Source organism: Antechinus flavipes, chromosome 3 (genome assembly GCF_016432865.1).
Source record: "Antechinus flavipes isolate AdamAnt ecotype Samford, QLD, Australia chromosome 3, AdamAnt_v2, whole genome shotgun sequence".
NCBI classification, from domain to species: domain Eukaryota; kingdom Metazoa; phylum Chordata; class Mammalia; order Dasyuromorphia; family Dasyuridae; genus Antechinus; species Antechinus flavipes.
Genome location: NC_067400.1, coordinates 634670446 through 634731393, shown reverse-complemented (window position 1 = coordinate 634731393; position 60948 = coordinate 634670446). Strand labels below are relative to the sequence as shown.

At 54.8% G+C, this 60948-nt stretch overlaps 4 protein-coding genes and 2 long non-coding RNA genes across 9 annotated transcripts; 5 read left to right on the top strand and 1 right to left on the bottom strand.

The window, feature by feature from the left end:
- Positions 1-1475: 1475 nt before the first annotated feature.
- Positions 1476-5995, top strand: LOC127556934 (uncharacterized). Its single transcript, XR_007952570.1, has 2 exons — positions 1476-1565; positions 5257-5995. It is a non-coding gene; the product is annotated as an uncharacterized LOC127556934 (long non-coding RNA).
- Positions 5996-13969: 7974 nt separating this feature from the next.
- LOC127556899 (zinc finger protein 501-like) lies at positions 13970-21053 on the top strand. Of its 3 annotated transcripts, none has more exons than XM_051990409.1 (6): positions 13970-14815; positions 15453-15579; positions 15880-15974; positions 16573-16699; positions 16891-16983; positions 19170-21053. In XM_051990409.1, exons 2-6 carry the CDS (start codon positions 15564-15566, stop codon positions 20393-20395), a joined length of 1557 nt encoding a protein of 518 aa, XP_051846369.1. In that variant the 5' UTR covers positions 13970-14815; positions 15453-15563; the 3' UTR covers positions 20396-21053. The 3 variants fall into 3 exon arrangements, with proteins under 3 accessions (XP_051846369.1, XP_051846370.1, XP_051846371.1); XM_051990410.1 differs by having other exon boundaries at positions 13970-15273; XM_051990411.1 differs by lacking the exon at positions 15453-15579.
- Positions 21054-32949: 11896 nt separating this feature from the next.
- Positions 32950-39932, bottom strand: LOC127556896 (zinc finger protein 835-like). Its single transcript, XM_051990404.1, has 2 exons — positions 39597-39932; positions 32950-37293 (listed from the first exon to the last, which is right to left on the bottom strand). Exon 2 carries the CDS (start codon positions 37223-37225, stop codon positions 35585-35587), a length of 1641 nt encoding a protein of 546 aa, XP_051846364.1. The 5' UTR covers positions 37226-37293; positions 39597-39932; the 3' UTR covers positions 32950-35584.
- A 59-nt stretch (positions 39933-39991) lies between these two features.
- LOC127556936 (uncharacterized) lies at positions 39992-41054 on the top strand. The gene is made up of 3 exons (XR_007952573.1): positions 39992-40073; positions 40836-40939; positions 40992-41054. It is a non-coding gene; the product is annotated as an uncharacterized LOC127556936 (long non-coding RNA).
- A 1570-nt stretch (positions 41055-42624) lies between these two features.
- Positions 42625-46903, top strand: LOC127556900 (zinc finger protein 501-like). Its single transcript, XM_051990412.1, has 3 exons — positions 42625-43089; positions 43647-45918; positions 46678-46903. Exon 2 carries the CDS (start codon positions 43808-43810, stop codon positions 45311-45313), a length of 1506 nt encoding a protein of 501 aa, XP_051846372.1. The 5' UTR covers positions 42625-43089; positions 43647-43807; the 3' UTR covers positions 45314-45918; positions 46678-46903.
- Positions 46904-52449: 5546 nt separating this feature from the next.
- On the top strand, positions 52450-57350 carry ZC3H8 (zinc finger CCCH-type containing 8). 2 transcript variants are annotated; one of them, XM_051990421.1, is made up of 3 exons: positions 52469-52559; positions 52964-53095; positions 53420-57350. In XM_051990421.1, exon 3 carries the CDS (start codon positions 53483-53485, stop codon positions 54656-54658), a length of 1176 nt encoding a protein of 391 aa, XP_051846381.1. In that variant the 5' UTR covers positions 52469-52559; positions 52964-53095; positions 53420-53482; the 3' UTR covers positions 54659-57350. The 2 variants fall into 2 exon arrangements, with proteins under 2 accessions (XP_051846380.1, XP_051846381.1); XM_051990420.1 differs by lacking the exon at positions 52964-53095 and having other exon boundaries at positions 52450-52559.
- Positions 57351-60948: the final 3598 nt, after the last annotated feature.

Below are 60948 nucleotides of genomic sequence, written 5' to 3'. Positions count from 1 at the left end.
TTTCATTTCTTTTTTCAATTTTTCTTCTGCCTCTCTAATTTGCTTTTTAAAATCCCTTTTAAAGTTTTCCAGGAATTCTTTTGGGGCCTGAGAACAAATGACATCCTTTTCTGAGGCTTTACATGGAGCCATTTTGACACTATTGATCTCTTCTAAGTTTAAGCCTTGAACCTCCCTATCACCATAGTAACGTTCTACAGTCAAGTTTTTGTTTGTATGTGTGTATGTATATGTGTGTACACACATGCATGTGAGCATACTTGTGCACTTATTTTTCTCTCTTTTTTTGGTATTTTTATGTGAGGGTTTTGCATTGTCCCAAGTTTTTATGCTGCTAATTTGGACCTTACTGCTGGCTTTCATGGGGCTTCAGGGTTTAGTTGCCTTCTTTCTCTGGGAAATAAATTTTCCTTCTGGAATTTACTGGCAGGGGGCGGCCTACCTGTTAGTTTCCCCTGGGGTGGGGTTTAGCTGGTAGCCTGCTCTGGGGGTGGGACCCTGCTGCTGGATTGCTATGGAAACGGTCTTTGCCAGCAGGTCCCGGGAGTGGGGCTTCGCTACTGATCAGCAGTAGGGGGGAGACCTCACTGGTGACTTGTGCTGGAGTATATTATATCAAATTGTTTGCCTTCTCAGTGAGGGGTGAAGTGAGGTTGAGAATTTGGACTCAAAAAAAGAAGAAAAAACGAATCTTAAAAATTGTTTTTCCATATTATTGGGAAAAATAAAATATCTTTTAAAACACCAATTACTGTGGCATTTGACCTTTTGTGGGAGTTGCTATTACAATCACGCTTTCACAAATGGAGGAGGAGAGGCAAGCCCAGTTACTTAGCTAATAAGTACCTGAGGCTGGATTTTAAGTTGAATTTTCTGAACTCTTGCCCAGCACTTCAGTCACTGAACCATCCAGCTGTCTCTAAAAAAGAAATTTCCCCATTGGCCATGTCCGAAAAGTACATGGCTCATGCTATTCTGAAGCCCAGTCCCGCGACCTCTCGGTCCACTCCTCAGACGCTTATAGCTGTGCGACCCTGTCTGCCTCAGTTTCCTCCTCTGTAAAATAGGGATAATACTAGCCCCTTCCTGGCCCCGAAGATCTTTAAGAGCTACTGAGGGCTCAGCGTCCAGCCAGGATCCCGTCCCTCTCTAAAATGGGGTGCTTAAGACTGGAGGATCTCTTAGCTGACGTTCCTAACCCCATCCTCAGGTCCTGGAGGAGGAAATCCCCAGGAGGAACGGTAGCCATGGCAACGCAACGCTGGCTTAGGCAGGCTGGATCTGATTGGTTAAGAGACTCCTCATTCCATCCTCTCAAGTTCTCCTCTGTGAGCATGCGTAATCAGGGTGTGTCCACGAGTAGCTGTCTGGGGTAGAGGGAAGAAGAATGGGAATACTGAAGGGTTCTGGAATTTGTAGTCGCGAGTGTCTCTAGACGCAGGCGCACTAGGGTCTCTGAGGCTAGGTTGGGCACGCACCCGCGTCTGCCATTACAAGGCTTTTATGGGCCTCGTCTGGTGGGCTTTTCCCTGTGGTGGCGCCCTTCTCGTCACCCAGTATATCCGGTATGTGTGGGTTTTAACGCCCCAGACCTTCTGGCCCCCATCCCGGACGAGGTTCGTGAGCTGAGGAGGGAGGAAGGTTTTGAGCCGGGAAAGGACGGGGTCTGGTGACGTCACGGATTTCTGAGGTTTGGAAGGGCAGACTGTAAAATTTAGTCTGGTGATGTCACCTGTTGCTAGGGTTGTGGGGCGGAGTGTAGGGCTGCTGCTGGTGATGTCACCTGTTACTAGGACAGTGGGGCAGGCTGTAGGGCTGTGGCTGGTGACGTCATCAGTTGCTAGGTCTAGTGGGGCAGGGTGTAGGGCTGTGGCTCCTGATGTCATCGATTGCTAGGGCTAGTGGGGCAGATTGTAGGGTTGAAGGTGGTGACGTCACCTGTTGCTAGGACAATGGGGCAGACTGTAGGGCTGTGGCTGGTGACGTCATCAGTTGCTAGAGCTAGTGGGGCAGATTGTAGGGTTGTGGTTGGTGACGTCACCTGTTGCTAGGACAGTGGGGCAGACTGTAAGGCTGCTGCTGGTGATGTCACCTGTTGCTAGAGCTGGTAGGGCAGACTGTGGGGCTGCTGCTGGTGATGTCATCAGGCAGGGCTGGTGCTCTTCCCTGGGGCATCAGCACAGCGCTCCCTAAGAATCCTAGATGGGGAAACTGCGCTGAGCCTCTTGTACCAAAGGGCTTCCTGCACCCCTCCCCCCAGGAAGGAGAGTGGTCAGGGCAGGGAGCCCCTTCTCTTCTCCCCTTTGAACTTCAGGTAATCTTCACTCATCTCCCTGGAGGCTCAGAGGGCCCAGGGGCAGGACCTCTCTGAACCTTGTGCTCTTCTGGATGAGAGAGAGGAGCCTTCCCTTTGCCCAGGGGGGTCCCACGGAGACGGAACTCTATCCTTTGGCTCCTCTGGGGCCTTCTGAGGGCTGGTATCTCTTGGGTGCCCTGAGGGTCCCTGTGTGAGTCCTAGGAGCCAGCCCCCCCTCCCTTAGACACTAGGGGAGACCCTCTTCATGGTAAACAGTGAGGGGGAGGGCTGGGACTGGGGAGTGTCATGGAGGTCCCCCAGATCCCTCAATGTTGTGAGGCCCCACACCATGGTAAAGAGGGAAAAAGGGGGAGTCTCTTTAGGGCCCAAGGGCTGAGCTGAATAATAAAGTCCCCCTGCTCCCTCAGATGCTCCAGCAATGGAGGAGAGAAGGCTGTGGTCGGGCCCCCAGCTCCCCAAGGCCTACACAGTCCCATGAAATGGCCTCTTTAGCAGCTGCCTGTGCCTCCTCAGGCTTCCTTCTGCCCATCCTCGAAGGCACGGTCCCCAGAGTCCCAAGCTGCGTGCCCCCCAGAAGCCCCCAAGAAGAAGGCCTAGGCCCTGGACCCCGGGGTGCCGGGGAGAGGAGCCAGCTTTGCCCCTAGCTGAGCCGGGCCCAGGACCCGGCTCTTTCACATTTTTGGCTGCTGTCGAAAGGCTTCCTGTCAGTATTTTTGTCCATTTGGGTCTTCCTTTTCCTTTGGTCGCTTGGGAGTTTGGGCCTGGTCAGGGAGATGTCCTCGCTCTTCATCATACTTTTTGAACTGAAGTCCAGGGTTCAGGAGTTGCGCTTGCACACCACAACCTTCTCCTCTTTATTGCTCTTTTTAAGGAGGCAGTGAGCTGACTCTACAGGGCGCTTGTCCAGAGGCCACTCCCACACCAATGGCAAGTGTCACTTCATTCTCCGTGGCATTATTTGGTATTCACTGGGTCCCTCCGCACTTAGCAACCCTGTGGGGCTGCGGGCAGCTCGGGGCACTTCAGTCAAATACGAGGGCCGGACTTCATGCCTGATGGAGGGGCAAGTCTTTGGGCCAGCTCATCTTTCTGAACCAAACTTTCCAAGTTCTTTCTCCTTGTCATCACATCTCCCCACCTTTGCACTGGAGTCATAAATTCTCAGAATATGCTGACTTAATATTAGGTCAGATTTTGTAACAGTAGCATCACTATCGGATCACTGCCTAAGCAGTCTTCATGGCGGTCTCGGACAAGTGCTTGTCATTCTGCAACCCTCGGGACCCAGTATTATGCAGTTATGGCTCGGGTGGCCCTGACACATGGTGCAGCTATCCTACCAGCCCTTCTCTTTCTTCCTTTAGCAGCTAGCGAGAATAGCATTATGGGTATGGGTCAGCTTTCCCAGCAGCTCCAGCAGCATAGCCACTCATAAACCATTAGACAAGGATCTCACGTTCAAGTTTGAGGGTGGTCTAGAAGTCAGGAGGTTCTGCCTCCTTTCTTGTCCCTTTTCCACCATCCCTGCAGAAAGGGACTTGAGCCCCACCCCACCCCCCATTTTCCCCTCCTGGGTATCCAGGCTCCTGGTATGTCCCTCTCCAAAATTCTCCAGATTAGTCCCAGAATATACATTTTCCAGCCTAGTAGGACAGGCCCATGCGGATGCTGTGCTGGGAGAACTTTGAGAACTCACGTGGCTTCCTCGCCATAAAGAGGCCCATACTAGAGGAGGACTTGGTAGAATAGCTCCAAGTCTTTGACTACCCTCACTGATCGGCTGATTCCAAGCTTGTGCACTCTTGCCTCTTGCTAGTGGAAGTTGCCATGTCTCTATGAATGCAGTGAACTCCTTCACCAAAATCAGTCACTGAACCAAACCGATTTTTACTTGTTGAAACATGGAGAAATAGAATCAGATAACTAAGATTGTGCCTTTTCTATATGGCATAGCTATGTCTTTTCCTAGGCTCTGGGTGTGTGTGTCTGTCTTTCTGTCTGCCTGTGGGTCTGTGTAGGGCAGGAATACCTCTTCACATCATGGAGTTCCTTTGTTTACATTCTCCCGGTTTTGTTTTACCAATGGCTCTGTGGTTGTCAGCTTACTTCAAATTGTCAAGGCCTTGTTCAGGACTCGAGTCCACATCCTCTGAAAACTGACAATCCTGAGCCAGGGAATATTTAGAGGTGACATGATCGAGGGCACACATTGGAAAGAGGGATTGGTCTTGTTCCGTTCAGCCCCAGAACAAAGAACTCAAAAGTGGGAGTTAGAATCTCCAAGAGACATTCAGACATGATGTCCAGAATTTTGTAATAGTGAAGTTGCGCTGGCTTAGGAGGGCCTGGGTTCTGAACAAATATTCCCAGTGTGTTATAATTCCCAGTAGAAGTTGAGGTCCCTTCCCTTGAAAGTCTAGGATTTTACAAGTGAGTTTGGTCTGAGATTTCACGGCTCAGAAGTCATGGGGCTAGGACTTGAATACAGGTCTTTTGACCCAAACGTAGGCCTCCTTCTGTTACAGAGTGCTTTTTTTCCTTAATGTGTGGCTTATGGGTATGAATTGCTGAAGCCTGCCTTCTGGCTCCATAATGTCCTTTCTGATCCCTGTACTTCCCTTCCATTCTTCTTAAATTATTGAGTTAACTTTCAGCCTTTTGAGCCTAGAAACCTACTCCTGTTATAGCCTCTCTCCAAATCAAGGGTCTCCCCAACTTTATGTATCCTCCTTTCATAGAATCACTCCCCACCTCAACTTTTTGGCTTCATTTATTTCTTGCTGATTCCCATTCTTCCACCCAAATGCAAAGAAACTTTGAAGGGTATTCACTACTGAATGCTTCTTGCCTTTGGGCATCATTTTAGTTACATTCCATACTTTTCTTTCTCCAATCACAGGTAATGGTGGATCCTGACCGCTTGTTTTAATGTCTTTCAGATTCACATTCAGAGATGGAGCTAAAGCAAGCCCATAAAGAAAATGGCCCATCCCAGAGCCTGAATGACTTGGAAGGATTAATCTTTGTTATTCCATGAGATGGGGAGAGGGAGAATGTGAGAACCAGTTATCAAGGCAAGGAAGCCAGAAGAGAGTTGTGAGACCCCAAGAAATGCCTTTTTATTAGTAAGTTCATTTCAAACCATTTCAAGAACGGGACTCTGTCCATGGGAACCTAGCCTTTCTTTAACCCTGTGAGACCGGGAACATGCCACATGTGTTTGGCTTCACTTCCACAATCCCAGGAACTAGCCAGTCCGTGGGACACAATGGATATCAGTGAGGGTTGGCTCCCTCCCTGACATCTACATTAATCAAGTCATATCTTGGAAGCCCATCTGGCATTTCCTTCTATACCTAAACTTTCAATATGTAAGCAAGTTGGCTCTGTGCTGACTTTGTTTTCAAGCACTATAAATTCTGGCCAGTTTTAATCGTAGTTGGAACCTCACCCACCTGGAATCTCTCCCCGTTCGGAACTCAAAGGCTGTTCATTCGAGGTTTCCCAGCCTGCTGCAACTTAAGAATCGCAACTTAGAGTGCTTCTTTGGATGGGTGATGCTTTACATTTTAATCATATTTCTCCTTTTTTCTTTGTCTTTTATGTATTACTGTATTGGTTGTTATTGTAGGTGATCTATTCCGTGTATTGTATAATTAAATTTTCCTTTCGCTTAAACTGAGTCAGAAAGCGTCATTTATAGGGGCGAATCCAAACCTTTCCTAAATTAACATAACAGACCAGCACCCCTGTGTCGGAGGATTCCTCCTAGGGAACAGCAGGAATGTTCGGGATATGGGAAGGGCTTCAGGAATCACAGAAATCTTGGTCAAAAATTGGTCAGAGCATTCATGTTGGGGAGGTAATTTATCAGTGTAAGTCATGTATAAAAGCGAGTCTGAGAATCCATACTAAAGAGAAGTCTTATAAGTGCAATGAACGTGGCAAAAGTTTCAGTCGTCATTCACACCTTATCCAGCATGGGAGGGTTCACACAGGAGAGAAACCTTATCAGTGTGATGAATGTGGGAAAGCCTTTAGTCAGCATTCCCATCTTACTAAACGCCAGAGGATTCATACCAGAGACGCTTTATCAGTGTCATGAGTGTGGGAAAGCCTTCAGCCACCGCTCACAACTTAGTAAGCACCAGAGGATGCACACTGGAGATATGCTTCCTTATTGTAATGGATGTGGAAAGACCCTTGATTGCCGCTCAGATTTTTCTTAAACATCAGAAAATTCACACTGGGAAGAAGCCTTATCAGTGTAATAAATGTGGGGAAAACCTTCAGTCATTACTCACATCTTATTGTTCATGAGAGGATTCATATAGGAAAGAAACCTTATAAATGTACTGAATGTAGAAAAGCCTTCACTCAGTTCTCAAACCTCATTCAACATCAGAAGATTCACACCAGAGAGAAGTCTTTCAAGTGTGTTGAATGTGGGAAAGCATTTAGTCGGCACTCACACCTCACTCAGCATCAGAGAATCCACACTGGAGAGAAGACTTATCAGTGTAATGAATGTGTTAAGGCCTTCACTAACCACTCACATCTTATTCAACATCAGAGGGTCCATACTGGAGAGAAATCTTACAAATGTAACAAATGTGGGAAAGCCTTCAGTCATTGCTCACATCTGATTGTACATGAACGGATTCATACTGGAAAGAAGCCGAATCAGTGTAATGGGATAGCTTTCAGTCAGTGCTCAAACCTTATTAAACACCAGAGGATTCATACTAGAGAGAAACCATATAAATATGAGAGTGGAAAAGCTATCAGTCACCATCCCTATCTTATTAAATATCAGAGAACACACCTTACTCAGTACCAGAGCATTCACACTGGTTTGAAAACTTAGCTATTTTTAATTTAATAGAGCTGTGTTTCTGAAGTCCTAATTTGAGGATTTATCATAGTGTGGCAGTGACCACAGGCTCTTGATATCCATGGCAGAAGAACACAAGTTTGGAAAGATTCTACCATGCTGGAAAGACTTTAAATATGGTCCAAGCAACAGACTGAGCTTGCCAATAACCAGCCTAACCATCTAGAGGCTGTCACCATCTAGAGTCCTCTTGTGATGATGTCTTTGGCCATAGCAACTTATATAAACTTAATTGACCAAAATACAAATTGGCCCCTGGGGGCTGTATAGCTTTGGATTCTGAGATGATAATGGTGGTCAAAAAGGAGGAGGTGCTATGAGGGGATCCTTAAAAACCACAGTTTTGAGGCAGTGTTTAAATTTTAATTTTGCTCTGTGAGCTCCATGTCTAGTGACTAACAAGTGGACATACCATTGAAAGAACTTAACAGTGTCAGTTTTGACATTTTTACCATAGAAATGAAACCAAAAGACAAAAGGAAGTCACAGCTAAGTAGAAGGATGGCTCACAGGTTCTCTTTAGAGAGATAAAAATAGAAGTTAGCAAAATTGGTTTTACTATGTATCTGTAGGCATCAAGAAATATTTCATTCTTTTTTAAAATTTTTCTCACTTTTGTGCTAATGATAAATATTTCAAAAATCAACCACCATGAAATTAATTTCATCTTAGGTACCAGCAGCAATTGTGGAGAGTGAAGAGGTAGATGATCTCAGTAAGACTCTCCAAATTAAGTTAGCAAGTACTTTAGATACCCAGTGCCTTGAGCACAAAGGCAGGGCAGGCAAGAATGAAGAAAAATGTTGGGAAATGTGATTCAGAGGTTAAAAATGAGAGGAGTCAAAGGTGTGTAGACTACACAGAATTTTCTAACAGATACATCAGAAATATCAAAAGTCATAGAAAGATTCATGGATTTAATTATACCTGAAAATTGATTATCAATGGGGCCCTAGGTGGCGCAATGGGAGCACCAGCCCTGAAGTCAAGAGGACCAGAGTTCAAATTTGACCTCAAATATTTAACACTTCCTAACTGTGTGACCCAGGGGCAAGTCACAACCCCAATTGCCTCAGGAAAAAAAAAAAGAAAGAAAAAGAAAAATGATTACCAAGACAGCATCAATCACTACTATTCCATCATAGTTTCCTTTCATGTAAATAAATAAATACAATTCATGCTATTCTTTGTTAAGGGTATTAGAAGGGAGAGAACAAGCACTTAAGTCATACCACATCTTGACCATCACACAGTTGACTAACAGACAAGCAAATACAAGGTTCTCCATGGTTATTGTTGATTAGCGGGAAGCATTTAGTTTAAGAGAGCAAAATACTTGCTGGAAGGCTTTTTTTTTTAATGTGTTTATGAGGTATATCTCAAAATCATTTATGTTCTCTTGAGAGATGAAAGATGACAATGATAGATGACCTTGTAACCATTAATACCAAACAAATCATAAAATGGAGAGATATAAGCCAATCAGAGATGTGTTCATTGCATCTTTCCCATCTCTTGGGAAAACTGTTGGGAGACTATGGACCAGGTGTGGATTGTGATCTGTATCTTTTGAGGGAATATTTACACCACTGAGGTGTGATCACACAGGAGAGAAACCTTATCAGTGTGATGAATATGGGAAAGCCTTTAGTCAGCATTCACATCTTACTAAACGCCAGATTGGCATTGGCACATATGTAGAATTTATTCCTGTGGATTAAATATATTTCCAGTACGCAACATGATGTGTTTTGGTTCTTGATTCCATTCATTTAATGAAGAAATTCAAGCCATTTACATTAGTTATAATTTTGCCTTCTGTCATTCTTTGCATTCATGCTTCCTGGAAAGAGTGAAATCATTTTTATTGATTCCAATATAAATTCCAGTTAATAAGACAAGTTCTGTTTCAGTTTTTTTTTTTTAAGTCAATTTGTATACTTTCCTCTTTTAACTATGTAGTGCTTATAGATCTTGAGTATTCCAGTTTTGTCAAGTGACTGAGGAATGTCAAGGTTCTCCAGCACCACTTATTTCCTCTTCAGGTAAGATACATTTATCTGAACATCTGTCAGCTTGGATATCCCTCTTTTTTTTAATATTTTATTTTATTTTATAATAACTTTATATTGACAGAATCCATGCCAGGGTAATTTTTTTACAACATTATCCCTTGCACTCGCTTCTGTTCCGATTTTTCCCCTCCCTCCCTCCACCCCCTCCCCTAGATGGCAAGCAGTCCTATATATGTTACATATGTTGCAGTATATCCTAAATACAATATATGTTTGCAGAACCGAACAGTTCTCTTGTTGCACAGAGAGAATTGGATTCAGAAGGTAAAAACAACTTGCAAAGAAAAACAAAAATGCAAATAGTTCACATTTGTTTCCAGTGTTCTTTCTTTGGGTGTAGCTGCTTCTGTCGTCATTTATCAATTGAAACTGAGTCTTTGTCAAAGAAATCCATTTCCATCAGAATACATCCTCATACAGTATCGTTGTCGAAGTGTAAAGTGATCTCCTGGTTCTGCTCATTTCACTTAGCATGGATGCCCCTCTTTTCCTGATACCAAACTTCTTGACTACTTAGCCCATCCCTGCTACCTACAAACACATCAAGATGTCTCCTGTTACATCCTCTCAAACCCTTGTCCTATCTTTCTTTTTTTTTTTAATAGCTTTTTATTTACAAGATAATTTTTCAGCATTGACGATTGCAAAACCTTTTGTTCCAATTTTTCTCCTCCTTTCCCCCACCCCCTCCTCCAGGTGGCAAGTAGACCAATACATGTTAATTATGCAGTTTCAATTGATCAAGGATGGACAGAAGCAGCTACACCCAAAGAAAGAACACTGGGAGATGAATATAAACTGCTTGCATTTTTGTTTTTCTTCCCGGGTTATTTTTACCTTCTGAATCCAATTCTCCCTGTGCAACAAGAGAACTGTTCGGTTCTGCACACATATATTGTATCTAGGATATACTGTAACCTATTCAATGTGTAAAGGACTGCTTGCCATCTGGGGGAGGGAGTGGAGGGAGGAAAGGGAAAAATCGGAACAGAAGCGAGTGCAAGGGATAATGCTGTAAAAAATTACCCTGGCATGGGTTCTGTCAATAAAAAGTTATTTAAAGAATTTTTTTAAAAATGTTAATTATGTTAAAGTATATGTTAAATATAATAAATGTATACATGTCCATACAGTTATTTTACTGTACAAGAAAAATCGGACTTTGAGATAGTGTACAATTAACCTGTGAAGGAAATCAAAAATGCAGGCAGACAAAAATAGAGGGATTGGGAATTCTATGTAGTGGTTCACACTCATTTCCCAGAGTTCTTTCGCTGGGTGTAACTGGTTCAGTTCATTACTGCTCTATTGGAACTGATTTGATTCATCTCATTGTTGAAGAGGGCCACGTCCATCAGAATTGATCATCATACAGCATTGCTGTTGAAGTATATAATCTCCTGGTCCTGCTCATTTCATTCAGCATCAGTTCATGTAAGTCTCTCCAGGTCTTTCTGAAATCATCTTGCTGGTCACGTCCTATATTTCTTCTGCCAAACTTAAAAACATTTCCTACATCTGTTCTCTCAGCAAGCACTTATCATGTACTACATTGGGTTTTGTCCCAAGCTTCCAGGATACATGGACAAAAATGAGGTTACTTCAGCCTTTGCAAAGTTTATACTTTTAGAAGAAGGCAGGCAGAGGCAAATAGAGATGGGCTTGAGTGAGAAGTACTTAGGCTGAATTTTACAAGAATCAAGGATCTCTAAGGGTTCTGAGGATTCCTGGGAGGGAAATACTGCATAAGAAGAAGCAGCAGGCTGATTCAGCTAGACCCCACCACGAGTGGAGTAATGTATGAAGAATGGCCCAGTATGGGCTATATTTCAATGGTGAAGAGCATTAAGGCTTGGGCAGAGGAATCCATCTTTTATCCTGGGGACAGTGGGGAGCAATGGTGGCTAAAGAAGCGCTCTCAAGCACTAGCATTTTGGCAGCTCGGTGGAAGAGCATTTAGATTGCTTCTTTCCCTTCCTTCTCAGTTCTCAAATTCTTACTCTGGCCTCCATCTCCATGATCAACACTGCTCTTCCCGAGGACACCAAGTATCAATTGCAATGACTAGGACACTGCACCTGAAGTTAGGAAGACCCGAGTTCAAATAATACCTGAGCTTTGTAGCTCCCTATGTGGCTTTGGGCAAGTCCCATTTCTATCTGCCTCAACTGTAAAATGGAGTAATTCTAGCATCTGCCTCAGAGGGCTGTGGGGAATGGTATGGGTAAAACATTTACACAGTGATGGCCCTTAATGACCATTTCCTTCCTTCCTGGTGCCACTTGGGCTTCTGTCCGGGATCCTCTTTTCCCCACTACTGATCATCTTCTTGTGCTCAAGGGTCATGGCCATGCCATGGAACGCAAAACAAACTTCTCTGTCCTAACCTGCTGTTCCCATTGAGGGCCCTGTGAAGTCTGGGTTAGCTCCCTAGAGGCCTCAGAATCAGCCAGAGTTAGGATAAGCAAAAGTCCTTGGTCTTTAGGGGAAGAAGTGAAGGGGATGGACAAAACTGCCACAAGCTCTCCACCAACCTCCCTTCTCATCCTCCTCCAAAGTGACTCTGGCTTTTCTCACTCCTAATCCCTCCTACAATTATCTGTATACACCAAAAGATTGAGCCAGCACAGAATAGTGAGAAGGGCCATTTTTCCAAGCATATACTAATAAAATATTGTCCAATAGGTAATTAGCCTTAAGTGCTCGGTTGTCCTATTTCAGTGCACCTACTCAGAGTTTTAGCCCTTTACAGGGCCCCATCATTCCAGTTAGCTCCCCAGGTTTGCAGCCTCCACCCAGAGAGAATGGAGAGCTCCTCTCAGAAGCTCCACTTAAGGAAAGGACTTGGGCTCCATCCTGCCTAGGTGCTGAGTACTCTTCTCCCATGCACAGCACAGTACTAGGCACATGTTACTCAGTCACTGCAGTTGTGACCCCATCTGGGATTTTCTTTGCAAATATACTCATGGTTTCTCCCCTCATTTTATAGATGAAGAAACTGAGGCAGAGCTAAGTGATGAGAGAAATTAATATACTATTACATTCATAACTAATTATTAATTTGTCATCTACCCTCTCTCTACTATCTTTGTTAAGATCCAACTCCTGAAAAAGCCAGTCTCTGAAGGTCAAGACTCAGTGCTGCAATTGTGTTTAATCCCCATGGCGTGTGCTTGTTAACCAGATGGGATTGGAAGCCCCGCCTCCAATGTGGGACACCCAAAGTCTGGTTAAGGCATAAACTGGATTCTGAGGTCAATTAAGCTCAAACCAGCCTTAGAGCACTTGAGCCACTTGATGGTTTAGGATTAGAAATCTTATTTTCAGAGACTCCCCTAATTGCTGCCTATAGGCCTCTTGGGAACCATCTTGTTTTTATGAGTTTTGGAAACATCGCCTTATTTTATCATTTATGCTCCACAGGATTGCTTAAAACCAAGAATCCTTTACTTAAAAGCATCAAAAGACCCACAGCTCTGACACCTGGAATTCCCCACACCCAGTGCGTTGCTTCTTGGACTGCCCCCTCTCCTGGGGAATGGTGCTCTCTGTTCCCTTATTTCCTGGGACAAGTTTAATTTCTTTCCCCATAATTCTCTGCCTCCTTTGCCTGAAAAATATACCATCCTGGTCATTCGTTCAGTTAAGCTGTTGAACGTTAGGCTAACTTTTCCCATGTGCATGTCATATTTCTCCGTTTAATAAAGATCTTTAATTTCATATGCATCAACCCCCTCTGATTTTCTTCCTTTTAGGGAAAAGATGGATTTGAATCTTGTTGAACTGACCTTGGCACTGAGGTAAATTCCCTAGAGAGTAAACTGTCTGCTTCAGTTTACATGCTCTTATACTCCTCTTACCCTTGCTTCTTTCTTCTAAGCTTTTTGGTCCATTCTTCTCTCGTGGTTTTTCTCCTGCCTTCATCCAGGTGCTGCCCACCAACTGTGGGTATCCCACAGGGTCCTAGTCTAGGGCCCCCTTCTATCGTACTTCATCTGGCAATCTCATCAGCTCCTGTGGGATTCAATAATCCCTTCTACATAAATGATTTTCTAATATACTGTGGAAGTTGGGAGATCTATCCTATGTCAATCAACATGACATGTAATCCTGTAGTACAGTAATAGTTTAACTTGGCGCTTTCCTGCTTTTCAGAGGACCCTACAAGGGGAGCTGGGGCTGCAGCAGCAGTGATGCTCGCAATCCCCAGCTTGCGCTGGCCAGGTGAACTGAACCAGGTGCCTAGCTGCCTCTATGGGCCGAGCTAATCCCGGGTTTGTCTCTTCTGAACCAAGGATGCCTTCGGTGTGGCTAGCGTGCTTAAAGCCCGAGCCCTCTCCTAAGCAAATGCTCGCCCCTTCTGTAGTCGAGGACTTTGTCTGCCCACCTCGATGCTGCGACTGGGGCTGTTACTGTTACTGTTGCAGCTACTACTGTTACTGCTGCTGCTGCTGCTGCTGCAACTACTATTGATACTGTTACTGCTGCTGCAGCTACTACTGTTACTGCTGCTGCTGCAACTACTACTGATACTGTTACTGCTGCTGCAGCTACTACTGTTACTGCTGCTGCTATAACTGCTATTGATACTGTTACTGCTGCTGCGGCTGCAACTACTATTGATGCTGTTACTACTGCTGCCACCCGCTGCGCTAACCCCAGGTCTGCCCGGCTGAACCATCCCAAGGTCCAAGGAGGAGGATTTGTCTGATGGCCGGATTCGACTTCCCAGCCTACGTGGCGTCTCGGGCGGGCGCTGGTGTTAAGGGGAGCACCAGAAAGCGCAACAACCGAACCTTCATCACCGAAACAAACGCAAGCTCTAGGAATCGGAGGGCAAAGGCGAGAAGGGGGACTCCCCGGCCGACCCCCGCAGAGCCCTTTCCCGGGCACTCTTCCCCTATGCCTGAAGGGGCGTGCGTGCCCCGGGAAGGCGCTAACTGAATGACAAGTATCACCCCAAGATCCCCAAGAAGCGTCCCCTGGGGACTCGGAAAGGCCGGCACTTTTCCCTGAAGCCGAGCTCCCGCGTTTCCAGGCCACGCCTTCATTTGTGTAATTGGAGAAGATTGGACGCAGCACTTTTGACCACGTGCCCATTCCCACCAATCGTGGACCTCAGTTTCTGGGAAGGAGAAGTCGGAATGGCTGGGGCGGTTGCCATAAAGACAAAAAGTCCACCCCTCCCCGTCCCCCCAACCACTCTCCCCCCCCACCCCCAAGCGTAGGGCACGAAGGATGGGCGGTGATTGGCTGAGTACTGGCGGGAGATTCCTTTATGGACAAGCACAATGGAGCCTGAATGGGAGCCTTGCTGTCCGGAAGAAAACAGAGGGGTGCTGAGTGTCTGAAGAGGAATTTCCCTGGGCATCCCGGGATATGTAGTCCGGCGCCGAAAGCTGCGCAGGCGCAAGAACCGTTGAAAGTTGGACCTGCGCGCGCGGCCATGTCCACCATTGCAGGCCAAGTTCCCTCGCTCGGCTGAGGTGTTTCCGCTGTTTCCCCGTACCTCGGGGGAGCGTCATTGAGGTCTGTACGTGCGGACCCCGGCGTCCGAGTCCCTTGACTCCTCCCGGCGAACCGTTATACGCCCAGACACGGGAAGGGACGGGTTCCGGGGGGGAAAGAAAGGAGAGGAAAACGTCGACAGGAGGAAGGAGAGGAGGGACCTGTAACTGAAAGTATTGCAGGGCGCTCGGGCCAGGGAAGGGGCGGGGCTAGGGGAGGGGCGTGGGCTATTGCTGGGTCCTGAGTGGTCGCGCTGGAGAAGGGGCGGGGTCAGATGACTGCCAGCTTCGCCAGCTTCCCCAGAAGACTTCCCCGCGTCCCCCCTTCCCGGTTCTCTCTGAACCCCAAGCTCCTCTGCCGATGTGGACTCTCTGGGTTTCCTGTAGACACATGGGTGGAGAAATTGAGGCCCAGGTCATACACAAGGAAACAGGGCCCACCCCTCCTTCCATGGGCCCAGTGAGGAACCTGCGAGATTGGTGGGTCCCCAATGTGGTGTTCTGGGGGTCTCTGTGTGATGGTAGCCACCAGATCCCTCGGCTGCCCGGGGAGGAGGTGCCCACAACAATCTTGTGGGGGAGGGTCTCTGGGGCTTCTGGGATGAGCTGTGATTGCTGTCCCCAGCCCCACACTGACGCCTCCCTCCCTCTCCCTACAGCAGCCACCCTCGAAGGCAAGGCCCCCCCGCGCCCCAGGCCGCGCGACCCCCCAGAAGTCAGAGCAGCTGACCAAGGGCCCAAACCCTGGGAGCCTGAGGAGCGAGCCCCCAATGGTGGAGGAGGGGGGTAAGGAGGGATCTGGGGTCGGGGCCAGGCAGGTTCCTTTCTCTGCCAGCGGCCTCATGCCATCCTGGGAAGGGCCAGGCTTCCGCCTCAGTTCCCTACCTGTCAGATGGTCACCTTGGGGTCTGTGCTTCAGTGACTGGGGCCCCTGGGACTCTGCCTCCTTGGGCTTCCCCACCCAAGGCCATCTAATCTCTCCCCATTCCCTGCATTACAGAGCCAGGCCCTAGGAAGGGCTGGGGGGGGGGGGGGAGAGAGAGATCTGCAGCTGTTCTCCCTCCCAGCTCCTGTGTCCTTTCCCAGCTTTGCCCTCCGAGGGCGCAGCCCGCACCCAGAGCCCCAGGGAGCAGGAATTTGAAGGCATGGCCCCTACTGGGCCCCCCATGGCCACTTCCAAGGTGAGTTGGGCTTTCCTTCTTCCTACCAGAAACACCACCAGGTCTCAGCCCCTCCCTGTGCTAGCTTCCCAGGGACCCCGAGTGTCCCCAGGGCCCTCCCTGCTTCCCAGGGGCCTCTCAAGGGGAAGCTTTCCCCCTCCTAGACGGAGCCTTCAGGGCTCCGGTCCCCTTTATCCCTCGGCCCTTCCTCCATGCTCTCTGGCTTCAGCCTTTTCTGTTTTCTAGCTCATCCTGCAGCCTACCTCTGATCCCCAGTCACATGTCCAGCTCACAGCCCATGTGACAGAGGACCTTACACACACCTGACTCTCTCGGGGGTCACCCATCCAAGAGAGGCCCGGAGGAGCCTGCGGTGCAGGAGGGCCAGGGTTCCCACAGGAGGCTCTTTGTGGCCTCCAGGCTCCATGTCCAGCCTGGAAAAGACCAGACCAGACTGGGCACCATCAGGCCCTGGAGGCAGACACAGGGATGTCTTTTTCCTCAGGTCTCCCACTTCTCTTAGTAAAGGCCCAGCCAGGGCCCCGGGGGGTGTCAGGGCCTCTGGGGGGAGTCTCTGCCCGTGTGTCCCGGGCCAGCGGGCATGTGCTGCGTGTTTCAGGAGCCTGTGACCTTCCGGGACGTGGCCGTGGACTTCACCCCCGAGGAGTGGGGGCGTCTGGGCCCGGCTCAGAGGCGGCTCTACAGGGACGTGATGCTGGAGACCTACCGGAACCTGGTCTCCCTGGGTGAGGTGGTCCCTTGGTCCCATCATTCAGGGTCTGCCTGGGGGGGAGGGGGCAGGGGTAGAAAGGTGCCCCTGGGAGAGGCCTGAGCAGCCTGCATTGGCCTCCACAGCTTGGATGAGGCTCCTGGCCCGAAGGACGGGGACGGGCCCTGGTCGGCAGCACAACCACGGCATCTCTCTCCCTGTCTGTAGGACTCTCCATGCCCACACCAGCTGCCATCTCCCTCCTGGAGCGAGAAGAACCTTGGATGGCCGATGTCGAGGCTCTGAGTGGTCCCCATTCAGGTGTGTGGGCAGGGAGCAGCAGTGCCCTCTCTCCCCCTCCCCCCCCCCGGCAGGGCTCACGCTGGTCTGAGTGTCCTGGCTGGGTGACCCCAGGTCCGGGATGGAGGTGTCCTGCATTTGTTTGGCCAGGGGGAGGGGGACCTGGCCAGGGCTCCGGTGGGGCAGGGAGCTCCCCAGCATTGCAGGGTCTCCCCTGCAGAGTAGAAGCTCCCAGCCTTCCCTTCATAGCTGAGGCTGTGTCTGGGAGTGGGGGAATGTGGATCAAGGCTTCCATTTATGGCCCTCCCGTGTGAGGTGGGGCAGCGATGGCTGGAGTGAAGCCCCTCGGGACAGGACTCAGGCCAGCCAGGGCAGCCCCTTGCTTCCAGACTGGGCCAGGCGGGGCCAATCTGCCAGTGCTGCTGCCCATGCCGCTCCCACTGCCCACGCCGCTTCGATGCCTGCCCAGCCACTGCAGGCCCCTCCCCTTCCCGCTTTCCCCACTTGGACTTGCTCCCTTCCTGAACCGGCCCCACAACACCAGCTTTTCTCTGGTTGCTTCCCTCTGGGATTCCCAGCCTTCCCCTCAGTGCCCGGAGCCCCCAGGAGGCAGTGTAAGGGTCCCATCTGGGTTCTGCTGCGGTCGCTTAGGTGCAGGTGGGGATCCGTTACCCAAAGAATGCAGACAGGGGAAGGAGGCTGCGGGCTGTCCCCCAAGAAGCTCCTGAATCCCCCACTGTGGCTCTGGATGCCTCTGGAGCGCCTCCTGGGGGCTTTGGGCCCTTCCCTGCCTGAGCCTGACTGCCTCAGCTGTGAGTTGGGGGGCTTGTGCCCTCAGAGACTCGGGGGCTCCTTCCAGCACTGGACACTTTGGCCCCCACCCTTCTCTTCATGCTCCGAGGCTGCAGAGATGGATCACCCCTTCTGTGCCCCACCTTTTTCTATTGGCTGATTTTCAGAACACATTGGTTTGTGTTCAAGCCCAGATGGACAGCCCGGGCTGCAAGGGCCCGCGTTCTACTAGTGGGATCACAGGAAGTCGGTCATTGCTCATAGATGTTCCTACCCACTCCTAGTTCCCCTCCCCACTGCTGCTCCCCAACTACTGCTCCCCACTGCTCTCCCCAATTACTGCTCCCCACTGCTGATCCCCACTGTTGCTTCCCTTTCCTAGCTCTGCTCCCCAGTGCTGCTCCCCAATTATTGCTCCCCACTGCTGCTCCCCACTGCTAATCCCCAACTACTGTTCCCCACTGCTGCTCCCCAATTACTGCTCCCCAACTACTCTCCACTGCTGCTCCCCAATTACTGCTCCCCACTGCTAATCCCCAACTACTGCTCCCCACTGCTAATCCCCAACTACTGATCCCCACTGCCAATCCCCAACTACTGCTCCCTACTGCTGCTCCCCAATTACTGCTCCCCACTGCTAATCCCCAATTTCTGCTCCCCACTGCTGCTCCCCAACTACTGATCCCCGCTGCTGCTTCCCTTTCCTAGCTCTGCTCCCCACTGCTGCTCCCCAATTACTGATCCCCACTGTTGCTTCCCTTTCCTAGCTCTGTTCCCCAACTACTGCTCCCCACTGCTGCTCCCCACTGCTAATCCCCAACTACTGTTCCCCACTGCTGCTCCCCAATTACTGCTCCCCAACTACTCCCCACTGCTGCTCCCCAATTACTGCTCCCCACTGCTAATCCCCAACTACTGCTCCCCACTGCTAATCCCCAACTACTGCTCCCCACTGCTGCTCCCCAATTACTGCTCCCCAACTACTGCTCCCTACTGCTACTCCCCAATTACTGATCCCCACTGCTGCTTCTCTTTCCCTGCTATTGCTCCCCATTCCTATCTATCTTTGCTCCCCACTCCCAGCAGTCACCAGGTCAGCGTTCCAGCCCGCAATCACTTCCTTTATTAAGGGCCCCCAGTGTGCTTGGCCAATGGGATCCCAAGACAAACCGAGTCCAGCCCCGGCTTGAGGACGCCGACTGTGTCTGGAACGAGGCCGAGAGCTGAGGAGCCAGAGTCCTCCTCTGTGCCGAAGGAAAGGAGTGGGGGGGCGGGGGAGCTCAGCAGGAAGCAAAGGTGGAGGCTGTGGCCGGGAAAAGACCCCGAGGGTGACCCCGGGAGGGAGCCGCGGGACTTCGGCAGCTGGTGGCGCTGTGGGCCTGCCAACCAATGATTTTGATTTGGATTGATTTCAGATGGGAGGACTAGGCCTGAGAGCTCAGCATCGGCCCCGGGCTGGGATGTTTCCGAAGAAGGAATGTCCCAGGGGCTGAGGACGGGAAGGTCTGCCCAGGATGGTCCTTGGAGCCCCCGCTTCGGGGAAAGCCAGGCGTGTGAGGGGTGGTTAAAAGAGCATCGGGGGCAGAAGACTGGCGCCGACAAGCAAGTCCAGTCTGGGGCCCTGGGCCCTGAGTGGGGCCCGTGTGAGAAAAGCCTCTGCCTGAGCCCCCTGCTGATCCTGCACCAGAGTCTCTCCTTGGCCCCCCAATGTGAGGCGCGTGGAAAAAGCTTCCGGCAGCTCTCTCCGCTGATGGAACGCCAGCTCGTCCGAGCCGAGAAGGCGCCCGGCAGATACCACTGCGGGGAAGACCTTGGGCACGGCGCGGCGGGCGCGGGCCAGCCCCGAGGGAAGCCCCACAAGTGCAGGGAGTGCGGGAAGGCCTTCGGCCAGAGCGCGCTGCTCACCAAGCACCTGCGGGTGCACACCGGGGACAAGCCCTACGAATGCGGGGACTGCGGCAAGGCCTTCAACCAGACGTCCCACCTGCGGCAGCACCGCAGGATCCACAACGAGGAGAAGCCCTTTGGGTGCCATGAGTGCGGCAAGGCCTTCCGCGTGAGCTCGTCCCTCACCGAGCACTGGCGCACCCACACCGGCGAGAAGCCCTACCAGTGCAACGAGTGCGGCAAGGCCTTCAACCGCAGCACCCACCTGACCCAGCACCAGCGCATCCACACGGGCGAGAAGCCCTTCGCCTGCGGCGAGTGCGGCAAGGCCTTCAACCGCAGCACGCTGCTGACCCAGCACCAGCGCATCCACACCGGGAAGAAGCCCTACGAGTGCGACGAGTGCGGCAAGGCCTTCCGCGTCAGCTCCTCCCTCACCGAGCACCGGCGCATCCACACCGGCGAGAAGCCCTACGCCTGTCACGAGTGCGGCAAGGCCTTCAACTGCAGCAAGCTCCTCACGCAGCACCAGCGCATCCACACCGGGGAGAAGCCCTACGAGTGCGGCCAGTGCGGCAAGGCCTTCAACAAGAGCCCCAACCTCACTCGGCACCAGCGCATCCACACCGGCGAGAAGCCCTACGTCTGCCGCGACTGCGGGAAAACCTTCAACCAGAGCACACACCTCATCCAGCACCAGAGGATCCACACGGGGGAGGTTTTCTGCGACCCCGGGGCCAGCACCTACGTGTGAGGGTCCCGCCCACGGCTGCCTTGTGTCTGGAGTCCTCCACGAGTCAGGCTCTCCCCTCTGGGAAGGGACCATCCCGCCGTGGCCCCCGGGGAATCCCTTAGGCCAGATGGATAGCAGACTTCTCCAAAGCTATTGGGAAATCAGGAAGGGCTTAGCCCAGAGGGCAGTCATGGATGGGCCCTGCCACCCCCAGTTCCCCAGAGAGGCGGGAATGGCCCCCGAGGCCTTCCCCCAGTCGTTTTTGGGCCTGTGCTGGAGAGGATTTTCCAGTAACCTCATCCTCATCTCCTATTCTCCTCCCTATCTTGCTCTCTACTCTCCTTCTCTTCTCTAACCTCACACCACTGGAGAGAACTGGGGAGGGGGCGGGGGAGAGGGGAGGACCCCATGACTCTCCCCCTAGGGTGGATCCACGGCCTCTGCTGTGGGAGGAAGTGATTCCCTGCCCTCTTTGAGGGGGTTTGCCTCTGGTGGATGTAGTCTGGGGTTGGGGGGAGGTGAGAGTACAGCTCTCCTTGTCTGACTTTGACCTAGACAGAGGGTCAGAAACCCCAGTTCTAATGCTAGGGGAATCCTGGGGGAGGGCCTCTGCCCTCTGACCCCTTCACTCACACACTGTGTGGGCATTAAGGGTGGTCAATAAAGACTCGTCCCTTCATTTTACTTCACTTTCATTCCCAAGGCAGCCCACTGAACCCCTGCCAAGGGAAGAGTCCCTGGTTGGGAAGTAGTGGGAGAGGGGAACACCCCTGCCCCTGCATCAGATCCCCCCAAGGAGAGGCCCAAGTGGACAACATCCATCCTCCCCCACTCCTTGTTCCATCTCAAAGTCCGGCTCTCTCTAGATGCTTCTGTGCTCCAGTTTCAAGTCTGAAACTTTGGGTCCACTGGGACCCCTCACTCTGCCTTACCTCCGGCCTCCAAGCGTTTCTTGAGCTCTCTTGGGTTCTGCTGTGGTTCTCCATCAACAACCCTTCCCAGCCTCACAGCTGCCAAAGAACTTTCCCCAAGACCCAGTCTCACACAGCCCCCCGTTACCTCTAGAGCAAAGCTTCCTCCGTAAAGGCAGGGGGAGCTTGACGATGAAGCAGCTGGGGAGAGGCCATGCCTTAGGGGGTGGGGACCTGGTATCAGAAGCCTCCAACATGTGCCCGCCCTCCGCTCCTGCCCACGGAGCCCCGGGGACCCTGCGGTTTCTGCACCAGTTTCAGTGCCTGGCCATGGAGAGTCCTGGGGATCAGAGGTGGCAGGTGGCTCCCCGCTCCAGCTCTAAAGTTCAGTGGGCCTGGGAGAGCCTGGGGATCCCACTGAGGGACGGGGGACGCTGCAAAGACAGCAGGAACGGACCTCGGAGCAGCCCGTCTGGTAGCAAGGAGCCTGCTCCATTCAGAGCAGAGGACGAGAGAAGATGGGGACTGCCTAGAAGGGGGCTTGTAGGTGGGGCAGTCGTCCCCCCTTGGAAAAGGTCCAGCGCCCATTTCTTTCAGAGCAGAGGTTTGCATAATAAGGCCGTCAGCTCCAGTGTGCAATGGACAAACTGAAATCAAAGAAAAAGAGTGGGAGAGCAGGTAGTAATCTTGCAGCCACAAGAAAGAAGCCTGGGAAGCCCCCTGAGCTTAGCTAAACTGTTGGCCCCCTAGTTCCCAGCCAGCTATCCCTTAGGGCCCCTAAGATGGGGCAGGGGTCTGTGTCCCCCCAAAGTGAGCGGGCCCATCACCTGAAGCTCATCCTCTGCTCAATCCCCAATCTTGTCTGGGGCCCCGTGACCTGGTGATTGCAGTGGCCGCCCACCTTCCATCTCCACCCTTAGCCCGCAGCGGCAGTCTGGTGGCTCCCTGTGCCGTCCTGGATCAGAGACACCTTTGATTGGTTTCTAAGGCCTTTCTGCTGTCTCTGAGACTGCATTAACGATCTGGTGCTCCCACTGGCTCCTTCCAAACCTAACTTCTTGGGCTAGGAGCTGCCCTATCCCTGGCCCCACTGTACCCCCATTTGAGACGGTAGGCTGACTGTGCTGTCCTCTGGGTAGGCAGCTAGTGCTGCAGTGGATAGAGCCCTGGGCCCAGAGAGCACTCAGAACTGAGGCAACGCCATCTGCTTTATTTTCTCAACTGTATAATAGGGATAATTGTTGCCCTTCCCCCAGGTACCCCTGACTTCCATCACAGAGAGAGCAGGATTGGGGTGCTCTCCCTCTCAGGATTTCCTTTTGGCTCTGCCTTCTAGAGGGGCCATCAGCTGAGCTGAGAGGCTGGAAGAAATGCTACCCTCCATTTTCCAGCAGCCTCTGGCCCCTTCCCCTCCCCCTGCTGGCTGCACACTCGCTGCCTCTTCTGGGGGTCCTGCCATGAATTTCAGGTACATGAGAACAGTGTGAGCTTCCAAAGGGTACATTCAAAGGGTTACAGGAAAAGTAGTTTTGAAAATGGTAGGGGTAAGATTGGGAAGCAGGTGTAGGAGTGGAAGGAATAGTAAAGGAATGAGATTCTGGTCATATTTTTAAAATGTAGAAAGCAAATATCCAGAGACAGGTTCCAAGATGGAGACAGATAATAGGCATCTGTAAAGTGACTGGCCTTGGTTCCCTATTGGACACGGCCAGTGAGCAAGTGAGTAGACCGGGAGCCTGAGGGACTGGAAGGGCTGGTGCTCTCTACAGGGTAGGAAGGTGGAGGGGTGAGAGAACATCGAGTTCTTTTGGATATCCAAAGTTGGTAGCTACAGGACTTGCAGTTCCAGGGATCTGAAAGGATCTGGAGATGGGAGATTGGAGATCCACAAACAGGTCAGATCATGAAAGGTAGATGGGGAATCTGGTATCAAACTGGTCATTAAGTCTTGAGAGCTGAGGGCATCCCCAAGCGAAGAAGAGATGAACAGGAATCCCAAGCATTACTGAAGGTCAAAGGATGTGGTCTGCAGGAGGATGCAGCCAAGGAGAGTGGAGAGGAGCAGGAGAAAAAAGGTCCAAAACCAGGAGGTGTCTGAGAGACAGTGTCCAGAAAAATGAGTGCAGAGAGGAGAGAGAGCTGGGCTCTCAGGCCGTGGAGAGGTCAGAAGGAGGCTGAGTTTGGCGATCGCTGCTCCTTGGTGACTTGGGGAGAACAGTTTGAGTGGGGTGACCAGGTCAGAAGCCAAATTATAAGGGGCGAAGGTGAGGAAGTAGACATCAGCTGTAGACTATGGAATTTGGCTATAAAGGGTGATAAAGACACAGAGCCATGATGGTGAGGACCGAAAGATTACATGAAGGGAGCTTTGGGCACATCTGTAGGCAATGGAGGAGGAGCCAGGTGAAGGAGATACTGAATAGAGGAGCGTGATGGGGATGGCATGGAAGGGGGCCACTTGAGCACACTGGTCAGAGAGGGGCAGAAAGCAGCAGAGCGAGGGGTTGAAAGCATAGGTCTCTATTTAGTTAGAGTCAAAACTCAGGACAAAGAGAATTGGCAGGATTTTTGTTCTAAGTACATCCAGTTAGGTCCCCTTCAGCAAGAGGGGTCCTCCCCAAGCTTGCAAGGGCGGGACAATTTAAGGGTACTTGACAAAAAGCAGATGATAGAAAAAGCCACCGTGTCCAGAACTTCCCTAACACACTTTGACGAATCAACATAACAATTTCTCCATTCTGATAACAACCGTATATGTGGAAATGACTGAATGATATAGGTGTGTGTATACATTTATAGGTGGGTATGTATACATCGATTATATTTTTTATATATATATATATAGAGAGAGAGAGAGAGCATTCAGCACTGCATTCAATCTGTGACACCTTTATCCCCAAATTCTTGATAATCCATTGTTTCCATGAATGTGACAAAACTGAATACTCATGTATCTCCCAAGGAGACAAGCCTTGATAAACAGGCCCGTGACAGATCAAACTACTTAGAAAGCACACCATGTGCTTATCTTGGAAGGTAGGTGAAATACCATGAAACAAAAGACCACAGTGATGATAGTACTCAACAACTAACTTGGTATCACACTCCCAAGGTTGAGTTAATGAGACTTGTAGTATTGTTTCAGGTGTTCCTTGCAGTCCCTGGGAACATCTTCCATCCGTCCTCTGCACATCCCAGAAAAGGCCTCCTCCTCAGGCAGTTTTGGAGAGGTCTCTGCAGTGAATTTGCTTTTCAGGTTCCGAGGTATCCACAGAATCCTAGGTGATTTTAAGAAAATCTTTTGTGAATACAGATCCCAATACTATTAAGTAACACTCCCAAATTTGCTTTTTCCATAGCTAGGTTATATGGTGAAAACTTACTCAAGCCTTATGATTCTGTTGTCATTAACAGAACCACAATATCAGATTTCGAGACCTATCTCACCAAAAACTTTAGTTATGACATACCAGTTGCTATTTCTCTCTTCTTTAGGATATCAGTCCAAGTTTATGTGAAATTCTGAGCCCAGTTTCTAGAACTTGTCATTACATGTACATTACATGTGCAAGACCTTTTTAGGACATGTCCAAAGGCTAAATATTCCATTGGGATGATTTACTTGTTATGTCATATTGTTGCTTAAACCTGAACTTATTAAATTAAACCTATTCCCACTGACTTCTCTTTTAGGAGTAGGAGATGCTTTAATGCCATATATGAACACATAGCTACCAGTCCTCATGTTAAATTACACAAATGAATTTGCCAACAAGAAGAAGTCCGGAGGACTTGGAATGGGATGTGTAAATATAACTACCTCACATTGTATATAAAGAATAACATACGAATTGAGTTGTCCATAATAAAACACACTCATTAACCAAATGGGCATAAACATAGACTACTGCTTTCAGAAGCCCTGTAAGTAATGGGAACATTTCTAAGATAACTCAAGCATTTTAGGACATGTGTTACACATAGGTCTCAATCCCAGATTAAATATAATAAAGTCAAATTTCCTGATAACACAAGATAGTTCCTAATTTACTACTCTTCACTAAGATAGATTATACTGAAATACTATTCCTTAAATATAAACCAAAAATGTTGATCTTAACCTCACAAATTAATAAATTCATTCTTGTTTCATAGGCTTCTTTATGGTTGCCCATATCATTCTGAAAAAATTAGCTACTTCAGGAGCAGAATCTTATATGTGCAACAAGTTGTTGCACTAATTTAACTCTTGTTTAGGCCATGGAATAACTACAAATTCAGATCAAAATAGCAAGATAGTTTTCTCTTGTAGTTTTATTACAGTAATTCAAATACCTCAGCATTAATATAACTAATAGATTCAGCACTGCAATACAAACTTCCACCATTTATCTACCATAATAGGAAGAAATGGGGACATGATTAGACACCAAATAAAGCATACTTAGCTTTGTTTGAGTTTAGGTAGGAGTCGTGGTTAAGTTCCTAGGACCACCAATCATATAAAATCCCAATTCCATCTGCAGGGTGCCAAAGTCAGACTCAGGATTTAACCAGATGGGGAACATTCCTGTTTACTTTGAAAAGATTACTGAGATACCCAGGGGACACTATGGTCTAGGACACCTGTGTGCAGAGTTGTGGTTGTAGCTCCCAGTGTATGTACACCTGCTGCTTAGCCACTTGCCTGTCACTCTAGGACTTTGAGAAAGGTAAAAATGTAAAATGATGTGGAGTGATGTCTTTTAGAATAGAGTAGAATCAAAGTAGTGAATATTACATTAAGGTTGGGATCCACTATAAAGGCCTCTTACTATAAGAACCTATCTTACCTAATTATCCTTACACACTCCGCTATGATATTGGGAATAGAGTAGAATCATTTCTCACATATGGTGGGAACATGGGCACTGATGATGGTTGGATGGCACTTTCCTGAAAGGCAATCACATTGTCATAAGCCTGTCATTCACTCCTTTTGGGAGACAGAAAAGCTTTTTGCCTAGATGAGATCTGATTAGGAAATCTGTGCTGTCTTCACTCTCCATCACTGTGGCTACTCTAGACAAACATGGATCCAGCCCTAGCTCAGATAAGTGGCCTTCATTTTCCAGGCATGTTTCACCCAGGGATGCTATACCTGCCCGGGATGTGATGTGATACCTGATGAGTTCTCTCACAAGAGCTGTTCATCTTCCAGCTCTACTGGATCTCATATTGTCCATAAGTGTCCATATAATCTATGTATCAATTGGCAGTGGAATCATATTTTCAAAAGATTTTGTACATGTTTTTGTGTTTTGACCACAAGATGGGATGTCTGTCTATCACAATAAACAGGCCAGGATTGAATTTTCAGGCCACCTTTTCTAGCCCCTTTCTTACATCAAGTGAGCAGTATATTACTTTGAAAAGATTACTGAGATACTCAGGGGACACTATGGTCTAGGACACCTGTGTGCAGAGTTGTGGTTGTAGCTCCCAGTGTATGTACACCTGCTGCTTAGCCACTTGCCTGTCACTCTAGGACTTTGAGAAAGGTAAAAATGTAAAATGATGTGGAGTGATGTCTTTTGACTAGTGCCTAAATTGGACTTACTGGAGTCCAGTGGCAAGATAAAAGTCAAAATGACTCTCATTGGCTTGGGATGCAGTTGATGACCTTGCCATCTTTAATGTCTAACCAAGGTCTAAGTGCGTCCACTATCCCTGTTTCCAAGCCTTCATAGATTTTGGAAATAATTGTTCTCACCCATTCCATTGGGGAAAGTTTCACATGCTTTGGGAAGACACCCCCTAACTGTTCACCAATGGGTCTGAGACCTGTCAGTTACCCTCCACCTGGGTTAGCCCATCTACCAAAATGGTTTACCAGAGTATGGTTGCCGTAGATGCTACAGCTTCTCAAAGCCGCAAGGAAAACCAAAGATGGAAAGCAGCTCTTAAAAGGGCCCATCAGCCCTTCTACCAGGACCACTAGTCTCCTCCAAACATCCCCACACCCCCAAAAGAGGGCCAATGGAGAAACCCTGGGATCACACCGTCCTGAGCCTCCAAAAGCAGCAGAGGTTGGGGAGAACATCATGAAGCGAAAGTAGCTGCAGCAACCTTAGCAGAGGAGCTTACATGATCCATGCCCAGTGCACCATACCATCATGGTTCCCATGTCTACACTAATAATGGACTGTTTAGACTCTGCTATTTTCACGAGACTTTCAACCTGGTTATTTAGTTCATCAGAGATGTAGAATGTCTCTAGCGGGAGCTAACATTAGGTGTGGTGGTAGGAATCAACAAATTTCCTCCTTGATTCTGAATTCACAGTGGTCTTTGGTTCACCATAATTTTTCACTCCAGGCCCCCATAATTTACCATTCAATAAAAACTGTGGTTTCTGCCCAGGAATCAGCAGAAAAGTCTAATCTGCCCCCTGCCTCCAAGCTTTCTCCTTCTCCAGTCACACAGTTCTGAGCTCAAATTGCTGGGAGATTTGGCCATGCTCCCATCGCTTAGGGATCCCTCCCCCCATTACTGTGTTAATGGCTGCTAAGGTCGTGTTAGGTATAGCTCTCATAATGAGCCAAGTCATCTGTGACCCCAGTTCCTCATAGGTGAGGGTCCATTGGGTAACAAAGCAGACCTAGCACTGGTCTGTAATAAAGGTGTTGCAATCTGTTTGTGAAGGCCACGGACTGGAAGGCACCAAAGTCTCAAGTCGTCCTCCTCATGCTGGAGTTGTCCAGTCCTTGGAGCCTGATCCTTATGGCCAGAGACCTCCAAGAACACTGGCTCCACTGAAGCTAGAGATCCAAGGGGAGAGCTCGTTGGACATCTCCCAAGGCATAGTTGGCCAGGAGGACCCTCCTCTGCCTCCTCTTGCCTGGTCAAAGGCTGAGTTTCCAAAGGCTGGAAGGGGAGCCATAAATAAGTATCTAGGCAATTCCAATAGACTTGTGATGAAAAGTGCCATCCAGAGAGAGAATGATGGAGACTGAATGTGGATCAAAGCAGAGTATTTTTATGATTGTTGCTTGTTTTTTTCTTTCATTTTTTCCCCTTTTGATCTGATTTTTCTTGTGCTGCATGACGAATATGGAGATGGGTTTAGAAGAGTTGCACTTTAATCTATTTTGGATTCCTTGCTGTCTTGGGGAAGGTGGAGGAGAGAGAAAAAGGTTTTGCAAAGGTGAATGTTGAAAACTATCTTGCATGTATTTGGATAAATACTATAAAAATAAAATTTCCTTGTCTTTTTAGACAATTGCCTGTTTGGGTCTGTTCCCTAGGAACGTACACAGACGAGGGCAATCGAGGAGGTGGGCACAAGGGGCAGAGCACTGGGCCTGGAGTCAGGAAGGCTGATGGAGCTCCAACTGGCTCATATTCCTTGCTCAGGCAATCAATCAGTCACCACGAGCATTTATAACCACTTATTACAGACACTGTTCTGCCTCCCCAGACCCAGAACGTGCAGTACCAGGTCCTTCGTTCCCCATATCGGTGGGTTCTCGTTCATACTGTTAAAGCTCCAGAGCTGGAAGGGACCCTGGAATCACTGAAACAGCTTCCCTTCTCGGCCCTGACACTGCACGAAGGAGGGACCCAGAGTGACTGGCTGCTCTGCCCAGGTACAGTCCCAGCTGAGGGGCTCTCTGCAAGGACACTGCCCGCAGGAGGCCAGAGAGGTGTAGGGGGAGGGGACATGTCTGGGTGCCCCCAGGCATGAAAGGTGCACAGGGCCATACATACAGGCTATGTAGAGGTGGGCACCTGGGTGCAGGGGTGTGGGAGGGGCCTCCAGGTGTGGATGTTCAGGTAGTCCAGACCCTACGAAGGCCCGGCCAAGGGCCACCAAGCACCCAGATATCTTTTGTCATGGCGCAGGTTTATCCAGGAGTGTTTGGAGGCACCCTAAAAGTGCTTCATAGAAAGGGCAACTTCAGTGGGAACTCTAAGCACCTTCCCTCTCTGGAGCTTCCCTCCCCTTCTGCCTGACCCATCTCTCCCGTCTGACCAGAGCAGTTGGAGGGACTTTTCCGAAGGGAGTTGGACCAGATTCCTGAGGACCCGTCTTATTGGGGTCCTTCTGAGAAGTCCCCCAACTGAAGGTTCTGGGGATTACCTCCCTCAAATATGAAGCCAGTGGGGCAAGATCCTGTCTGCCTGGCAGCTGCTTCCCTAGGCTGCCTCCTCCCTTAGCAATGTATTATTTCCTCGGGAAATTTCCAATTCTTGATTTGGGGGATTATCTCGAGGGTCCTAGGGCCCGCCAAGCAGGGCCTAGAAGGACTTTATAGGTGAACAATTTGTGCTTTCCTTGAAAACTTTCGGAACATTGAGCTCCGATTGTGAACACCTGACATAAGCGGCCCTCGGGCTGTCTCCTCCGCAGGGCTGAGACATTCTACTTTGGTCCGAGAGGCCGCTCTCCGGGTAAGTCCGGGTAAGTCCGGGTCCGGTAAGAGGCCGTAAGTCCGGGTCCGGGAAGAGCCCGGCTGTCTGTCAGGGCGCACAGTTGGAGGCGCCGGCTCCCGGGCTCTCCTACCATGCTCGGGATAACTGGGACCATCCTGGAGGACGGGAACGAGGCCGCCATTCGGGACCTGCAAGTGCCGGCCCTCGATCCAGTCTCTTACTGACCTCTTGTTGCCAGCGAAGGTGGGACCCCAGAACGGAACGGTCGGTGTCTGGCAACGCCACTGCAGGAGCGGAGGGACGCTGCTTAAAGAGTTCGCCGGCCTGGCGCTCGGATTAGTACAGGAGACCGCAGGGCATCCTTCCGCCGGCCTGGGCACTGGTTCCCTCTGGCTTTTCAGGGGCGCTGGGCGCCGACACTCGTCTCTTTTCTTCCCGGATCCCGCTCGGCCTTCGCAGACCCGGAGCCCAGGGCAGGCCCCTCCTTGGAGCCCCTCTCCTCGGTGGATAACCCCTGGCCACTCCCGAGGGACTGGTCCCGTTAAATGCTCCCTGGGATTAGAGCCTCGTGACTTGAGGTAGGGGCCTTTGTCCCGGCCTCTCCACCCTGAAGTGCTGGAGGCCGACTCTGAGATTCCCCTGGCAGGGCCACCTGTGTCACACCCGAGGGCCTTGGGGGTACGATCTGGGGAGCCTGAGGAGGTTGTTCTGCCTCCATTCTGGCAGCCCGCAGAAGTTGGGGGTCCCGGCACTCCAGGCCCTGAGAGTCCTAAGCTGTCCCCCTCCCCCACTTCTCTCCCATCTTTATCTTGTTTCCCTTGCCTCCCCCGGCCCACCTTCCTTTGGAGAGCTTTCAGCCTTCCATGTCCCATTCTCTTTTCTGTGCTCTCTTTTCTTTCTTCTAGCATGAAACATTTGAATTTATTTCTTTCAGCCTGGGAGTCAAGGCCAGAGAACAGAGTGTCAGCTCCACAGCAGGGCAAAGCTGAGGAAGAGGCCCGTCAGGGGAGGAGGGAGAAGAGCTTCAGGGACAAGCTGAGAAAATCCCAGGAGGCATGTGCAAGATGTTGGAGAAGTGCCAGGGAAGCCAGGAGAGACCTTCTGAGGAAATGAGCATCCCCTGTGAGAACGTGTTTCCTGAGGGTAGAGACCACGAAACCAAAGATCTGGGAGGAAGCCTCAGGTGAAGATCACCTTTCAACATACAAGAAAAATGTTTTAGTGGAAAGACTTCTCAAATATGGGATAAACATGGACAGACCCAAACACAATTCAGACCTAATTCATCACCTGAAAATCTATTCAGGGAAGAAGCGTAACAAATGTAATGACTGTGGAAAAACTTTCACACTACACTGAGCATCAGAGAATTCACACTGGAGAGAAACCCTATAAATGTAGTGAATGTGGAAAAGCGTTTTTCTACATGCCACAACTTATTGGCCATCGGTGAATTCATACTGGAGAGAAACCCTACAAAGGTAATGAATGTGGGAAAACGTTTGGCCATAGCAAATCCTGGACCGTCCATCAGAGGATTCATACAGGGAAAAAACCCTCTAAGTGGGATGAGTGTGGGAAAGCCTTCAGTCAGGGCTCAACTCTTTCTTTACATCAGAGAACTCACAGTGGGGAGAAGCCCTATAAGTGTAATAAATGTGGGAAAGTTTTCAGTCATTGATCATATCTTATCAGGCATCATGTAGTTCACACTGGAGAAAAACCCTGTGAATGTAAAGTGTTGGAAATCATTCTGACTCAGCTCCTCCCTTTCACTTCACTGAAGAATTCATACATGAGAAAAACCTCACAAGTGTAACAAATGTGGAAAAACCTTTGGTCTTGGTCCTTACCTTTTGTTGCATCAGAAAACTCATATCACAGAGCAGTCCTATAGATATGGTGGATGTGGAAAGGCCTTCAGCAGTAGCTCCTCTCTTACTAAGCACGAGACAACTCACACTGGAGAGAAGCCCTATAAGTGTCATGAATGTGAAAAGGTTTTCAGCCCAAAATCTTCCCTCTCTAAACCCCAGAGACTTCATCACAGGGGGGAGTTTCCCTTTCAATGTGACCAGTGTGGGAAAGGTTTCATCTGGATTTCACAATTCACTGAAAACCAGAGTCCATACTGGAGAGAAACCCTATAAATGCCATGAATGCAGGAAGGCCTTCAACATCAGCACCTCCCTGATTAAACATTAAGAAGTGTCACACATGGGAGAGAAGCCTTACAAATGCAATGAATGTGAGGAGCCTTTTTGGACAGCTCCACTCTGTGTATCAGAGGACTCACACTGGGGGAAAACCCTATAAATGCGACATATGTGGCAAAGCCTTCGGCCACAGCTCGTCCCCTGGCCAGCACCAGACAAATCACAGCCAAGACAAAGCTTATCGCTGTAGTGAGTATGGAAAGGCCTTCACTTGATTTTCAGGTCTCAACATTCATCAGAGATTTCACACTGGAGAGAAACCGTATTAGTGCGAGGAGTGTGGCAAAGCCTTCACCAATGGTTCCTCTCTTAATCAGCACAAGAAAACTCACAGCGGAGAGAATTCCCATCAGTGTGCTGGCTGCGGCAAAGCCTTCAGACAGCGGTCATGCCTTCTCCAACACCAGGGGGTTCACACTGGGGAGAAACCCTATCTGTGCACCCAGTGTGGGAAAGCCTTCACTAGTGGCGCTTCCCTTGTGAGATATCAGTGACTTCATATGGGGGAGAAGCTTTGAGAATGCCCAGAAAGTAGGGGACTGGGCAGAGATACTGTAATGACTCAGCATCATGGGATGCACTGCTCAGGACATCAAGGACTAGAACTCTTTTCTCTCTTTTTGTCTGTCGTTAAACAGTCCATAAGTACTTAGGAGGTCCTACTGTGTTGGAGAAAGGCAGAAAATAGTTCCCGCCCTTTGGAGGCTTAGATATAAAAGGAAGTTGAAAAGGGAGCTTCCTAAAAGTTCCGAGGACTCAAGAAGACTGGGAAGAGCTGGCTGGCCCAGACCCTTTCTCAAAGAGGTGGCTTCTCTCCCCACTCCCCCAGTGGAGGGTGCTGACCAAGGACGAGTTCTAGGCTGAAGTGACCTTTCAGGATGAGGAGATTTCTGGGATGTGATGGAAAAGTCCAGACAAGCAGCTTCTGGACTGGATACAGCCAGGAACCACCACATGGGGATGGACTTCCTCAAGTCTGAGAATGTGGGGCGAGGTGGTGGACCTCCCATTTGAAGGAGCAGCTGCCAAATACTGACCATTTCCAAAATGGTTTATTTAATTTTTCATTAAAGTGAAACTTAAGTCATGTACAGAACAGTGAAATAAAGTTTGCTTTTTCTAGCAAATCATAGAAATGCACCCGTGCCAGTTTTTGCTCATTTGATTTTGTCCATATCACAATTCAGCTCTAATCCCAACTCTCTCTAATTTCACAGACATTTAGAAGCTGCAAAGGAGCCTGGGAGATCAGCTAATCTAACCTTATTTTGACTTCAGAACCTCATTGGTTTTTCTGTGTCTTGTGTGATCATATTCCTGCCCCTCCCCATGCATACATTACCTCCGCTCCCACCATTTGTGCTAACCCTACATGGATAAAAGGCACATGTACTTGGGAGCCAAACATCATCCCTCCTGGACAGCACATTACAAAGCATGGTTAGATAATTAACGACTTAATCTTTGTGGATAATATTGTCCTTCTCTCCCTCCACCCCCTTCCAATGGTTTTGGAGGGGCACTAAGCCCCAGTCCCACCATCACTCATCAGGAGTGAGCCGGCCATCCCTTCCTGGAAAGAACTAGAGCAGCCACTATTCCACCCCCATGGGCCTCCACTGGAGGCCCCGACTGGAGCCGAACAGTGCTTTTTTCAGGGGTCTCAGCCCCCATAACCTGTCCTCCTAGGCCTCTGCAGCCTGCTCAATCCATTTTTCACTTTTTAAGCTTTAGTGAGCTGAGCTTCCTTAGTTTCTCCTTCCTTAAAAAGATGGGCCAGGGAGGGTAGGGAAGTCTGACATCTTCCACAGCCGACTTGGCCCCCGAGGCCTCCCCCACAAGACAAAGGGTAAGCATTTGCCCCCGGGGCTCCTGCTCCAGCCAGCCTAGTCATCCTTCCCCTCATCTCTCCGGGCTCCGAGGAGCTTCCTGGCAAGGAGGGTGCACACACTTGGATGAGGGCCCATGGTCACAGGCCAGCCCAAGTCTGGGAAGATCCTCTCACCTTAAACCTGGGGATCCTGAGGATGGACCGGGCTCTTCCAGCTCTGACCTTCCTGAACTCGGGAGAACTATAGGCACTGGTGAGGGGCTACCTACCTGTCCATCATGGGAGGCTTCAGCCCAGAACAAGGGCCGAAGCCAGAAAGTCCCTTCCTCTTTGGGCAAGCACTCCCGGCAATGAGGGTGCTGCTCCTACGGTGGGCTCACAGGAAGACCAGGGGCTGCCGAGAAGCGAGCTACCCTATGTGTGTGTGTGTGGTGGTAGGGGGATTCCTCTGGCTCCCGAGAAGCAAGTACCCATGGGAGAGGCGTTTCCCTCCTCCCTCCCGCCTGCCTACCCTCCCTAAAGTCTTGTCTGGTGGTGTCTACAGTCTGGATCATGGAAGCAACTCCTGAGCTCAATCTGGCCTATCTGGCCCTCCTGAGCTCTTGCCACAGCTCACTGGCAGAGCGATCCCCAGGGCCTCCACCCTCAATCTGGGTGCCCCACAGCCCCTCGGAGGACAAGCTGAGTGACTGGGGGTACTCTTCCTGGGTCACTCAGCAAATGACAGAGGACACAAGGGGATGCCCAGGGAGCCCCGGAGGGTAGGGCAGCACAGGGCCTCCGGACCAACGTGGACGTGAGCAGAAACTCTCAGCTGTTATGAGTTTTGGGGGAAGATTAAAAACGAGGGCTCCGGGTCCACTTTCCTTTACCCTTCCCACTTTCTCTGGCAACGCTACAGAAGGGGCGGCCCTGGGAGGACGGCCCGTGAGTCAGTCATTGGCCCTTGGACTGATGGGCCACAGTCCTTCGGGCCTTTCTCTGGGCCACATGACACGCCCAGCTCCTGGGATCTCTCAGGCAGGGCTCATCGAAGACCTAAGGGCGGTTACATCACTGGCACTGCCCACCTGTGGCTGCCCCATTCTGAACCTGGCCCACAGTGGAACCTTTCAGATTCTCAACAGAAGGACACTCACCCTCACGGTTTCCATTTATCCTGCACTTTACCTTTTGTGGGACATTTCCTCACAACAGCCCTGTGAGGTAGGCAGGGCAAGGTGAGGACATGGAGCCCCAAAGTGGCCACACAACTAATGTTCTAGCTGGGGCTGGAGCCCGAACCTACCCAACCACCATTTGCTGCTTGATTTTTGAGACTGGCAGGATCCGCTCTCCTCCTTCCTTTGTGTCCACTGCAAATCTTCTGCCTTCCACGTCTTACCAGTGCTTTAATAAAGAAATGTCTATTTATGGGAAAACATCCCACCTGAAGAGACAAGTCAGAGCTCCAGCAAGCCCAGCTCAGTCTCCCCGGGGCCTTCCCTCAGTCCAAGCCGTGATTCTCCGATCGGCCCAGTTCAGCTCAGTTCACTCTGCCTTCCCTGATTTCTCAAAGGAAAGTAACTCTACCAAGTTAAGAATCTGATCGATTATTTGGAGCCGTCTCCTCCCAGAAGAGTTTCTAAGATGCCCCGTGAACTCCCCACCACCCATAGTGGTCCTGTGCTCTGGAACTTATTTATCTCTGTGATATCCCAGAGTCAATTCAATACTGCTCTAAGTCAAGAGAGGCCGGAAAATACTGACTCACAAAAGACAAAGTAGAGTTTTCCCGTCCCCATCTAGTGCCTCCCAAGGTGCCTGGCACCTAATAAACGTCTGCCAGATGAACGAATCACGCTGATATCTTTTCTCCACCTAAAACTGACTGAGGTTCAACAGTCACTGAGCTGGGGCTGAAGCTTTTGGCACAGTCGTTAAGTGAACCTGGCTTTTCCTCACCATGAATACTCTGATGCTGAGTAAGGAGGAAAGTCTGGCTGTAGGCTTTCCCACACTCACTACACTTAAAGGGTTTCTCTTCAGCGTGTGTCCTCTGGTGTCGAATAAGTGCTGAGGAGAAACTGAAGGCCTTCCCACACTCATTACATTCATAGGGCTTTTCTCCAGTGTGGATTATATGGTGCTGAATAAGGTAGGAACGGTTACTAAACGATTTCCCACAGTCATTACATTTATAGGGTTTCTCCCCGGTGTGAGTTCTCTGATGGAGAGTCAAGGACGAGCCCTGGCTGAAGGCTTTCCCACATTCGTTACATTTATAGGGTTTTTCTCCAGTGTGAATTTTCTGATGTTCAATAAGGGATGAACCGTGACTGAAAGTTGTCCCACATTCAACACACTTGTAAGGTTTTTCTCCAGTATGAATTAAATGATGTTGAATGAGGTGTGAGCGATTACTAAAGGCTTTCCCACACTCGGTACATTTATAGGGTTTCTCTCCAGTGTGAATCCTTTGATGCTGAATAAGATGTGAAATCTGAGTGAAAGCTTTCCCACATTCAGTGCATTTATAGGGTTTCTCTCCTGTGTGAATTCTCTGATGTTCAATAAGGGATGAACTCTGACTGAAGGTTGTGCCGCACTCATTACATTTATAGGGTTTCTCTCCAGTGTGAATTCTTTGGTGTTGGGTAAGGTGTGAAATCTGGGTAAAGGCTTTTCCACATTCACTACATTTGTAAGGTTTTTCTTCTGTATGAATTCGCTGGTGTCTAATTAGTGCTGATGAGAAACGAAAGGACTTCTCACATTCGGTACACTCGTAGGGTTTCTCTCCAGTGTGAATTCTCTGATGTTCTATCAGGGAGGAGCGATTCCTAAAAGACTTTCCACACTCGTTGCATTTGTAGGGCTTCTCCCCAGTGTGGGTTCTTTGATGCTGTGTAAGGTGTGAAATTCTGGTGAAGGCTTTCCCACACTGATTACACTTGTAGGGTTTCTCTCCAGTGTGGGTTTTCCAATGTGAAATCAGATAGGAACCCTGGCTGAAGGCTTTCCCACACTCGTTGCACTCGTAGGGCTTCTCCCCTGTGTGGATCCTCTGGTGCAGGGTGAGGTGTATGCTCTGGCTGAAGGCCTTCCCACACTCATTACACGCATAGGGCTTCTCCCCGGTGTGAACTCTCTGGTGAAGGATGAAGGCCGAGCAGTAGTTGAAGGCTTTCCCGCATTCAGTACACTTCCACGGCTTGTTCTCTTCACAAATTCCCTCTGGTTTGACTGGGTTTGAATTCTGTTTTGCATTCTTCCCGTGGGAATCAGGCTCTGGGGGCCTCAGTTCCATGGGAACTCTAACTCTCGGAACCAGGACTGCCTTTGTACTTAGGGGGTTCTTGCTCTCATCGTATTCATGGCCACTGTCCTCAGTTGCGGCTTCTGGGACCCTTAAGTGGGTCTCTTGCTTTCCTCTCTTTTCCCTCCCGGCTTCTCCTACTTTGGAGTCCAAGGAAATGTCCCTTGGGGGTCTTTCCATTAGCTCTGTTTGAGAAGATCCTTCTTCAGAAACCCCCTGCTTTCCAGCTGACTCTTTAGTCCCCCAGTCTGAAAGAAACAAAACCCCCCATCTCTATCAATATTCAATTGAGCGTCATCTCCTTGTGACTGAAACTGTTCCTTCTGCCTCAGGATTGCCAGGGTCCATCCCTGCTATGGGGTCCTCAAGCTCCCATGGGCTGAACCAGTCACCCCTAAGGACTCCCAGCTCTATCTATCTGGCTTTAGTTTCCTTCCTGACCTTCCATCCCACATCACCAAATGTCTGCTGGGCATCCCACACTGAACGCCTTGCAGAGTCTCCCCCGAACTCATTCTCTCTCCCTAAGCCTTTCTCCCCACTTTCCCCTCCAAACTTCCCTATTTCTGTCAAGGGCTCCCTCCCCCTTCCAGCGTCCGGGATCACGGCCTCAGCAGCTCTCCGAGGCTCCCTCCTGGCCTCTGTCCCCCAGTGAGGCCTTTGTGCTGCCACTACAAAGGGTTTTCCTAAATGGGCTCTCTCCTACTGCATGTGTTCGGCCTGAGGGTCTCTCCCTGGGGCTTTCAGCCCGATACTCTGCCTGGCTTCCTCTTCCTTTGTCCATCCTTCAGGCTGCCTGCCTCTCTCCTGCCCTTCCCACCCCCTGGTCACCTCCTTAAGGCGTCTCCCCCACACAGCCAGCCCTAGAGAGCTTGGGGTACAGGTGCTCTGGGGTCTGGCCTAAGGAGGAAGGTGGCAGGCCAGAGGGCAGGGGGACAAGGGGGACTGTCCTTCTGGCCGAGGCTGCTCCAGGCCCTCCTTCTGAGCCTGGGCCTTTCCTGGGGCCCCTCCCCTCCAGCCTGGATCCTTGGCTGCTGGCGGCTCGGACCCCCCTCCCCTCCATTTCTCAAAGGGAAGCAGGGAGGGGCATCCCAGGCGCTCACTCAGTACTCGATGGCTGAAATGGCTCCTTCCATCCATGGGTTTTAGGTTCCCTTAATGAGCCTTAAAGAACGTTGCTGTTGCCACCCCCACTGTCACCCCCCGCCCAGGGCACTCCTGCTCTGTGGGACACAGGGATGAGGAGAGGCCACGAAGCACCCGATGGCAGAGGCAGATAGCCAGGGCTGGAGAAAGGGGGGCAGTGGGCACGGGGGGGGGGGGTGCCTGGAGGGCTGCCAGGGAGGGGGTGCCCAGAAACCTCCGCTCTGGCACCACGGGGGTCACAGGCCGGCTCTTGGGGCTCTACAGGGGGAGGGCTGGCTGCCAGCAGAGTCATCCCAACACACACGTGGGGATGGGGTGGGGCGGCTGCTGCTCACTTAGCCGGGCCTGAGGAGTTTGGGCTGCCCAGTGTGGCCAGGGGAAAGTGTCCCTGGGGAGGCTCCGGCCTATGGATCCCACAGGCCACGGAGACAGATGGAGATCCTGGGCAGTGCCGGCGCAGCCCCTTGTGCCCCCAACTCAGAGGCCCTCAGAATGAAGCCAGGGCCTGCACTCCACCCCAGGCCCTTCCCTTCCGTAGCCCTCCCTCCTCTTCTTCCTCTCAGTCCTTCCCCGCCCCTCCCCGGCCCAGCCCCTCCTTTCCTCCTCTCTCTCCTCGCTCAGACCCTCCCCCTCCTTTTCTCAGCCCCTCCTTTCCTCCTCTCTCTCCTCGCTCAGACCCTCCCCCTCCTTTTCTCAGCCCCTCACTCCTTCTCCCGCGGCTTCCCCAGGCCCTCCTCCCCAACGTGGCTCTCGCCCACTCTTCCCGGGAGGGCTGGCTGTTCCAGCGGCGTTTATTAAGTGACCGCTGTGTGCTGGGGGGCAGGTCCTCCCAGCTGAGGAAGGCGGGGTACCACTACGACTCTCGGTCCAGGGCGGCCTCGGCCCCTCAGCCTGCTTCAGCTTCCCCCTCCTCCTCTTCAAGCAGCTACGGCCCTGTCTTGTGCCTCAGTTTCCCCACTCAGAACTTCCCCAGCAGAAGCCCCGCCTCCAGGAACTCTAAGTCCCAGGCGAAGGTCCCGCCCTCGGGGTGTTGCCGCCTCTCTTCAGGGCCGAAAGCCACGCCCCCATCACCACGGAAACCGCGACGCGTCTGCCCAGACCCTGAGACCCAGAGTCGCCCTCCTCCCTCCTTCACTCAGGACCTAGTCCATCCCGACCCCTTTTCTCTCCACCTAGGTCCCTCCCCACTCCCAGGGCCGGAGCAGACTCTCCGCCTTTCCCACCCCTTTCCCACCCAGGATGCGGACGCGAGACGACTGACAAAGCAGGGAGAGACAGATGGGGTCCGCGCCTGCGCACATGAGAGGGGGCGGACACCCAGACATCCAGTTTCCACGAGGCCCCAGGCCTGCGCCTGCGCCTGCGCGCACGCCCAGGCAGCCTTTAGGGCAAGTCTTCGACTCACCTGCGGATGCGCGTGCGCAGTCGCGAACCCGCGGCGGCAGGCTCTCGTCCGGACTCAACTTCCCAGCGGCCCTTGCGGCAGCGGTTCGGCTACTGTAGGCTTTAAGGAAGTCAAGATTGGGTCCGGGCCGAGGCCTGAGAAACGATTCTAGTCCGACCCGGACCCACCCGCCGCTCCTCTCGGATTGGGAGCACGAACCACAGCGCTCTAGGCGCGACTCGATCCCTACCCCTCACTGTGCCTTTGGACAAGGTCCTTCTTATAGCGACCTGGACCTCAGCGGCCTCAATGGAACTAACGCCATCTACGGAGGCGCTGTGGGAATGTACGCTGTTGCTTTCAATGCGCAGGCGTCATTCCGGTGCATTGTGGGACTCGTAGTCCTAAAGCCCTCCGCGGATTGACTTTGCGCAGGCGTAATCTGACGCGAGGGCCGAGTGCGTATTCCGCTTTGTCTGGCTCCGCAAACGCGGCGGGGTGAGTCTGGTTCCACAGCGGCCCCTGCTGGGCGGGCATGGAGTGGGTAGGTCGTGGGCTCCCGAGTTGCGAAGCCATCCCGAGTTCTAGTTCTGTAGGTGCTTAGTTACCGGAGGCTTAAATTCTAGAGCCGCAAAGTATTTAGACATCTTCAAAGTGTCATTAGCCATGATGGTGATAATAACCGAGACTGATCGAGCGCTCTGCAAACATCGTTTCTCTTTTCCCAACAGCCCTAGAGGCAGGGAGGTTACAATTCCTATTTTACAGATGAGGAAACTGAGGCAGGCAGCGGGGATGCGTCTTGTCCAGGGTCACACAGAGAGGAAGGATCTGAGGCTCAATTTGGACTCTGGGTCCCACCAGCTGCCCCATGGGCTCAAGCTTCGAGATCCTCAAGTCCTCATGTCATAAACAAGATTAGCATGAGCTCTAGAGCGAAAGGTGCTTAAAGATCCCGGAGCTCTGGCAATCCTGGGTGCTAAAGACCCTCGTTGGCTTCCTGTGTTCCAGAGCTGGGAGGGGCTTAGAGACCCCTGAGTCATCCTGTCCCCACAGGTTCTAGAACCAGAAGGTGCTTTGAGACCTCTGAGTCACATTGGCATCAGGTATTCTAGAATGGGAGATGCTTAGAGATTGCTGAGTCATGTTCACATCAGGTGTTCTAGAGCCAGAGGTGCTTAGAGCTCCCAAGTCATCTTGGCCTTGTGTGTTCTAGAGCCAGAAGTTACTTAGAGACCCCTGAGTCATCCTGTCCCGCAGGTTCTAGAACCAGGAGGTGCTTCCAGACCCCTGAGTCATCCTGTCCCCGCAGGTTCTAGAACCAGGAGGTGCTTCCAGACCCCGGAGTCATCCTGTCGCCGCAGGTTCTAGAGCCAGAAGTTACTTAGAGACCCCTGAGTCATCCTGTCCCCGCAGGTTCTAGAACCAGGAGGTGCTTCCAGACCCCGGAGTCATCCTGTCGCCGCAGGTTCTAGAGCCAGAAGTTACTTAGAGACCCCTGAGTCATCCTGTCCCCGCAGGTTCTAGAACCAGGAGGTGCTTCCAGACCCCTGAGTCATCCTGTCCCGCAGGTTCTAGAGCCAGAAGTTACTTAGAGACCCCTGAGTCATCCTGTCCCCGCAGGTTCTAGAACCGGGAGGTGCTTCCAGACCCCGGAGTCACGTTGGTCTCACGGGCTCCAGACGTGTCTCCTGGGGGACGGACCACGGAAGGTGGACAGAGCAGTGGGAAGTGGGTTGCCTGGGGAACAGTGTGAGCCAAAGCGTGTTCGGTGGCTCCGCAGGGACTGGGAGCGGCTCCTCCTGGCGGGACATATTCTGGTTCTACCTTCACTCTCTTGGTTCCTGGTCCCCCCCTCTCCCGTGGCTCAGTGTCCTGGGCCCGTGGCCCCCCAGGGCGGGGGGAGGCTTCTCTCGTGAACTTCTGCCCCGTTTTCCCGGCAGCTCTTGTCAGAGAGGGTGCCGGGAGGGGCCTGAGAGCCCTGAGGATTGGGCAGGAGGGGCTCCGCGGGAGGGTGACCCCTGCTCCTGCAGCGCATCGCAGACACCCCGGGAGCTCTGGATGGCCTCTGGGGGCCAGGTGAGTCCGGCCTTCCTCTTAGCTCCCTCCCGGGGGCGGGGCTTCCCTCTGGTCCCGCCCTCCTCCCTGAGGCCCCTCCCCTTCCCTGCTTGTCCCGGGGCCCTCTCATTCCCAGCTTAGTCTGGGGGGAAGCGCAAGCGCGTGGGAGCGAGTGAGGCTGGGGGCCAGGGCAGCAGCTTTGGGGGTACGGGCCCCCAGGAGATGGTTCGGGCTGCCGTGGGAGGTTGGCCCAGGGGTTTCCTCATGGCCCCGCCCTTCTCCACATGTAGGGGGCAGGGGGGTCCCCGAAGTCCAGGAGCCAGGATGTCAGGGCAGCTGCCCTGCTCCTTGGTACCTCTGGGGGCCTTTGTTCCCTTGACCTCAGTGCGAACATCCCCATGTGTGGCGCCTGTCACCCCATAGCCCCACAGCCACCCAGGGCTGGTCCTGACGCCTGTCACCCCGTACCCCCATTGCCTCCCCGTACCCCCACAGCCATCCAGGGCCGGGCCAGCGCCTGTCACCCTGTACCCCCATTGGTGCCCCATGCCCCCAATGCCATCCCATACCCCCATTGCCATACCCCCATTGCCATCCCATACCCCCATTGCCATCCCATACCCCCATTGCCTCCCCGTACCCCCACAGCCATCCAGGGCTGGGCTGGCGCCTGTCACCCTGTACCCCCATTGGTGCCCCATACCCCCAATGCCACCCCGTACCCCCATTGCCATCCCATACCCCCATTGCTGCCCCGTACCCAGGGCCGGGCCAGCGCCTGTCACCCTCTACCCCCATTGGTGCCCCATGCCCCCAATGCCACCCCGTACCCCCATTGCCATCCCATATCCCCATTGCTGCCCCGTACCCAAGGCCGGGTCGGTGCCTGTCACCCCGTACCCACATTGGGGGCTCCTGCTGCACCCCAGCTCATCCAGGGGGGCTCCCCCTCTGCCTCTGTTCCCCAATCCTTGCCTTCCCATCTGCCAGGGGCCCCGGCCTGCAGCCGTGTGCTCGGTGTTCCAGGGGCCCGTGACCTTCCGGGACGTGGCGTGGACTTCACCCCCGAGGAGTGGGGACGGCTGGGCCCGGCTCAGAGGCAGCTCTACCGGGACGTGATGTTGGAGACCTACTGGAACCTGGTCTCCCTGGGTGAGGCGGCCCCCCAATCACCCCCATCACCACCCTCCCCACTGCATCGGTTTGGGGACTCAGGAATACTATGGAGGGCTGAGGGGGGAGGGAGGTCAGGAACGAGAGGGGGCAGTGCCAGGAGCAAGGTCCTCCTGATGGCAGCCAGAGGCTGCCCGCTGCCCGGGCTGGGCCTGGCCATTCAGCCTCCCAGTACCAGCGGCCACGGCCGTTTTGTCTCCCCAAGCAGGGATCTCAGCTTCTGACCCTGACAGGGCTCGGCTTTTGGCACCAGGGGACACGCTGTGTGTTGTGGAAGGAGCTGGTGAGTGAGGGGCAGGGGAACCCTGGGAGGAGAAGGGGGGAGGTCTGAGCTCCATCCCCTCCCTCATCCCACAACTTTGGATAAGCAGCAAGAGGGCAGAGTCCTGCCCACCCCTAGCCTCTCTCTGTGGGTGGCAAGAGCCTGGGAGCCAGGCTTGGCCCCTGGGGTGATCCCACTGTACCTCCATCAGGGTGGGGTGCAGGGTGCCGTGGGCCAGCTCCAGAAGCCTCTTGGGGGCCCTATATGCATAGGTCTGCCCTGCTCATGGTTCATGGTTCCCCCAGTGCCCAATCAGGGTCTCTCCAAGCTGCCCGTTTCTGCCAGGGGCAAGCCAGCCCCCCAAACCTGGGCCACCAGAGCCCCTCCTCCTTTACCCCTGTCCCCAGCCTGGGCCAGGCCTCCTATTCTCCCTCCCTCCCTTTCTCTTCTCTTCACTGGTCCACGCTGGCCAGAGGCCCGAGCCAGGCTGCTGCCAGCGCCCTTCTGATGATTTTACCCATGGGGGTGTTCTTTCTCTGGCCCAACAAACGGCCGAGGGTTTCCTAAATCTCTTTCAGAGGGGAGGACAGGGTCTGAGGCCTTGGGCCCGAAGCAGGACGCCTCCCAAGACTCGTGCCGTGGAGCGAGGCTGCAGAGATCAGACAGGCGCAGCGGGCCAAGAAAGGCCTTGACGGCCAGGGGCGGCTTGGAGGGCGAGCCGTTGGGCCAGGACGGGCCGATGGCGGAAGCGATCCTCTCCGAGGACACGCCGGCGAGGGCCATGGGTCCCATCTTGCCCGCGAGGGAGAGCCTTCCCGAGTGGGACGCCCATAGGAACTTCCCCCAGAACAAGGGGAGCAAGGCCTTCGCGCCCCGCTCAAACCTAACCGGGGCCGTCTCTGAACAGAAACCGTTTCGTTGGGATAATGAGTCGGGGAAGCCTTTGGGTGGCCGCCCAGGCCGGATTCCTCCTGAGAAAACGCTCCCACAGGGGCGAGTCCCTTCGTGCGGTGAATGTGGGAAAGAGTTCCATCACAACTCGCACTTGGCCCAACACCAGAGAGTTCACGCTGGAGAAAGCCCAAGGGAGACCAGAAAGTCGTTCAGCCCGCGCCCGGCCCGCGCCCCGCCGGGTTCCGGAGAGAAGCCCTACGAGTGCGGCGAATGCGGCAAAGCTTTCGGCCGCAGCGTCTACCTGGCGGAGCACCAGAGGACGCACACGGGGGAGAAGCCCTACGCCTGCGATCGCTGCGGCAGAGCCTTCAGCCAGAGCGCGCCCCTGGCCAAGCACCGGCGGACCCACACCGGGGAGAAGCCCTACGCCTGCGCCGAGTGCGGGAGAGGCTTCGGCTGCCGCTCCACCCTCGTCCAACACCGCAGGACCCACACCGGGGAGAAGCCCTACGCCTGCGGCGAATGCGGCAAAGCCTTCAGCCAGAGGACCCACCTCATCCAGCACCGGCGCATCCACACGGGGGAGAGGCCCTACGCCTGCCGGGAGTGCGGCAAGGCCTTCACCGAGAGCTCGGCCCTCATCCAGCACCGGCGCATCCACACCGGGGAGAAGCCCTACGAGTGCCGGGAGTGCGGCAAGGCCTTCCGGCGCAGGACCCACTTCACGCAGCACCAGCGCATCCACACCGGAGAGAAGATCTACGAGTGCCGGGAGTGCGGGAAGGCCTTCAACCAGATCGCGCAGCTCACCCGGCACCAGCGCGTCCACACCGGGGAGAGGCCCTACGCGTGCGGGGACTGTGGGAAAGCCTTCAGCCAGAGCTCGTCCCTGACCAAACACCGGCGGACCCACACCGGGGAGAGGCCCTATGCGTGCCCCGAGTGCGGGAAAGCCTTCAGCGACTCCTCGGTGCTCATCGTGCACCAGCGCATCCACACCGGGGAGAGGCCCTACAAGTGTCCCCAGTGTGGCAAGGCCTTCACCCAGAGCATTTACCTGAACAAGCATCGGATCGTGCACTCGGGAGAGAAGCCCTACGCCTGCGGGGATTGCGGGAAGACCTTTAGCCAGAGCAAGTATCTCGCCCAGCATCGGAGGATCCACACCGGGGAGAAGCCCTTCGAGTGCCCCGAGTGTGGGAAAGCCTTCACTTACTGCTCCGCCCTCAGCCGGCACCAGAGGATCCACGCTGGGAACCGGCCCTACGGGTGCGAGGAGTGCGGGAAGGGCTTCCGGGTCCTGTCGGCCTTCCTCACCCATCGAGGGCTCCACGCTGCCGCCCAGCTCTGAGGGCCGCCCCGGAGGCGGGCCTAGGACAGGAGCTACCCCGGCTCCTCTGCTTGTGGATGGGCGATCCCTGCCCCAGACCGTCCTGCCCTGCCCCGCCCCACTTCCCCCACAGTGGGACCTTCCTCCCTGCCAGCGGGGCCAGCGGCCTTCTCTGGGCAGCTGGGCCAGAGCCTTTGGTCCCGGCTTTAGGACCCCTCCCATCATTTCTTTCCCCTCTATAAAAATATCCGGCTTGGGAAAGAGACACGGCTGAGAGAATCTGGGGCCTCCTCTCTGACTCTGCTTTTCTCCTGCCCAGGGCAGGCCCGTTGCCTTGCTGTGGCTCCAAACTCTGGAGTGTGTGGGGGAGGCCAGGGCTCCGGAGGCAGCCCCTCTCCCATCTGTGAGTTCTGATACTCCTCTGTCCCCTGGGGTGCTCTGAGACTCCCAGAGGACCCTTGGGGAGCAGGGAAGAGCCTGTGGACACACAGCTTGGAAGCCTCTGGGACTTGCCCCCCACTTGGTGATACCTGGAGCTCCTCAGGGCTGGGCCCCTCTCCAGGGATACAGGCCCATCAGTTCCCACCTCTGCTGCCTCCATGGAGGGTGGGCCCCCAAAGCCCCAGGTGAGTCATCCCTCCCTCCGAACAGCCATTATTGCTGTAAAGGTGGGGGAGCATCCCTGAGCAGGTTCCATCTGGGCCCGGGGCCATTCCTCACGCCATTGCCTCATCCTCGTTCCGGCCTTTGTTAGCCACCAGTGACCTGCACTCAAGAAGCATCAGTGTGCTTTTACAATGGCTCCAGATGCAGCCATTGTGTGGGGGGGGTCTTCCCGGAGGGCGGGTTCCCCACAGTGCCGACCCGGGCCAGGCCCCCTCCAGAGCAGCTTCTCTGCCCCCTGATTCCATCTCCGAGGCTGTTCCTGGCCCTGCCTGCCCTTTGGGCATAAGGGCCCAGGTGGCTGCCTCGATCGGCCTGTGCTGAGGAGGGCCCACTAGTGCCCCCTCCCTTCTCTTTCCAGGATGCTGATAGGCAAGAAGGGACTCCCCCTTGCCGGGACCAGGGCAGGGGCTGCTGTGACAGCCAGTCCAGGAGCAGCCTGCCCCCCCCAGCAGCCCTTCCCCCAGCCTTTCCATGGCACACATCCCCACAGCTCCCTCAAAGGCTCCCCACAAAGGAGAAGTCCCCCTCAACTATCCAAGGATGCTGCTTCTCTGCTGGGAAATAGGGAAGTCCCTCGGCATCCAAAGGACAGCCTACGTGGGAGCCGGGGCTAAAGGGGAGAATATGGGGCATGGTGGGAAGGGGGCGGGCTTCCCTGGGCATGCTCTCCTCACAGCTGGGAGATGGCTAATTTGGCCATTCTTGTCCCCATTGTATAGGTTAAAAGCTCCAAGACATCCCGGGACTTGGGGCTGCCCGTGGCCCACAGCATTTCCAGCGCAGAAGGGGTCCCAAGAAGGGGTCCCCCTGCAGCTCATCCATCAAGCGGTCCCTTGTCTGGCCTTTACCCAGAAACCCCTGTGAGCGGCCATCAGAGCCTCTCTGGGACTGGGACCTACCCTCCTTACCTTCTCTCCCCCTTTTTAAAATTTTATTTTCTGGTTACACATGTCCATTAATTTTTTAATGCATATTCCTTCATGACTTATGTTGGGAGAGAAAATAGCAAAAGCCATGAGAGAGAGAAGCGTGAACACAGCAGTGTTAGTCAGGGTCCACTTCCCTTTCCCCGGAGCTGGTCCAGCAAACTCCGGCTTTCTCCCGCTAGCGATCCTCTCACAGCCTCGGACCGAGCCGCTCCTAGCTTTGCATTTTCCCCAGTACGTGCAACAAGAGTTTCCAACCTTCACCCTTGAGACGCCTTATGTTTCAGTTTTCTCCCTCCCTCCCAGACAGCAAGCAATCTATATTGGATTCCAGTGTAGGTTAAACATATTCCACAAGAAAAGGAGGAAAAAACCATGAGAAAGGGGGGGAACCAAGCGAACAACGAAAGGTGCAAATCTGTGCTGATCCACGCTCGGTGCCCGCGGGCCTCTCTGCCCGTAGATGGCACTTTCCATCCCAAGTCGATTGGAATTGCCTCGAATCGGCTCATTGTTGAAAAGGGCCGAGTCCCTGGCAGTGGGTCGTCATAATGCTGTGGCCGTGTACCGTGATCTCCCGGTTCTTCCTGTAAGTCTCTCCAGCCTCTCTGAAAGCAGCCGCCGGTCATTTCCTTCAGAACAACAATATTCCACTAACTTGGGCCCCAGTTCCTCGCCATTACAACCAATTCGGTGTGTGGGGGCCCCTTTCCCTTTTTTATGCTCGTTTGGGATGCCCCCTTTGAGACATGTGCTCTCCCAGCCAGTAGGGACGCGGCTGGACGAAAGGACCCTGACCTGCTTTATTCTTCCCCAGAGGCTCCTTCCTCTAGCACTCGGAGCCCTCCCAGTCCCCTCCGCTCCACGATCCCTCTACCCTGGCCAGTCTGGGAATGCCTACCTCACAGCAGCTCCCCGGAAGCTGCGCGGACAGCCGGCTACCTCACAATAGCCTGTTTTCGCTTCGAGGCACCAAGGTTGGTTCCCATTTGGATGTAAGCTCTTGGAGGCCGGGGACTGTTTGCCTTTGTGTCCCTAGGCCAAGGGCAGAGGGTGCCTGGGTTACCGGAAGCACTTAATGGGCAGCTGGGCTGGGCAGCGGAGAGAATGCCAGGCTGCAGTTTAACTCCGACCCCGCTTCCCAGCTGTGTGACACTGGACGGTCACTTCACCCCGTCTGCCTCCGTTTCCTCATCTGCAAAATGAGCTGCAGAAGGAAATGGCCAAACCCCTCCAGTGTCTCTGCCAAGAAAACCTCAAATGGGGCCATGTGAACGTGACTGAAAAGGTCACTTAATAAATGCTCATTGAGTGAGTGCCCCGTACTGCCCGTGTGACCTCGAGGGAGCCCTAACTGTGCACACCCCCCATTTCCAGTAAGAGCTCTCCAAAATCCGTCCTAGCTCTTACTAAATGCTCACTGACTGCCCTGATCCTACGAATGTCTGAACCTCCTGAGCTTGCCGATTCCTTCCCCCTCGCCTTTTCCTTCTGTGACGTGGAGAAAACATCTGATTTTCCCCATGGATGTTTCACAGAGCAAGGAAGGGGGGCCCTGGAAGAGCCTTCGGGACCTTGGAGGTGGGGACATTGTCAGCAGAATGGGGAGGGATGGCCACGGCTCACCGAGTGTCCGTGATGACACGACCTAAAGAGGGTTTACCATTCAGAGTGGCTTTAAGACAACCCCCCTCCTGGGATTGGCTGCCTGCCTTTCCCGTTCTTAGTCCTGAATCTTCTGTGGTCCCTCTGTCCTCTTCTGTCAAGTGGAAAGCACATAGACCCAGGCCCCGGCCTGGAGTGTCCTCCATTCTCCCTTCTCCCACAGGGAGTCTCTTCCCAGAACCCCCCGGAAACGTTTGTGTGAATATTTCACACAAGTTAAAGTGCTGCTCTGTATTCTCCCCAGGAGGACGGAAGCTTCCAGCGGGCAGGAGGCCTGGAAAGTCTGGCACACCGAGTGGGTGGTGGGGAAGGGCAAACGGCAGCCACAGGGTGGGGAAGAGGGGAGGGAAGGCAGGACCGCCGCCAAAAGGCCAAAAAGTGATGAAAGGACTGAGAAAGTTCACTGGAATTCTTTCCCTCTTTTCCTACCAGCCCTGCTCAGAAGCCATGAATAAGGAAGACTCTTGGGAGCCTGAACTCACGTGTCTGGGATCGGGTAATGTCCATCCTCTTGGACCCTACGCCCCTTCCCGGTCACCCAACCATCTCCCACGAGGATTGGCTCAGTCTCCGACACTTCAGACCTTAACTCCCCACTGGGGATCAGCCTCCCCAGTAGAGGGTGAGCCCCCCTTTGAGACATCTGCTCTCCCAGAGCTGAGGACACAAGGTGGCCTCCCCCATTCCTTTCCGCCCTCCTTCCTTTCCCCCTCCCTCCTCTTCTTTCTCTTTCTTCCCCCTTCTCCCTTTTTTCCTCCTCCTTTTCTTTCTTCTCTCCCTCTCTTCCTTCCTTCTTTCCTTAACTCTTTCCAATCAGTGGCCCTGCTGTCCACCCCGGCAGAGCTGTGATGGATTCTCCAGAGGTTCCTGATTGCTGGCTGCTTAATCATTTAAGTGACCCCTGCTGGTCCCACCCCCCAGCTTTTTGGGAGATGCAAATCCAAGCTCATTTAGCAGCAGATGCAGGTGGAAGCAGAATACAACTGGTGTTGCTGTGAGCTCCTTGGCCCTGAGACGGCACTTGGGTCCTTCTCTGGTCTTGGATCAGGGCTGGACTACACTGGAAGGCTCTGACCCGAGGCTCAGCTGCTCCCCAAGGCTCCCCCACTTCACCAGCCTTCACAGGGTCTCCGGGCCCTAAGTTTTCTGGCGGTGGATCAGGGCTGGTCGGCACCGAGGGCCTTTCTCCATCACGGACTTTCTGATGCTACAGGAAGTGGGCGCCCTTGGTGAGAGACCTGCCGCCCTGGTCACGTTCAAAGGCTTCCCTCCCGAGTGAATTCAGAGGTGCTGAGCCCCATGTGAGCAGATGAGGGGCTCCTCCCATCCCTGATGTGCCAAGGGTCTCTGCCCCTGGGGATCCCCTAGTGCTGAAGACCAGAATGGCAACCGCAGGCTCTCCCCCATTGGCCAAGCTCCTGGGACCCCCTACTGTTTAATGTCTAATGCTAAGGGAGGGTGTGCTCTGGCTGAAAGTGCTCCCCCTTTGGGGGGCTCCTGGGACCTCTGCTAAGTCTGGTAGGGGGGTGCGTGCTCTGGCAGAAGGCGCTCCCCCATTGGCTCCTGGGACCCCTGCTATGTCTGGTAGGGGGGTACATGCTCTGGCAGAAGGCGCTCCCCCATTGGCTCCTAGGACCTCTGCTATGTCTGGTAGGGGGGTACATGCTCTGGCAGAAGGCGCTCCCCCATTGGCTCCTAGGACCTCTGCTATGTCTGGTAGGGGGGTACATGCTCTGGCAGAAGGCGCTCCCCCATTGGCTCCTGGGACCTCTGCTAAGTCTGGTAGGGGGGTGTGTGCTCTGGCAGAAGGCGCTCCCCCATTGGCTCCTGGGACCTCTGCTAAGTCTGGTAGGGGGATGTGTGCTCTGGCAGAAGGCGCTCCCCCATTGGCTCCTGGGACCTCTGCTAAGTCTGGTAGGGGGGTGTGTGCTCTGGCAGAAGGCGCTCCCCCATTGGCTCCTGGGACCTCTGCTAAGTCTGGTAGGGGGGTGCGTGCTCTGGCAGAAGGCGCTCCCCCATTGGCTCCTGGGACCCCTGCTATGTCTGATAGGGGGGTACGTGCTCTGGCAGAAGGCGCTCCCCCATTGGCTCCTGGGACCTCTGCTAAGTCTGGTAGGGGGGTGCGTGCTCCGGCAGAAGGTGCTCCCCCATTGGCTCCTGGGACCTCTGCTAAGTCTGGTAGGGGGGTGCGTGCTCTGGCAGAAGGCGCTCCCCCATTGGCTCCTGGGACCTCTGCTAAGTCTGGTAGGGGGGTGCGTGCTCTGGCAGAAGGCGCTCCCCCATTGGTTCCTGGGACCCCTGCTATGTCTGGTAGGGGGGGTACGTGCTCTGGCAGAAGGCGCTCCCCCATTGGCTCCTGGGACCTCTGCTAAGTCTGGTAGGGGGGTGCGTGCTCTGGCAGAAGGCGCTCCCCCATTGGTTCCTGGGACCCCTGCTATGTCTGGTAGGGGGGGTACGTGCTCTGGCAGAAGGCGCTCCCCCATTGGCTCCTGGGACCCCTGCTATGTCTGGTAGGGGGGTGCGTGCTCTGGCAGAAGGCGCTCCCCCATTGGCTCCTGGGACCCCTGCTATGTCTGGTAGGGGGGTGCGTGCTCTGGCAGAAGGTGCTCCCCCATTGGCTCCTGGGACCCCTGCTATGTCTGGTAGGGGGGTGCGTGCTCTGGCAGAAGGCGCTCCCCCATTGGTTCCTGGGACCTCTGCTAAGTCTGGTAGGGGGGTGCGTGCTCTGGCAGAAGGCGCTCCCCCATTGGCTCCTGAGACCTTTGCTATGTCTGGTGGGGGGGGGCATGCTCCGGCAGAAGGCGCTCCCCCATTGGCTCCTGGGACCCCTGCTATGTCTGGTAGGGGGGGGGTGTGCTCTGGCAGAAGGCGCTCCCCCATTGGCGGGGCTCCTGGGACCCTCTGCTGCCTGGTGGGGGAGCGCTCTCCCGGTGTCCACAGCGCCCCCCACTGAAGGGGAGGAGGCGCCTTCCCACGAGGCCCGGGGACCCTGGCCCCATTAGGTAGCCTCTGTCCTGCAGTTGCGCCTCGGGACTCCGATGGGCCGTCCTCCGGCCGCTGGCTTCCGGTTATCCCGGCATTCCGGCACACTGGGCAGGCTTGCTCCTTCCAGGGGGCCGCAGCCCGCACGAACTCGGGGCGCCCAGCACCAGGTCCGGTCATCACCGCTAAGCCCCTGCTGGGTACCTGCAGAGCACAGAGGATTCGGGCCCTCGCCTCAGGGTGGGTGCTTGGCAGGGGCTGCCTTATTATGGCACCAGACCAGAAGGGAAGGGCTCAAGCCAGAGAGGAGCAGTAGGCGGGACCCGGAGATCCGCAATCCCTCCTCCTGAAGGGGCGCTTGGAGATCGCAGTCCTAGGTGTAGCGCGAGAGCGCCGCTGCTTTTTTCCGTCTTCCGATTGGCTAATAAGCTCGTCTCTCCTACGTCCGGGGGCTGATAAGTTGGGGTTGCCATAGAGACGCGATGCGCCGGCGGGGGGGGGGGAGGGAAGCACTGTGGCTTTTGATTGGTGGAACGCTTTCTCTGACTTTTTTCCGTACATGCGCAGTAGCGCCAATCAGTTTCCAAATCCTGGTGAGCTAGAGAATAAGGAGCCGAAAGTTCGTGGGAGCGGGGGAGGGGGGGTTCGGCCCGAGAGTGGTTCGGGAACTAAACGCTTCTGGGAGTGTCCGCTGCTGCGCGTGCATCGCCGCACGGGGCGGGTCCGGCTGCTACGTGTGCGCATGCATAGGTCCACATGAGGACGTGGAGGCTGCGGGAGCCAGTGTAGGGGCCGTCCTGAGCACGCGCCCGGCCTCGGTCCCATCTCGGCTCCCGGGCTGCGGCTGCTGGGAAGGCAGAGACAACGCGAGGCGGGAGGAGTTTGCGCTTCCCCGTAGCTATGGCGACGGCTGCGCCTTTGGCGCATGTGTGTGCGCCGCACCGCGCGTGGGGGCGGAGTCGGGAGCTGTGAGCGTGTTTGCGGCTGCGTGACCCCGCGAGGCTCAGTCCCAGGTGCAGGCGGTGCTGGTAAGCCCCTTCTCCGTGGTCAGTCCTGTGGCCCCCCTCTCCCCGCCCCCGCCCCCGCCCGCCTCTGGTCTGGGCCGCGATCTGGAGCCACAAGTTCCCGGCTACGGGGTCCCGTCCCCCCGCCCCTCCCCCCAGGCCTGGCTTCCTGGGGCTCTTACCCGCTGGGGGCGGGGCGTCTGCAGCACAGCCGCGGCTCCGTGTGCCGGGGTCCGGGCGGGAGCTGAGGGCAGCCGGCGGGCTGGGGCCCGGGTTTTCCCATCTGTGAAGGGAGCGCATTGGAAGTGTCCCCCCAAGCCCCTCGGCCCTCTGGGAGGGGTCACAGCCCTCCCCCCCTCAGCCTGAGCCTCGGCGGGCCCCGGGCTCGGCTCGTGTGCCACGGGACTCCGCTCTCGCTCTGTTTCCAGGCCCGGACTTCCTCCCCCTTTCCTTCTGGAGCCCCGAGAGCTGCCCCTCCATGGCGCCGACCACCCTCTCGTGGGGTCACAAGGCTGAGTTTGGGAGAAGGGCCGGGGTCTCAGGACAGGGCCCCCAGACAGGTGAGGGGCCCGCGGGTTGGGGGCTCAGCCTGATTTCGGGAAATCCTTCTAGAAATTACAAGTGGTCCCGTACCTTGGAGAGCCCCCTGCTGCCCCTAGAGGAGGCCATGAACTCCAAATGCATCCACAAAGCGCCTACTGTGTGCCGGGCCCTGCCTTAGCCCCCGGGGGCCACAGTCAGCGTTTGCGAGTGACCTTCTGTGGGTCTGTGCTGACTGACACGCAGTCCCTGCCCCCCACGGCAGTGTGCCCACGGTATGGGGGGGGGGGGGTCAGACTGGCAGAGGCCCCCGGAGCCCTCCCAGCCTCTTGCCTGTCTTCCAGGGCCGCGTCTGCCTGCAGCTCCCCGGGGCCCCCCGGGGTCCGCTCCCAGGAGCCGCCTGCAGCATGTCCTCCACGCTGCTCCCCACTGGCCTGGTGCCCTTTGAAGAGCTCTTCTCCAAGCCCCCAAATCCCATGCTCGGCCCCAGCCTGACTCAGGATCGGCGTGCCTTGGACCCTGGGCCTTCGCCCAGCCCCTGCAGCCCCCGCCGGGAGCCCCCGAGCCCTCCTCCCTCGGAGCCCGTCCCTGGCCGCGACGCCTTGGAGGACCCGGCCTGCGAGCCTGCCAGCCCTGATGGCCCCGGGGCCACCGATTGCCTGCCTTCGGGGGGCTCCCCCCGCTGGGACTTTGGGGACCTGTTTTGCAGGCCGCCCAACCCTATGCTTTCCTCCAGCACGGCCCCCTCAGCCGCGGGAACTGTGGCCCTCGAGCCCCCCGCTTCACCGTCCCCCAGGTCCACTTCCAGCCAAGACGGCGGCCAGGCTCCCGGGCCGGGTTCCGAGGCGGCGAGCCCGGAGCGGGCCCCTCGCAGTCCAGGACGGGGGGAAGCCCGGCTCAGGAACCGGAGCGACCGAGGTGGGGGCCCGCGGCCGGAGGGCAAGAAGAGAAAGGGGGCCGGGGCCGCCGCCGCCGCCAAGGGGACGCAGCCCCAGGAGGAGGACTTCGCCCAGCTCCTAGAGCAGTACAGACGCGAGAGGGAGACTCCCAAGTCGGAGCCGGGACCCCCGCCCTCCGAGGGCAAGGCGAAGAAAGCAGCCAAGAGGAGCGCCGGGGCCGGGGGGGCCGGCCGGGCCAAGAAGAAGAAGCGGGCACGGCCCGCAAAGACCGCCGGCCCCCGGCCCCTGGCGCGGCCCCTCGCGGCCCCGGCGCGCCCCCCGGTGAGCCAGGAGTTTGTCCAGAAGAACACGGTGGCTCTGGGCTCGCAGAGGGTGTGCAAGTACTTCCTGGCGGGGCGCTGCGTGCGCGGGGAGCAGTGCCGGCTGGACCACGCCGCCGAGGGCCTCAAGTTCCAGCAGCTCTGCAAGTTCTACGTGCAAGGCTACTGCACGCGCGGCGAGCACTGCCGCTTCCTGCACCACGAGTTCCCCTGCAAGTTCTTCCACACCGGCGCCAAGTGCTACCAGGGGGACCACTGCAGCTTCTCCCACGCGCCCCTGACCCCCGAGACCGAGGGCCTGCTGAGGGCCGCGCTGGCCGGCCCCGCCCCGGCCGAGGCCACCCCCGTCCCCGCTCCCTCCTGAGGGCCCCCGCCCCACTGAAGCCCCCGCTCCTCCTGAGGGGACCCCGCCCCAGCTGAAGCCCCCGCTCCTCCTGAGGGGCCCCCGCTCCAGCTGAAGCCCCCGCTGCTCCTGAGGGGTCCCCGCCCCAGCTGAAGCCCCCGCTCCTCCTGAGGGGCCCCCGCTCCAGCTGAAGCCCCCGCTCCTCCTGAGGGGACCCCGCTCCAGCTGAAGCCCCCGTTCCCTGCTGAGGGGTCCCCACTCCAGCTGAAGCCCCCGCTCCTCCTGAGGGATCCCCACCCCAGCTGAGGCCACCACTGTCCCCGCTCCCTCCTGAGGGGTCCCCGCCCCAGCTGAAGCCCCCGCTCCCTCCTGAGGGGTCCCCGCCCCAGCTGAGGCCCCTGCTCCTCCTGAGGGGTCCCCGTGCAGCCTGGGAAGACGGCCTGGCCCTGGCTCATTAAAAGGCCGCCGAGCGAGGCTGCCGCTCTGTTTCTTCCAGCCCCCAAGGGGCCCCAGGAAGGATCCCTCCCCCCATCCCCGCTATTGCGGACCTTTTAAGGGTGCCCAGGTCCTAGCTGGGACCTGGACAGGCCAGCACTGTCCTGTAGAGACCCTGAGAAGGGGAGATGCCCCCGGGGTCTAGGAGGTCAGATTTCCCCCTCCCCCCGCCCCAGGTGCACTAGTAGCTCCCTCCCAGGAGGATGTTGGGCTAGGTGAACCACCATCCTGGGGGGGGGGGAGGGGTCACTTGGTGCAAGTTGGACGAGTCCAGGGGAGGGATGGTCCAAAGAGGGCCCTCTTGGCTGGCCCTGCGGTGCCCACACTGGGCATCCTCTTGCCACAGCCCGAGGTGTCCTGGAGCCTGGCACTGCAGACAGGAGCAGGGACTTCCTCTTGGGGGGTCAGTGGGTCACGCACAGGAGCCCCCGCCCTGGGCTGTCACCCCTGAGGGAGGGCACAATGGCATGGTTTTGGGGAGCTGAGCCTCGTCCCTCAAGTGCGTCCGGAGCCCCCCACTTTAGCCAGGCACCTTGAGGGAGAGGTCCTGTGGAAGAACGGGGGGGGGGTCAATTTTTTGCCTTGTGAGGGGCATGGGCCGGAGGGCCCCGGTTACAGTTGAGGAGACTGAGGCAGGCAGTGGGGATCCCTCAGCCAGGATGGGGCTGGGCTGGGGGTGGCAGGCCCCAGCACTGTGCTGCCTCCCCTTGGCCTCCAAACCACTTACAGCCTTAGCCCATGGGGCCTTGCTGTCCCCGCCTCATTCAGGAGGGGCGGGGCTTGGCCTGCTGGGTGCCTGATCCAGCCCCTGGAGGGGAGCGCAGTCCCAGGCTTCCCAAGTGACTCAGGCTCTGGGCCCGGGGGCGTGTCCAGCAGCGCAAGTCGGGCTTTGAAAGGAGGGGCGCCCGGGAGCCACTGAGGAAAGCAGGCGGGTGCAGGCGGGGTCTGCGGAGGGCAGGGAGGCCGTCCGGGACCGCGGGTGGCCATGGGAGAGGGGCTGGGGGATGGGCAGAGCCCCTCGGGGGCCTCCATCCTCAGGAGGAAGCCTCCCCGGCAGGGCCGCCCCCCACCCCGACAGCCCAGCCCTTCCAGACCGGGATGTGGCGACGCCACAGAGAGGCCCGCCCAGTGCAGTGGCCTGACCAGCAGCGCCCCTCGAGGTGCCCGAGACTCCCCGGCCCCGCAGCTCCCCTTCCCCCAGCAGCGGAGACCCGCCCATTCCCGTGAACCCCTCCCCCAGTCACTCAAAAGCCCCGCCTCTTCCTCCTCCCCCTCGCGCTGAGGCCCCTCCCCCACTCCGTCACCCCGCACGCTCGCAGGTCTCGGTCTCCCGCCAGCTTTTCTTCTCGGCCTTAAGGGGGTCCCTCCATCCTCCCGGCCGCCTTCCGGGCTCATCCCGCGGACCTCTGCCATCATCCCGGCCTAGCGGGAGGTGTCCGTCGCGGGTTCTCCTATCCCCCTGACCCGATCTCTGTGCCGGGGACTCTCCGCCCTCCCCTCCCCGGGCCAAGCTCTGTGCCGCCCCCGGGCGCCTACCTCCGGCTGCTTTCCAGCTGGGTCCCTGTGGATCCGACGAAGCCCCGCAGATCTCAAACTTGCCTTCCCCCTCCCCCTCCTACCTTTCCCGTCCTCCTGGTCTCGCGGGTCTGAGCTCCCGGTGTCTCACCTCCCCCTCCCCCGGTGCAGGCCCTCGTGCTTCAACTGCAGCAGTGACTGCTGGGGGGTGCGGGGGATCCCCAAAGGCTCTCACCCGACCGTGTCGCCTCCAGGGTGGGCATCCAGAGCCCTTGATAACCAGCCCCTCCCTCTCCCAGCTCGGCCCCCCAAGCCTGAAGCCCCTCCTCCCATCCCGGCTGACCCTAACCCGTCAGATCCTTCTCTGTTCTCTCCACTGAATCCCGGGCCTGTCACGGGGCTTGGGGACGGGCACAGAAGGCTGCGCCTGCGGCCAAGAGGACCTTGGACCCTGGGCAAGTCATTCTGCCTGCCTCCGTTTCCTTAACTGTAAAGTGGAGATGCTAATGTCGCCTTACCTCAGGATTGGGGTGAGGATCGGAAGCAATATTTGTGAAGTGCCTTGCACAACGTGGTGATTAATCAATGCTTATTCCCTTATGCGGCTCCTTGGGAGCAGAGACCGTCTTTTGCCTTTCTGTGTAACCCTGACACAACGGTCGGAGGCACTTAATAAACGCTTGTTGGTTCGCCAGCCCGGAAACGAGTTTTTAGAAGCTTTGCAGGGTACAAGGAAAGCCAGTGAGACTGGCCCGCGTTCTCCCGAGGCTGCTCCTCAAAGCTGGAGCCTGTTTAAGGCCCGCCCTCCAGCCTGCCCCCCCCCTTGCAGCTGGGGAGCCGGCCCCCGGGCTCGCCGCCTGCCCCCCCCTTGCAGCTGGGGAGCCGGCCCCCGGCTCGCCGCCTGCCCCCCCCTTGCAGCTGGGGAGCCGGCCCCCGGGCTTGCCGCCTGCCCTCTCCCTTGCAGCTGGGGAGCCGGCCGCCTGCCCCCACCCCTTGCAGCTGGGGAGCCGGCCCCCGGGCTTGCCGCCTGCCCCTCCCTTGCAGCTGGGGAGCCGGCCCCCGGGCTCGCCGCCTGCCCCTCCCTTGCAGCTGGGGAGCCGGCCCCCGGGCTCGCCGCCTGCCCCCCCCTTGCAGCTGGGGAGCCGGCCCCCGGGCTCGCCGCCTGTCCCTCCCTTGCAGCTGGGGAGCCGGCCCCCGGGCTCGCCGCCTGTCCCCCCCTTGCAGCTGGGGAGCCGGCCGCCTGCCCCCCCCCCCCTTGCAGCTGGGGAGCCGGCCCCCGGGCTCGCCGCCTGCCCCTCCCTTGCAGCTGGGGAGCCGGCCCCCGGCTCGCTGCCTGCCGCTGCCTGCCCTTCTGAGCCGGAAAGGATCTGGGGAGGAAGCCCAAGTCGAGTCTGGCCTCTGCTGGTCCTCCCAGGACCCAGATCCTGCCTCCTCTGAGCCTCTGCTGGGCGACCTTTCTGCAGCGTCCCTCGCTGCTGCTTCCCAGCCAAGCGGGACAAGCCCGAGCCTGTAATGCTGGAGAAACTTGAGGCCAGACAGAGATTTTTAATAGTGGGGTATTGAGAGGAGCCGAAGTCAGCCGGCTAACGGGACTCAAAGCATCCAGCAGCGAGCAATTAATGCCTGAGACTTTTGTAGGCTCCAGCTATGGGGAAACAAAGGCACTGGGTGAGTCCAGGAAAGGACCATGGCCTTAGTTCTGGCAGGACGGGGGTCTGCAGGCGGCCAGTCTGGAGCCACACCCAGGCGGTTGAGATAAGCATCTGGACTTTTGTGACTCACGGGGATGTGAGTGGCCAGAGCTTAGCGGGTGAGGAAAGGAGGGGTGGCCGTAGTATTTCATTCAGGACAGAGCATAATAATTCAGGGAAGCTGAGGCATTACACTCCCTCTTTTCCGTGGGCCTCCCAGAGGGGGACAGTCCAGGGCACACTGATGGGGGCGAGCCCAAGAGTCAGCGGGCCAGGGGGCACATCAGCTTCCTTATCCGAAGGTGAGGGTCTCTGAGGTCCTCTGCTGCAAGTCTGGGAGCGGAGGCCCCAAGGCAATACTTCCAGCTGGACAGAAGGGGAGCGAGGGACCCTGGCCTTACTCCCTGGGCCCCGTCTGGGGGAAGGCTGGCAGGGTGAAATGCCGGGCTGGGCAGGAGCTCCAGGCCGTTTCAGGGACAGCACTGGAAACGACCTTGGAAAGTCTTGAATTCCCAGCCCATTTTACAGATGGCGGAAGGCCCAGAAAGGTAAAGCCTTGTCTGGGGTCATCCAGGCATTAAATGGCTGAGGAGGATTTGAACCTGGGACATCTGGCTTCAGATCTAGTATTCTTTCCACTGCCAGGCAGCTTGTCCTCAGTGGTTGGTAGGAGAAAAAAGAAGGGCCACATACCTGCGGGATGTCACTCTCCCCCACCTATCCCGGAGGAGCATTCGGGGGTCTCCGTGGCACAGGGCGAGGAGGATGCTCCTCCAAGCTTTCCTACTGCCAGAAGAAGTCCTCATCTGCCCCGGACTTGCTGACTCTGTCTTTGCGGTGAAGTCCAAGCCTGGCCGGCTGCCAGCCTATCCAGCTGTGGCCAGTTTGGCCGGAGGACTGGGTCCTTTCGTACTCAAGCCAGGCGCCCCAAGGCTTTCTCCCTGTGACCTGAAATCTTAAAGCCACTCAGAATGCAGAGGATCGTTAGTGTTATCACGGTCAACTCTTACAAATGGAAAAACTTCCTTTCCTCCTTTCCTTTCTTCCCTCCTTTTCCATCTTTGCTTCCTTCTTTCATTCCTCCATCTTTTCTTTCTCCTTCCTTTCCTTCCTTTTCCCATTCTTTTGTTCCTCCTTCCTTCCTCCATTCTTCTTTTGTTCATCTTTCCTTTCTGTGGTTCCGCATAGGGATGCTGCGGTGCTGGCTGATGGAGAACCTGTGTTTCCTTGGTGTTATTTGTTAGGCCAAAATTAACACAAGCAGCCGGGCTCGAGCTTTGTCCCATCCCCGCCTGAGCAGCCGAGAGCTCCGGCTCCCGCTCTCCCTCTACAAGCCCCTCGGGTGGAAAATCTGACTGGGGCGGCATCTGGCATGTGCCTGTTCTCACTGAAGGTGCGCGACTTCATGGCTGAAAGCGCAGGGCAAGCACACGGCCTTGTTTCATCCCATGGTGACTGGGGGAGTTTAGGATGAGTGGCGAGGGTGGGCCTGGGAAAGGACCGGACAGGACCATGGACAGCGACCGGGGCTAAGGGAAGGCCGGGGCTGGGAATGAATGGAGTCCAAGACAGGGCTGGCCCAGGACAACTGCTGGAACCCAAGGCCGGCTCATGAGGAAGAGAACAATGAGAGCAGCCTGAGTCCCCATTACAGGAACACACGGGACACAGAGGAACAGCCTGCGGAGAATGGGAGGAAGGAGGAGGGGAAGTGAGAAAGAGACAGAGACACACAGAAAGAGGCAGAGGCAGTCCAGGAGAGACAGCAAGACAGACACACAGAGAGAAGACAGCAAGAGAGAGAGGGACAGAGACAGAAAGCAGACAACGCTAGAAAAGGAAAAGGGAAGGGGAAATAAAGAGATATGGAGAAAAAGGCAGAGAAAGACAGAAGGAGAAAGAAGGGAGAGACAGAGGGAGACCAACAAGACAGCAAGAGAGACAGAGAGAGAGACAGAGACAGAAAGCAGACAAAGATAGAAAAGGAAAAGGAAAGGGGAAATAGAGATATGGAGAAAAAGAGAAAGAAGGGAGAGACAGAGGGAGACTGACAGAGAGAAGACAGCAAGAGAGACAGAGGGACAGAGACAGAGACAGAAAGCAGACAAAGATAGAAAAGGAAAAGGAAAGGGGAAATAAAGAAATATGGAGAAAAAGGCAGAGAAAGATGGAGAAAAGGAGAAAGAAGGGAGAGACAGAGGGAGACTGACAGAGAGAAGACAGCAAGAGAGACAGAGGGACAGAGACAGAAAGCAGACAAAGATAGAAAAGGAAAAGGGAAGGGGAAATAAAGAGATATGGAGAAAAAGGCAGAGAAAGATGGAGGAAAGCAGAAAGAAGCCAGAGAGAGGCAAAGTTGTATAGAGAGGCGGAGGTTTGGGGGAGGTAAAGGGAGGTTGCTTGGCCGTTGTTCTCCAAGAGGACCGTGTGACCAAGGAGGTGATGCTGTGAGGAGGATTTCAGGCTCCGGAGAGTTACCAGGTGTGTCCTCCGGAGCCATCTGGGTCCAGTGGCCAGCTTCAGAGCAGGTTGTCGCACATGGCCCATGGACCTTGGCCTTCATAAGCTAAGGTTTTTCACAGTGTGCCAGAGGCAACCCCCATTCATTAA

Bases quoted from the DNA above. Each gene is read 5' to 3' on its own strand.
- LOC127556899 (XM_051990409.1), top strand. The intron at 15,975-16,572 runs GTGAGTTGGGCT...TGCGTGTTTCAG, and splicing joins CCCCCATGGCCACTTCCAAG to GAGCCTGTGACCTTCCGGGA. The intron at 16,984-19,169 runs GTGTGTGGGCAG...GATTGATTTCAG, and splicing joins TCTGAGTGGTCCCCATTCAG to ATGGGAGGACTAGGCCTGAG.
- LOC127556896 (XM_051990404.1), bottom strand. From the start codon at position 37,225: ATGGAAAGACCCCCAAGGGACATTTCCTTGGACTCCAAAGTAGGAGAA.
- LOC127556900 (XM_051990412.1), top strand. From the start codon at position 43,808: ATGGCGGAAGCGATCCTCTCCGAGGACACGCCGGCGAGGGCCATGGGT.
- ZC3H8 (XM_051990420.1), top strand. From the start codon at position 53,483: ATGTCCTCCACGCTGCTCCCCACTGGCCTGGTGCCCTTTGAAGAGCTC.